We start from the raw sequence: 72,089 nt of genomic DNA on the forward strand, positions 1-72,089 counted from the left end.
AACTAAACAGCTGTATGAGCTGTTTGTCTATTTTGGAGATTGATCTCTTGTCGGTCACTTCATTAGCAAATATTTTCTCCCATTCTGAGGGTTGTCTTTTCATCTTGTTTATTGTTTCCTTTGCTGTGCAAAGGCTTTTAAGTCCTATTTGTTTGTTTTTATTTTCATTACTCTAAGAGGTGGGTCAAAAAAGATCCTGTTGTGATTTATGACACAGAATGCTCTGCCTATGTTTTCCCCTAAGAGTTTTATAGTACTCAGCCTTACATTTAACTTTTTTTTTTTTTAAATTTAACTTTTTAATCTATTATGTGTTTATTTTTGTGTATGGTGTTACGGAGTGTTCCAATTTCATTCTTTTACATGTAGCTGTCCAATTTTTCCAGCACCACTTACTGAAGAGACCGCCTTTTCTTCATTGTATGTTTTGCCTCCTATATCATAGATTAGGTGACCACAGGTGTGTGGGTTTATCTCTGGAGTTTCTATCATATTCCATTGATAGAAATTTCTATTTTTATGCTAGTACCATACTGCCTTGACTACTGTAGCTTTGTAGTATAAAGTCTGAATTCAGGAAGCCTGATTGCTCCAGCTCTGTTTTTCTTTCTCAAGATTGCTGTGGCTATTCAGGGTCTTCTGTGTTTCCATTCAAATTAAAAAAAAAAATTGTTCTAATTCTGTAAAAACACCATTGGTAATTTGATAGAGATTGCACTGAATCTGTAGATTGCTTTGGATAATATACTTATTTTCACTCTATTGATTCTTCCAATCCAAGAATATGTTATATCTCTCCATCTGTTTGTGTTATTTCTTTCATCAGTGTCTTATAGTTTTCTAAGAACAAGTCATTTGCCTCCTTAGGTAGGTTTATTCCTAAGTATATTATTCTTTTTTGCAATGGAAAATGTGATTGTTTCCTTAATTTGATTTTCTTATCTTTCATTTTTAGTATATAGGAATGCAAGAGATTTTCTGTGTGATTTTTGTATCCTTCAACTTTACCAGATTTATTGAATAGCACCAGTAGTTTTCTGGCAGCATCTTCAGGATTTTCTTTTAGTATCATGTCATCTGGAAACAGTGACAGTTTTACTTCTTTTTAAGTTTGATTCTTTTTATAATACTTCATTTTCTTCTCTGATTGCCATGTCTAGGACTGATTATAAAGACCAGGGCTTCCCCACTAGCTCAGCAGTGAAGAATTCACCTGCCAGTGCTGGAGATGGAGGAGATACAGGTTTGATCACTGGGTCAGGAAGATCCTCTGGAAAAGGAAATGATAACCCACTCTAGTATCCTTGCCTGGAAAACACCATGGACAGAGGAGCCTGGTGGGCTGCAGTCTTGTTGTTTTATAGTCACAGTGTCCTGTCCGACTCTCTGTGACCCCATGGACTGCAGCACTCTAGGCTTCCCTGTCCTCCACTGTCTCTCAGAGTTTGCTCAAACTCTGTCCATTGAGTCAGTGATGCTGTCTAACCTGCTGCTGATCTCTTCCCTTTTTGCCTTCAGTTTTTCCCGGATTCAGGGTCTTTTCCAATGAGTCAGCTCTTTGCACCATGTGGCCAAAGTATTGGAATTTCAGCTTTAGCATCAGTCCTTCCAATCAATATTAAGGACTGATTTCCTTTAGGATTGACTGGTTTGATTTCCTTGCAGTACAAAGGACTCTCGGGAGTTTTTTCCAGCACTACAATTTGAAAGCATCAATTCTTTGGCACTCGGCATTCTTCATGATCCAACTCTTAAATCCATCCATGACTACTGGAAAAACCATAGCTTTGACCATATGGAATTTTGTCAGCAAAGTGATGTCTTTGTTTTTTAATATTCTGTCTAGGTTGGTCATAGCTTTCCTTCTAAGAAGCAAGCGTCTTTTAATTTCATGGCTGCAATCACCATCTACAGTGATTTTGGAGCCAAGAAGAGAAAATCTGTCAGTGCTTCCACTTTACTCCCCCTTCCATTTGCCATGAAGTGATAGGGCTGGATGCCATGATCTAGTTTTTTGAATGTTTAGTTTTAGGCCAGCTTTTTCACACTCCTCTTTCACCCTCATGAAAAGACTCTTTAGTTCCTCTTCACTTTCTGCTATTAGAGTGGTGTCATCTACATATCTGAGGTTGTTGATATTTCTCCAGGCAAGCTTGATTCCAGCTTTTGCTTCATCCAGCCCAGCATTTCTCATGATGTACTCTGCCTATAAGTTAATATAAGCAAGGTGACAATATACAGCCTTGATATACTCCTTTCTCAATTTTAATCCAGTCAGTTGTTCCATGTAAGGTTCTAACTGTTGCTTCTTGATCCAAACACAGGTTTCTCAGGAGACAGGTCAGGTGGTCTGGTATTCCCATCTCTTTCAGAATTTTCCACAGTTTGTTGTGATCCCCACAGTCAAAGCTTTCTCATAGTCAATGAAGCAGATGTTTTTCTGGAATTCCATTGCTTTCTCTATGATCCAGTCAATGATGCAATATGATCTGTGGTTCTTTTGCCTTTTCTAAACTCAGCTTATACATCTGGAATTTCTTAGAACACATACCGTTGAAGCCTGGCTTGAAGGATTTTGAGCATAATCTTACTATCATGAGAAATGAGTGCAATTGTCCAGTAGTTTGAACATTCTTTGGCATTGCCCTTCTTTGGGAATTGGAATGAAAACTGACCATTTACAGTCCTGGGGCTACTGCTGAGTTTTCCAAATTTGCTGGCATATCGAGTGCAGCACTTTAACAGCATCATCTTTTAGGATTTGAAATAACTCAGCTGGAATAGGGAATGGCAAACAACTCCAGTATTCTTGTGGCGAGAACCCAATGAACAGTACAAAAACGATTACAGTCTGTGGGGTTGCAAAGAGTTGAACACGACTGAGTGAGTAAACAATGACAACAACATGAGAGATATTTAATTGTGTACATGTATAATATTACATTTTATACAATTAAAGTAAATCATCCCTTCCAAATAGTTTTGGATCCTAATTTTTGGGGGTGTTCAAAGTGGAAGAGAAAAATACTTTGAAACTTATTCTCTGACTCTTTGATGTTGGTCCAGATAGAATTCTTTGGAGGAATAAAATAAAGTGGTAAGGCCTATTTGGATGAATCTCTAGGAATCAGGAAAGCTATGTGACTAGATGTTTAGTCTGATGCTTGAACTGTTCAAGATATGCACCCACAGTAAGTCAGCTGAGTCTTCTCAAGTTCGTTAGGAATACACTGCCTTCCAGTAGGGACTTCAGACTTCAGTGCTAAACTACAAGGTGGAACCTTCAGGTTGGTTGGGACTCTGGCTCTTTACCTGGTGTCTGTTGAAGTTCTTCAAACAGACCTCATGCAGTGCCTCCCAAGCTGAGAACGCAGCCGCCGAGAATACCTGAGTAGGTTACTGCACCCACAACTCTGAGAATGCTGTTGCCCCTCAGTGTAATTTAGCCCTTGAGTGTATGCAGTTTGCCTTTGAAATGTTATCACTTTATTCATTTTTCATTTGTCTATTTAGCTATTGTACTTTACTATTTGCTCTCATTTATAAATATTGAAAAATAGGTACTTAATTCTCAGAATGACTGGATATCAGCAGAATATCTTGGCCCCTTAATAAGCACGTATCTCCGCTTCTGTCATCTGAGGTAAATTCTGCAAAAACAAAATCAGCTTCATGAAATATGAGGCATCTGTTAAGCAGCACAGCACCCTGTGACTGAAAAATCTCCCCCGAGAAGTCAGCAAGGAGAAGATAGGAGGGGAGTGGAAATTCTAAGCATTTAATATGCATGATCGCACCTAGTTTTATAGCAATGTTATGTGTACATATTATGATTATTCTCATTTAACAGATAGTAAAAATGAGGCTTAGAAATTGCTCAGAGTTAGAGCAATAATGCCATATTAGCAAACCATAATGCCAGCATCAAAATCCAGCTCTTCTCAGATGTCAGTTATCCAGCTTTTAGCCATGGGAAAACTTATCTCCTTACTCATGGACAGTCCAGTCTCATTATGAAAACATTCAGCATCTACTCTCATTATGATCAGGACATAACAACACAAAGGAATGGGAAGGAAGACCCATCCTGGGAGGAAAAACTATTGTAAATGATGACATCCAACTTTTGTAACTAAAGTAGTTCTCCATCTGCCAATTCCGACTTGGAAGGTAAGCAACAGCGTGTCGAAAATCAGGATTCTGGATTCCTTTTTTTGCCAGAATGCTACAATTGACTTGTTTTCAACTGAGTGGTCTGGTGGATTAGTAAAAAAAAAAAAAAAACAAACAAACAATTAGGCTTTAAAATCAATGCCAAATGGGTTTTAACCTTCAGAGGCTCTTATTGGCCTGTGGGAAATTAATTTCTTTGATGGACTTAGACATTTATAAGATAAAATAATACTTAGCTTTCAATTTATGAAGAAAAACAGAATAGGTATTCAATAATTGATAGTTATTACTGACAGATTATTATAGTTATTATTTACTTAAGTCAGACATTGGGAGGTTTGGATTTCTTTACTCCAATTTTTATAGAATTAAGTGGAAACTGACAAGAGCGTGAATTATTTTTAAGATATTTTAGAACCACCATATGTACATACTAAGAATACATTTAGTAACATATATATATATATAAAAATATATGGCATTCTTTATAGTTGAACAGAATCCTATAGACTACTAGACTAGATATTCGGCTTCTCCCTATTACATTTTGCTCTGGCTGTCCTCAAAAATTCTTTTAAATCATTAAGTGTTAAATCAGAAATTTCCTCTGTACTACTCTCTTTAAACATGAACAGAAAACTATGATGTGGCCACTCCATGGAAACTGGCAAGCATAGGAAATGAGGGCCTCAGTATTTTCCTGTTTGGTTTAATGCTGTTTTTAATGAAGGTTTCTCAGGGTCTGAAGCTTACATAATTTTATGAGCTGTTTCTAAGTAAAAAGGCACAAATTTTCAAATAGAAGATTAGGGCTTTGGGTAGAGCCTTGGCCTTAGAGCTGATTCATCATCAGCTTTGTATAGAATCTTCCTTGAGATCCAGAGTCTTCATGTTGAAAATTCTTCCCCATTTGTAGAATCTGTCTAGTTCCTTTTACATTACTGATAAATATTATTTATAATGGCTTTGTTTCCCGTATCTTATCTCTCTTGCCACACTGAAGTCCAACCCCACTTTCCCCATCCTGTTTCCCTTCTTCAGTCTTTCTCTCTTTTGTTACTAGTCTTTATTGGGGTATAGAAGCTTTACAGTGTCATATGAGTCTCATCTCTACAGCAACGTGAATCAGCCACTTATGTACATACATCCCCTCTTTTCTGGATTTCCTTCCCATGTAGGTCCCCACAGAGGACTGAATAGAGTTCCCTGTGCTGTGCATAAGTTAGTTATCTGTTTTATACGTAGTGTCAATAATGTATGTATCTCCTACCTCACCTAGTCACCTATTGAAGATTCCTAATCTTTCTCACCAAAGCAGTCATCACACTGGCCCTGCTTCATTTATCTGGACTTGCACCATCCATTATTTTACAGGAACTCTAACCACACACTGATGACTGTGCATTGGATTTTCAGAATCTCTCTCTCTCTCTCTCACACACACACATTTGAGCATTTTCCTTAAAAATATATAGATGTTTTCTGCAAAAATGCAGAAAAATATACATATGAGTACATATGAATCAAGGGAGTGTGTACAATCTGACACAACCATTCTGTATTGTAGGTGTTCTCATATCTCTATGAGCAGATAGAGATACGGTTTGAGAGTGGAAATATCAGATGTCGTTAGTGCCCCTTATGCCAAAGCTTCCCAGGTGGCGCTCGTGGTAGAGAATCCTCCTGCCGATGCAGGAGACACAGGTTGATTCCCTGGGCTGGGAAGATTCCTGGAGTAGGAAGTGGCAACCCACTCTAGTATTCTTACCTGTAAAATTCCATGGACAGAGGAGCCTGGCAGCTACAGTCCATGGGGTCACAGAGTCAGACACAACTGAGTGAGCATGCGCGCACACACACACACATACCAGGCTAAAGGCCTTAGACATTTCACTTAAGGCTGGGAAGGTCAATCAGGGTTTTTCCATGAGAGCTGATCAACAGATATGTGATAAAAAGATCTCCAGTGGCAAGTTGGAAGCATAGCTTGAGAAGAAGGGAGGTGAAAAGACAGGCTGGTTACTCTATAGTATCTATAACTAAAGGTCCAAGGGGAACTGTGTGCATGAGGGAAAAAGGAAAACAAAAATATTCTTAAGAGATAAACTTGGCTGAGCTTATATATTGATTAGAATTAGAGAATGAAGGAAGAGGAAATTAAGATATATATATAATGTTTCTATCTTGAGGATGTAATTGGATGATGGGTGAGTGGCATAGGGAACTTGGTGAAAAATGTGAAGTTTTATAGGTAAAAAGAAACTTTGTGGGAGCCTCGTTAGAGTTTGTGCATGATTGAGATACTTGTCTACAGTATGTGATCTCAGTTGGACATGCTTTCAAATGACTTTAAATTGATTTAGAAAATTTTGGCCCTCTTCTTTGTAGCTTTCATTGTGGCTCAGATAGTAAATAATCTGCCTGCAATGCAGGACACCCAAGTTCAATCCTTGGGTCAGGAGGATCCCCTGGAGAAGGGAATGGCAACCCACTCCAATATTCTTGCCTGGAGAATCCTGTGGACAGAGGAACCTGGCGGGCTACAGTCCATGGGGTCACAGAGAGTCAGTTATGGCTGAGCAACCTAATGCTTTCACTTTTCTCTGTAGCACTTCCATTGTGTAGAATATAGATTAGTTCTCAATCTCTGTGGTAAAATGTTTGCACTACTTTTTCAGGAACCCAGAAGCCTCATGCTCTTGGCTCATAACAAGGAGTTTGAATTTGAAGTTGTTTTTCTTCCTGCTGAGGATAAAACTGATGTTCAAAACAGACAAGCTAAGAGCAAGGCCTCTCCTATTCATCATATCTCAAATTAGAATAAACTCTATCTTTTTCTCAAGTTAGTTGTCAGGATGCTTACCTGAGTGGCTCAAACTTCTGCAGAAATGCCTTCATTGCACTTATTTTTAGTGTTAAGCTCTGGCTGTATTAAAGGTAGATTCAGTAAGTGGACATGGGAAGAATGCTCACAGCTTTGCTGAGAAGCTACTGTTGAAGACATTGCCCATTCTCCTGTTCTCTGTCATTTGTAAGAAGTGCCCAGGGAACACATTATTCCTTGACTTCAGCACTGGAAAACTCTGATTCTCTTACAAAGCAGGTTTGATATTTTTGATCAGAGAATGGAAAGTGTGTAACTCAGTTTGTTTTTGCCTGAATTCTCAGAGTTAGAATTTGTGAACAAAGGTAATAACCACATTCGGTTGATGTTAAACTTTGCATGGCAACCCACTCCAGTATGCTTGCCTGGAGAATCCCATGCACAGAGGAGCCTGACGGGCTGCATTCCACTGGGTTTCAAAGAGTCAGACACAGCTGAAGTGTCTGAGCCCAAAACACAGCACAAAACCCCAAACTTAGACACACCTATTTTATACAATTATTATTCCAGCTTTCAGAAGTATGCTAAGATACATGTTTCCTTTATAATAAAAGGTTTGAAAATTTTTAGAAGTGTATAGGTTCTAAATAATAGATGAGTAAATCATCAAAAATTCATTAATTGTATATTTGCTTACAAGTGATCATATTTTTATTTCACTATTTTCTACCTGAACTCTCAAGAAAGAAATAACTTGATTTGTAAATATAGTGAAATCATCCCCTCAGAATTTTGATATTTGGAAAAGTTTTATTTTAGTCATTTCTTAATTATAACAAATATCTTTCCATTAGGAAATGACTTTGCTTTCATTGGTTTTTCTATAATAAAAGGAGATAATATACCTACATACAAGGATATATATATATATATATGTGTGTGTGTGTGTGTGTATCATTTCCTCCATCACATTTCTTTTTAGACTACACCTATATTTGTGCTTTTACCTCTGCCTTTCAGTTCTAATTCTTTCATTTGCCTGTGAAGCTTGGAGAAATTAGGTGTTTGTAGTTCAAATTTGTGATAACATCTCAATGTGCTTACCTTTCCTGGAGGCATTGGAAGGCTTACTTTTGGGCCATAGGTTATAGCAAAATGCTACACAAGAATATGTGGGAGTTGGAGTTTGTTCTATGAAGTATGGCAACAACATCAGAGGAAGCAATTACATACAAGACTGTCCCATTTGTGAAGAGAATGAAGACTTCTATAAGGAATTGTTACTTAGTCGCTAAGTCTTGTCTGACTCTTCCGCAGCCAGATGGCCCCATGGACTGTACCTGCCAGGCTCCTCTGTCTGTGGGATTTCACAGGCAAGACTACTATGTAGTGGGTTGCCGTTTCCTTCTCCAGAGGGTCTTCCCAACCCAGGGACTGAACACATTAACTCCTGCATTGGCAGGTGGAGTCTTTACCAGTGAGCCAACTGGGAAGCCCCTGTAAGGCATAGCAAGACAGAAAAGAGATCTTAGAATGGTGTAGTAGTCTGCTAGGGATGCCATACAAAATATCACAGAGAGAGTGCCTTAAACCCAGAGATGTATTTCCTCACTGTTCTGGAGTTGGAAGTGCAAGATCAGGCCACTGTCAGGGCTGGCTTCTGGTGAGGCTTGCCTCCTGGCATTGTAGCAGGCAGAGTTCTTGCTGTATCCTCACGTGGCTTCTCTCTGTGCGTGCATGAAGAATGAGGCAGGGAACAAGAGAGAGATCAGAAAAGACCAATTTCTGGTGTCTGCTCCTCTTGTAATAACACCACACCTATTGGATTAGGACTCTTTCTTTTGATCTCATTTATCCTTCTTTACCTCCCTAAAAACCCTGGACTCCAAATACAGTCGTAAAAGTCTCAACATATGAATTTTGGTGGGACACAATCCAGTCCATACCAGATGGTAAGATGATGGGAAACAGAATAAACAAGTCAATTTTGGCGTCTTGAATTTTGTGCCCACTTGAGGTTGTCTAACTCTAGGCTCTCACTTCCTGTCACAGGAGGCTGCAGGGAGCAGAGAATAATGCGGAGTAAGGGACCTCAGTAGCATCATTTCCTTTTCCCAAGTTTTGAATAAGAAATTTTGAACACTTTATATCTATTTTCCTTTCCATTTTGATTCCAAACAGCTGGGGGGTGTTGATTATGTATATAATCCATTCAATAAGATTTATACCAACATTTATGTACTGCATTTTCATTGGAAAACACATATTCCACCCTCCAATGAAATTAAGCCAATTTAACCCTTGTTTTATACTTTTTTAATAGCACCATTTATATGTTTTTAGTTTATGATTGATATCATTAAAAAAATTTTCATCAGGATTAATTGCTTTTTTGAAAATTTCAAATATTTGATTTGTTGATTGTTTATTTAGAGCATATCAGGGTTTTTTTTTTTTTAATAAACCATTACTCTTGCTATTGAAAGCTTCCTTGATGCCATTATTTCAACCATGTAGAGTTTCTGTGGGTTAAAATTTCACAATCCAAAACACATCTGTATTAAATCCTTTCATTAATTTTTAATCAATAAAAATTTTAATGCATGTATTTTCAGTCACTTCTTTTTGGCATTAATTTTATTAATTTTGCCAGACCTAGTTTTTTCCAGGCCTCAAATTTGCAGATTTCAATTTTACCAATAAGATATATTTCCTTTAGTTGTTTTGTTTGTGGAATTTATTATTTACCAGGAGTTTTCTGGCAGAGCAAAAAAAGGTAAGCTTTTTTTTTTTTTTTACCATAACACAACTAAGATCATTGTTTCAAATTTTCAAAATACAAAAGTAATTGACAATCACATAGTTTAACAAATAGAAATATGAGGCTATTTTATAGTTTATGGGTAAGCAAATTTGATAAGCCTTTGGAAAGTAATTTTCTGTGTCTGTTTAAAGTAACAATAAACAGCTATGATTCAGCAATTTGATTTCTAGGAATCTCTCTATAGAAATGATAAGTAGGTAAAAATGTACATGCAGTATTATCTTTAATGGCACAAATGCTGAAAAACTGTAAATATCCATCATGCTAAGGAAAATAAATTTGGTTAGTTCATATGCTGAAATTAAATCCATCCATGAAATGAGAGATATAAACCAGCAACTCCTTCTGAGGAATTGCTGTCTAGTGGGTATAAAGTTTCAGTTACGTAAGATGAAAGATTTCTAGAGATGTGGGTACAACACCATCTGTAGAGAATTGTACACTTAAATTTTGCTAAGAGGGTGGATCTCACGTTAAGTGCCCTACCACACCTAGAAAAATGTAATAGAATTACAGATGGAACCTCTTAGAAAGTTAATCTTGATATATCAACTTTGCTTTGGTAGAGGTATGATGGGTATTATTTTTCTAATGAAAATTAAGCTAAAGATAGATTTTCAGTGTTTGGGAATGAGAGTCATGAGGAGTCATTAGTGGTGTTGATCAAATATTTTGGTGCAAATGGACTGAGCTTCCCTACAGTCATTGAATTAGTGTAAATTTGCCCCTTAATTCGGTGACTGACATGAGTGGAAGTGACATAATACATTTGGGTGGAACCTTAAATTTCAGTGCATGGTTAGCCATAATGCCTTCTTTCTGCCTATGCAATTGTAACACAAATATAGAGTCAAATTCTGCATGAATAAGATACATCTGTGATTTTAAGCCCCTGAGAGTAGGGGCTTATTTTTTACTTACAGCATAATCTAGTTTAATCTGTGCTGATCTTAAATGTTAAACATACTCTTACCCCTGGGCTTGTGATAGATTTGGAGCTATTTTGAAAAGTCTTCTGTCTGTTCTTCTGTCTCAATCTAGTGTATATCTTACCAGCATACAACAACATAATCTTGTCAGTTGGCTTCATTAGACCAATGAAATGAACATTTTAGTATGATTTAATGTAAGCTCTTTTATCATTCCTTATTTATTAAATTGGCATGAGTAAGATAAATATCCATTGTATCTCTGATCATTTTACCCATCAATTTCCAACGCATCAGTTGCACCCTTCTATGAAGGGTCTTTGATACTTTCCGAAGTGCTACCATAATTGGCTTAAACATATGAACACAACAGAAAACACTGTAACTGTCTCTTCTGTGATGCAGGATACACTTGATAAGTTGACTGTCTTGTTCCCATCTTAGCATATGTCAGTTTTATCAACAGGCAAAATGATATAAGTTGGACACTAGAGTAAAATGTGTCACTATGGTAGTGTCTCCCAAGTGAATTCTATGTTGAAGTTTGGGGGCCTTTTTTTCTAAGAAGGGAAATGTAACCACATACCTAATACTCTCCTGGGAGGTCCCTTAGAGCCTCTAGGGAAAAACTCTGTAGAATCTGTCTTTACAGATTCCAAACTTTTCTGTGATGACTGGCAAGTGACCACGTACTGGCTCTCAGTCAGGGGGTTCCATCAATAGCTGATTGCTTTGATTGCTTTGCCTTACCTATCTTTTGCCTACTTATACAAAACCTAAGTGCTGGCTTTGATTCTAAATACTTTGCATGTGTCGATTTAATTCTCAACAACTCTGAGATAGAAGCCATTATTTTCTCAATAAGTAAACTGAGGCACTGGAAAATAATTTGTCTCTGGTCATATAAGTGGTAAATGGATTCAAACCCAGGCAGTCTGAATATGAAGGAATGTTCTCAACCAGTATGTTGCATTGCCATTCAAAAAAGTCATCGAAGGCAAGTATTACTACACAGTCTAGTGTTCAAAGGAAATGAAAGAGGCAAACCCTGAAAGACTGGTCGTGTTCACCAAGAATAAGGGAATACTGGCATGTCATCCTAGTGATGTATTTGACGCACGACAGGGGACATACAGGAACCCAAGTCTGTGTGAGTGGTAGATTCTGATCTCTGCTGACTAGTGCAGCCTGATGACAAAAGTTATGTATCAAGAGATATGCCATTAGTTCCACTTTGTGGTGTATAAATGTACAGTGGTACTCATTACATTGCAGATTTAGACTGTAATCACTTTGTAATATATAATAATAAGTTATACCTGTTTCTTGTGTTCTGAAAGTTTAAATATTCTTCAACAATGGAAGTAAGACAGTTGCACATAGACAGGAATCTTAATGCTAAACTATAGCACTATAGCATCTCAGTACAGATGATTCGGTGAAAGTGGAAAAGGTGACACGTGATTTATGTTTATTCATTGCTGTATCCCGAGCCCAGCACAGTGCCAGATGAGTTAAGGCTGTAGTTATAACATTATTCATTTTCCAGTGAACTGTCTGGTTTATAAGAATCACACATTGAAAAAGAACAGCTTTCTCAGCATATAGAAGATTTTTGTCATGCGTGCATGCTAAGTTCTGTCCAATTCTCTGTGATCCCATGGACTATAGACAGCCAGACTCCTCAATCTATAGGATTTCCCAGGCAATAATATTGGAGTGGGTTGCCATTTCTTTCTCCCGGAGATTGTCCTAACCAGGGATCAAGGCTGCATCTCCTGCACTGGCAGGTGGATTTTTTTTTTTTTTTTTTAACCACTGAGCCACCTGGGAAGCCCTACAAATTCCAAAAGAAAGTAGTCAGATGTTTCAGTGTCACCCATGACATACAGACCCTGGAGCATCACTGTTACCCCAAGAACCATGATTAGGCTAATTGATCGATTAGGTTAATTTGGTGAAAAAACGTTCACCAAAGAGGAATTGAACAATACTGTTAAATTAGAACACTGAGTATTCATTTATTTTCCCATAAGTTCCCACCTTCACTTTTTGAGTTATTTATTAACAACTTATTTGGTAATATTTGTGAAAACATTTATTAATATCTATCATGTCACATCACTTAGATACTGACTCTTCTGTCTGCCCCTTCCATGTTTAAGAACCACTGCGTTTACACCGCTTCACCTGGATAAGCCCAGCCACTGTCTTATTTAAGGTCAGACCCAGGAGCAGATGGACTTGCATCAACTGCCTTAATTCCCACTTGCCATATAATTAAACAGTCACAAATGTGGGGGATTAGCATTTAGATATCTTTAGGAAGCCATTATTCTGCCCACCAAAATATATACTAAAAAAATGTTTTGTTTAAATATTTATAATTGAAGTCACTTTTCATTCCTTCCTGTAGATCAGGGCTTCCATCTACTGCTGCTATTCTTTAGGATGGAGAGATCTTTGGACACTTCTCATGTTGCTAGTTTACTGGGATATGACTCTCTCAGATTTTTAATGGTATGAAGCTATATTCTACATTAAAAAACCACTTCATATTTTGCATTGGGGATAGCTGATTAACAATGCTGTGGTAGTTTCAGGTGAAGAGTGAGGTGACTCAGCCACACATATGCAGGTATCCATTCTCCCCCAAATCCCCCTGCCATCCAGACTGGCACATAAAACATTGAGTAGAGTCCCATGTGCTATACAGTAGGTCCTTGTTGGTTATTCATTTAGAATACAGCCATGTGAAGGATATTTTCACTGGATATAAAGTTCTAAATTTACAAACACTTGCTAGTTTATTTTTTCCTACTTGCATCACTTAAAATGACCTTCTTCCATCTTCTGGCCTCCATTGTTTCTGAAGATCATCATCTATCATTTATAGCACTTACCCACTTTGTGCAGTGTCTTTATTTCTAGTTTTTAACATTTTAAAATTACTTATTTTTCAGAAGTTTTCAGAAGAGGTGCCCAAGTTTGATTTTCTTTGCCGTCTTAAAATTTTTGGGTTTCAGTGACCTTCTTAGATTTATGGCTTCATGCTTTTTCATCAGTGTTAGACAATTCTCATATGGTCCCTTCAAAACTTCTCTCTTCATCTGGTTCTCCAGTCATACACAAGTTGATCCCACAAATCTCTCAAGCTCTGCTTACTCAGCCTGCATACTCTGTGTGTGTGCTTGCAGTTTACACATTTCTGCTGCTATTCTACAAGTGAGACTATGATGAAATCAAATCAAATCTTTATTTGTAGTATTTGCATTTTTTAATGTATAATTTCCTATAGAACTTTTCTGTTGATATCTCCTGGCTTTTTCTCTAGCTCCTCTAACATTTATTCTAATTACGCTGGAGTCCTTATCTGCTAGTTCCTACTTCTGGGTCACCTGTGGGTCTGCTGCTATTGTTTATCTGCCCCCTCAATTATGAATCATATTTCTTGCTTCTTCAGGCCTCATAGTTATCTACTGCATTCCTGCCACTGTATATATGTAAAATAACAGTAAGTACAATAGTAAATAATATTTGCCAAGAAAGGGGGGGCCTGCCTTATCTACACTCCAGATTTTCTTCACCACACAGATTGCTAGTATAGCAGATCCGTCAGTCCAATTGATAGTTGAGGTATTTCTGGACCTTGTTGCAGCTTTAGTTGGGGGCTCGTTCCCCACTGGCCTGCACTATTTTCAGGGAAGGATTAGGACTTTTCCTTCAGCACGGTTTGCAGTCTGAGTAGGAATCTATGTTGTAGGGTCCAGTCACTAGTTTTCCAAACCATGGTTGATTTCTTTTTTTTTTTTTTTTTTTAAACAGAACAGTTGCTAGCTTTTTGGATCACTAGGTATGTCTCTGGGCTCTTGAACCTGACTCTCTCCTCCACCCCCGGTGTTAGGAGTTGCATGCCCTTGGCAGGAGTTCCTGTTCTACTCCATGCAAGGTGGAGGCCGTGTCCATCTGTAGCTGACTTGGCTCAGCTTTGATGCTCTCCCAGTGTGGCAGCTTGCTGATGTGCATTCAGGAAGACCCTTTGTACCTTTGGGAAGAGGGGTACAGTAATCACTTTCAGGTCTTCCCTACCATCACCTGACCCATGCCTACAGAGAAGGCTCTGTAGGAAGAAACTGGTGGGTAGGGACAGACTTTCTGTTTCTATTGTGAGTCTGAATTCATCATACAAGCCACAGACAGCTGGGAAAAGTTCATTAAAAGTGTCTGGATTCTCTTTACCCCAATCTGGTTGGTTCTTTTTCCTACCAGTCTTAAAGGATCGAAGGCAGCCTTCGTATCTTGTTTGTTTCTGGATTTCAGTTTATCTAGGTTTCTTTACATCAAAATCTCTGATCTCACAGCTTTTCCCCAATATTCTTGTTGTTAGTTTGGCAGTGACTACATTTTAACTGAAAGGAAAAAAACCCTTTGCTAGAATTTTCCTTTCTCTTTGATGAATTATCAGAGCAATTTTGAAAAAATTGTTATTGCTATTAAAGTTGAAAATAGGTTTATTCTCTTTCACACAAAATGATATTCTATTCTGTGTAGCTGAAAATACAGCAATGGTTCACTGCTTTTACTTTCAAAATGATACTGAATGCTGTTAAATTTGATAAATTTGATGTCACCCTTTTCAGTGTTCAGCCTATTTGCTTTGTATATTCAAGTATATATCAAAACAGCTACAGTGTGCTACATAGTGAGTGTAAATTTTGCACACTTGATTAATATTGAATATAGGTCACCTTATGGATATGAACTAACATTTGTGGAAGTTGCTATCAGGTGGCAATGCTAACCCTGTAAATACGCATAGTACCTAATTATGACCACTCAGTGTCATGGTGCAGAAAATCATTAGGGCTCTAAGACAATACATGCCTTGATAAAAATAACCAAGCATTATTAGTAAATTGCCTTCTGTTAGAGGAACGTGAACTGGAAAATCCAAAAAAAGCAAGAATTAAAGTATATTTATACATTATCCTGTTATAAAAATTATTAAAGGAGACAGAAAAATATCTGCTTAAGATGACAGAAATAGAGGGGAATTCAGAGGAAAGTCAATCACAAAGAAATATAAAATGAAATGCTATATGCTTTGTAATATGGCAAACAAGCTGAACTCTGGGCTGTCTGGTTTTTCACTATGTCAGCAAGGTTTCCACTTGCAATTAGAGTGGTGGAAAGTATACATTTAGATTAGATCATAATGGGCAAATTATGTTAACTCCTGGAACTTTAGATGTTTCCTGTGAAGACAGGTGATTTTAAACATTTCCCTCCCAGCCACATACTTTTTGCTTAATCTCCCATTAAGTTCCCAACAACTGGTGTTTGATCGGTTACTCTTATTAATCATAGTCTTTTTGTGAGAGCCTTCAATGATTCCTCAAATTCTGGGCACCTCCCTAGAGAAAGAAGCCTCTTAAGTGTCCACTTTCTTACTCAACTTCACCAGCCAAGCTTGGGCTGTACACAGGAGATGCTTCCCTGAGCTCTTGAAGCAATGTGTCACATGCTGTTTTCTCCTTCATCTCTGTCACCCTCACTCACGCTCCAGGATATCTCATCACTCTAACTGAGGCAGTGATTTAAGATGAGACTGAATTATTTTATAAAGATGGATTTTCAATGTTCTTAGAGTATTTCAGGTGATAAACCCATCCTCCAAGTGAAAGTGAAATTCCCTTGGTTGTGTCTGACACTTTGTGACCCCATGGACTACACAGTCCATGGAATTCTCCAGGCCAGAACACTGGAGTGGGTAACCATTCCCTTCTCCAGAGAATCTTCCCAACCCAGGGATCGATCCCAGGTCTCCCACATTGCAGGCAGATTCTTTTACCAACTGAGTCACCAGGGAAGCCCAAGAATTCTGGAGTGGGTAGCCTATTGATTCTTCAGTGGATCTTCCCGACCCAGGAACCGAACCAGGGTCTCTTGCATTGCAGGCGGGTTCTTTACCAACTGAGCTATCAGGGAACCCTCCCCCCCACCAAAAAAAAAAAAAAAATCCATCCTCCAACTTGTCCACAAGTACAAAGAATATATTTTGTCACCCTCTATTGGGTCAGAAATTCAGTCCCCTCCTTTATGTTCCGCTCCCAGAGAACTTCATGGTAAGCATCTCTTTACCTTCTCTCTGTAGCCTCTCAGACTCTAGGGCGTTGTGTTGTGTATGTGGAAGATCACGTGTTGTTCACTAGTCCTTCCTCTCCCTGCCTCTCACCATCCCCCTCCAGAATCTTCTAAAAGATTCTCTCATTTCTTCCAGTCAAAACTCAACAAGTCTCTCACAAACAAAATAATACAATTGGATTCTTCAAACCCTCCATCTCCTTCTGTTACTTAGAAATACTTTGATCACCTAAAAGCCTGTCTAGAATAACCTGAAATGATAGAACTTCTTCAATCTCAAAAGTCCCAAACCCAGTTTTCCCTGTGGATTCTGAGAATTCCTCTAAAAATATTTCTCCGAACACAGCAACAGAACTTCTCATATTCTCTTTTATTCCAAATGTATACATTCAGACCCACTCAATTATGCTTTTATGGAAATATCCCCCAATTTTTACAAGGGAGTTCTGTTCCTAATCTTGACTCTCAAGCCATTTTGATGGAAAATTCCTCTTGCTGATTCAGCCAAGCAATCCATAAAACTACACGATTACTTTGTTATCAGAAAGAGCTCTTACAATCACTTCCATTTTTAAGCACTTTCCTCTCTGACCAGTTTAAAATAGTATAGGCTAGCTTATGATAAAAAACACAATGCTTCTCAACCAATTTTTAAAGACAGATTTCCATATAAGCATATTAGCTGAAATGCTTTCCTCTTCCTTCTTAAAGGCTTAACCTTAGAACTGACATAAATACCTAGGAAAGCGTGGCCTGTTCCTGTGTGTCATCATCCATGCCTTCAAGTTCAGTGTACTTGTCTGTAGCATGCCTGGGAGTTACTGGAAGTGAGTTCATTGGGGGTGTTTCCTCTACTGCTCATTTTTATATTTAAAAAAGAACTTAGGCTATAAGCTGCTTTTTTATTGTGAGAACTTTGTATAAGAAATCACTATTCTGTTTCCTCTCTTGCCAACCTCAAGTCCTTATAGCAAACCATACTCTGTCAAGTTCTATCATGGTAAAATAAGCTGTGTTTCTTTCTCTTTTCCTCCAAAATTTCAAGACAATAAAATGAGTGCAGTGCTATTTAGGCAGCAAAGAAAGAAACATAATGTTGAGCTGCACCCTGAAGACACTTCTTTTGTATTATAATGCTTTTTATCCACAGATGTTAGTTGAAAATTGATATAATGATGTTTCTTGTAAGTCTACCAGAAACAAAACAAAACAAAAAACATTTTAAAAGTAGAATAGATGTAATTGTATGTGATAAATGAGCCTAGTGGAATTGTACTAGAAACCCACAGGGAATAATTATCTATCAGTGGCACCTGCAGAGGAATTATAAGCAGCTGCAGAATTTGATTTTTGAACAAAAAAAAAATAGAAGAGAAAATAACTTAAAGACTGGTATTAAGAATTGAGAAGTTAGAGAACAGAACAGAATATAGAATGAGAAGAGGAGGATTTAACTGGGATTTCAGTCCAAAGATAATAAGGTGAAACACAGCTAGAAATGCATATATATTTAATTGTTATGGAGAAGTGTGCAGGGCCAATTAGGGGAGAGGTAGGGAAAACATTGAGTTTGAAGTTTAGACTCACAATGTCTCTCACGTTTAGAAATGTAAAACACCTGAATTTAGAAACTCTTTTGTTAGGCAGTGGGCTGTGATAAAAAGTATATAAAATCAAAAGACAAAGATATGTCCAGCCCCTGCTGTGTCACCTACAAGCTGTATGTTCTTTGAAAGTTATCTGATGTTTCTGATCATTTGTTTACATCATCATGTTGTGAAGACAAGTCAATTTGCATTTGCTTTATACTTTGCAGAGTTTAGTGAATATTAGGTACTTAGAAAATGTGGATTCTCATTATACCTTTTTATTATTTCGATAAATTCACAAAGTTAAAAAAAAAAAACTTTTCTTGAATATGGACAAAGTCAACTCTTGTTATTTGAAGTAATTCTATAAAATCTGTGCACACACTGAACCATTGGGATAGTTCCTCCACCTATAAAGACACAGCCTTGCCTTCTGTGTGTTTCTAGTCAGACATCTTATATAAAATGTATTGGTGATTTGTTAATTCACACCTGGAGGAAGTCTGTTTAACCCATGAATTTTCTTCATAAGGCACATCTCAGTCTTCTTACTGTTACGGACACTAGACAGCACTTCAGCACGACAGATGGGCCCTTTTCCTTACAAGATCACCAGTAAAAAGCACACACATATGAAACATATGGCTAAATAAATGTACTACAAAAAGGACACATTTGTAGAGTGGGCTCTGAAATGAGAAGGCCAAGTGTCACCTTGCCTGACCTCACTTGGGATCACACTCACTGGGTGACTCAAGTGTTTCACCACTGAGTGCGCGACCACAAATAACCACAACAGTCCACTTCAGTCACTTAGTCGTGTCCGACTCTTTGCGACTCCATGGACTGCAGCATGCCAGGCCTCCCTGTCCGTCACCAACTCCCAGAGTTTACTCAAACTCATGTCCATTGAGTCAGTGATGCCATCCAACCATCTCATCCTCTGTTGTCCCCTTCTCCTCCTGCCTTCAATCTTTCCCAGCATCAGGGTCTTTTCAAATGAGTCAGCTCTTTGCATGAGGTGGCCAAAGTATTGGAGTTTCAGCTTCAGCATCAGTCCTTCCAATGAGTATTCAGGACTGATCTCCTTTAGGATGGACTAGTTGGATCTCCTTGCAGTCCAAGGGACTCTCAAAAGTCTTTGCCAATACCACTGTTCAAAAACATCCCTTCTTTGGCACTCAGCCTTCTTTGTGGTCCAACTCTCACATCCATACATGACTACTGGAAAAGCCATAGCTTTGACTAGATGGACCTTTGTTGGCAAAGGGATGTCTCTGCTTTTTAACATGCTGTCTAGGTTGGTCATAACTTTTCTTCCAAGAAGCAAGTGTCTTTTAATTTCAAAGAATCTGCCTGCAATGCAGGTGACCCCAGTTTGATTCCTGGGTTGGGAAGACCCACTGGAGAAGGGAAAAAGCTACCATCTGCCCTCCAGAACTAGTCCATAGGGTAGGAAAGAGTTGGACAGGACTGAGTGACTAACCACAAAAGAGCTGTGAGTATTTGAGAAGAAAATGTCTATGCAACATCAATGAAAAAATTACAGAGGGAAAAAAAGGAAAGCATTTGGTAACCCAGTTTTCATATACATATTTACATGTTTGTTTTTATTATGGTCGAAGTCTTCTTTAGAACTCAGAGCTTGAAGAACTTGGTCTCATCACATATGTGATGACTATCAGAGAAGAATGCCTGGGGTTTTCAGAAATGTCAAATTAATCTTACTGATAAATCACTTTCCTAAGTCCATTATGTGAAAATTAAGACTCACAGATTCTTATTTTTGTTGTTTAGTCACTAAGTCTTGTCTGATTCTTTTGTGATCCCATGGACTATAGCCTGCCAGGCTCCTCTGTCCATAGGATTCCCAGGCAAGAGTACTGCAGTGGATTGTCATTTCCTTCTCCAGGGGATCTTCCCGACCCAGGGACCCAACCCACATCTCCTGGATTGGCAGGTAGATTCTTTACCACTGAGTCATCAGGGAAGCCCATAGGTTCTTATGCTGACTGTAAAAATAAGATATTAATTACAGCAAAAATAACTGAAAAATTATATCAATGGCAAAATACTGAATCCCTACTTAGAAACCTTTAAGCATTACGATGCATGTTGAGGTAGTGACCAAAGAATACAGTAGGAACTGGGAACCCCTGATGTGGATTATACTGGGATATGCTTAATTTGGACTCTTGTTGTGGTATAACCTCATCCCATGAGACTATTGTGGGATGTACCTTTCTCCTAAATCTTACAGCACTCTTCTTGAAACTGTGTTGGCCAAGTTGCTCTCTGACATTTTTCCACAATTGAATCATCTAGAACAATCTGATTCTTAAGAGGAGCACACCTACTCAATGGTGGCTTTCCTAAGAACCCCTTAAGAGTGCGTGGGCTTCCCTGGGAGCTCAGACAGTAAAGAACCAGGTCTGTAATGCAGGAGACCTGGATTCGATCCTTGGGTTGGGAAGATTCCTGGAGAAGAAAAGGGCAACCCCCTCCAGTATTCTTGCCTGGAAAATTCCATGGACAAATGAGCCTGGTGGGCTACAGTCCATGGGGTCACAAAGAGTCGGACATGACTGAGCGACTAAGCACATCAGTGAGGCAGGAAAATTAGTCCACTACTCAGGGTCACTGTTCTTAGAAAGAGAAGAGAAACAACTCAAGCAGAACTCTTGCCCACTCCCCCAGATCACTTCAATCCCATCTGTGCTGTCTGACTCTCTACAGCCCTTGCTCACTCTTTTTTTCTCATTCTATCATGGACTCTGCTGTCTGTTGTCTACTTCTCCTTGAAAACAGAGACTAGATCCTATCCATGAAGATGGTTATGGTTTTTAGCACCGTGCTTACCACAGTGGAGGGCTTCCCTGAATGCTCAGCTGGTAAAGAATCCCCCTGCAATGCAGGAAACCCCGGTTCGATCCCTGGCTTGGGAAGGTCCCCTGGAGAAGGGAAAGGCTACTCACTCCAGTGTTCTGGCCTGGAGAATTCCATGGACTGTATAGTCCATGTGGTCACAAAGAGTCAGACATGACTGAGCGACTTTCACTTTACCACAGTGGAAGTCCTCAAAGAAGCTTGTTACACAGTGTGGGAGGAGACTGAAAAAGAGCAAGTCTTGCAGGTGAGTGTCTGTAGTGACAGGTGTGGGAGGCACTGGCTGTCGTCCAGAGAGCAGAGCACCTGTGTCCATCAGGGCTGGGCCTCAGCCTGGCTGTCCTGCCCTCCTTGGCGACACTGTTCATACATGTTTTCCCACTCAGAAACAGCGTTAGTGCTACATCACTCCGTCCACCTGAGATTAGGTTTCTGACAATTGTTTTCATTCCCTTTCCTGTATAGAGGGGTAGAACACAAAGGACCATGAGATTTTTAATATCACTTGCTGATTGTTACCACTAAGTTCAGTCAAATCCTGTGGGCCAAATGGATACTTTTCCTAATTGGCAGACTACACAAGGACATAGGCTTCTGTGTGCATGCGTGTACATAGGCGTGTATTTGTGTGTATACTGACTCAATGTGATCAAGGAAGATACATGAATGAAGAAAGCGAAAGTACAGACAGCACTTGTGAAAGAAAGATCTCTGAAACAACGGACTATAAGAGTATTTGCTTTCTTAGGAATCTCCAAAATATTCACAAGGATAGCACCAGATATTCTGAAGGATATGGAACAGGGACCTAAATCAGGGTGATGCTTGTCTTAGAGGCTGGGAGACTGCAGGAGACTCCCATTGTTAACTTATAATAGAAATCCCTATAAAGCTCTTAACATACTAATAATGTCATCCCACAGACAGTAAAATATTCCCAATCGAAAACAAAGGCAGAAACTTGAAAACTTGACACATGCAATCTGATAATTATGGGAGAATGTGTATCTTCAGACCTAGCCAATTTCCAATGTCTGACTTAGCACTAAAACAAGACAAATCTGGAAGTTTCCAAACTGATAAGATGTTTAAGTACCTGAAATGTTAACTTGGCTGATCAGTCCCAAAGTCAGTTGTCAAAAAAAATTATTTAACTCATAGGGAACACCAAATTATAGACAACTCAAATTTGCAAAAGCAGATGACATTATCAATACTCCATAATTTCCAGGTGCTCCAAACAATGCACTGTCTGTTGTCTTTCATTAATATTTTTGTCTGAAAACTTTTCCACATGCATTCATGTCATTTTAATGGTTTCTGTTGGCTGTGTCCATTACTACTTTAGAAAAAATGTGTAGTTTCTCTTATATCACTTTAAAAAAAAAAAAAAGGATCACTTTGTTTGGATTCAACCAAACTAAAGTAACTTTTAGAATGAATGAATCTAAGAAAAGTTGTATAATAAATTCACTATTTCCTAACTGTCATTACTGGCCAGAAATATTACAACACTTCAGTGTAAGAATTCAAAACTGTCCTACAGATCTATAAAATAATCAACAGTCAATTCCATTACTTTGCATTGATTGGGAATGGTACAACAAAGTAGCTCTAAATGCTGTACATTAATAATGAGAATTCCACAAATGGTCCATTGTCCTTTTTTGATATTTCATACATTTTTAGGTGTTGTAATGCCTCACAGTCATATTCTAAACCTCAGTTTTAATCACATCTTCCTAATAAATGAAGAAGGTTATAATAGCAAGACAGGTCAGTATTAGCTAACTGTATTATTACTATCTTACTTTTACCTTTTTATATTAAAACTTAATATATTTTTAAAAATATTATTCTGGTTAAAATTGTATTCACACCAAGAAGTTATTGGCATTGTATTTATTTATAATTGATAATGTTTATAAAACTTCATTTTGTACTTTCAGACTTCAACAACTTCTTAAGGTAGAAGTTTAGGTCATTGATTTGAGTTCTTTATTTATTGTGTATGTATATACATGTATATATAAACACACATATATATTTAAAAACTTCTAAACTGTACTTTAAACTCTAATCCTAGAGTCCATGTTTCTGGCTATTACTTACATGCTGTCCATCTAAACATTTAAACATAATTTGTCTACTCAAAAAAACAGTGTTCACTTGAAAGGTTTTCTAATTTCTCTTGTGGTTTATTCTTTGACACACATTTCATATTAGGTGTGGTGTTTAATTTTCCCCCACAAGTGAGCCTTTCCCAGGTTACTTTCTATAATTGATTTCTAGGTCACTTCCCTTGTGGTCAGAGAACACACTGCGCACGATTTCATTTGTTTTACACTTCTCTATTAATGGCACAGGCTATGGCCTATGTGACTGTTAATGAGCGTCTGAAAAGAGTGTGTGTATTCTGAATCTGGTGCTGTACAGACATGGATTAAGTTAGCCCGGTTGAGATAGGCCCACTGTGGAGCTTGGGGTGGGATGGGGTTGACAGAAGAGGAGCTCGAGAAACCTTTAGGAGGTGAAAGAGTTCTGTTTCGATTAGATGGATTTTATCCTAATAAACTTTGATAGAGATGATTTAAAACAAATCTCCTTCCAGCTACTGCCCTGTTTCTTGGTCAACCATGACCCTAAATACTGCAGAAGTGTCGCCCACACTTGCTGCTTCTAATTTCTCTCCCGCCTTTCTGACACCGTCAGGAGGGAGGGTTCTCTCCCGACTCCTGCACTAGTCCTCCGGCCGCGGTCAGCAGTCTACTGTCTCTCACTTTCGTTCCTCCTCCTGCCCTCTCTGTGATGCTGGGCCTGAGATTCTAATCCCCTGCCAGCAGGCCTTCCCTAACTATGTCTAACTTGCTGAAGATGCTGAAGGAAGAAGGGCAGGATGTCTCTCCTGTTGATTTCTGACAGAATCAGTGCGTAGCAACAAATGGTTTCCTTATTCCAGCTCCCAGCTTCTTCCAGCGTTGCCAGCACCTACACAAAGCAACCTGTGCTTTAAGAAAGAAGCACCAGCTGCCCGACTCTACGGCCCATCCCCACGTCCCCTCCTCTCTACGCCCACATCTACTTAACCTCACCGCTTCCCTCCGCCCCACAGACCCAGGTTAGCTGCTGCTTGTAGAAAGTAATCTGACTGCATCTCCATTTTTTCTTCTTCTGGTTTTACAGCACTATGCAACCAAAATTAAGCTTTCTCTGTTTGAAATACTTAATGTAGCTTTTGATTTTCTGACTCAGCCAGAATAACATAAAACTTGGTACTAAGAACGACACCAGAAAACATCAATGGTTTCGTAAGTGCTGGGATTCAAAAGGAGGGCGGGGATGTTGAAATTTGAAGAACATATACCTAGTTTCAAAGGAGCCTTTCTTGGTAATTTTAAGAACCTCTGAAAAGTTACTAGAAGAAAGTGGTATTTGGACATAGATTTATTGATAAGATGTCCCTTAAATTTGTTATTCATTACCTTATTTTTTTTATTAGATAATGTTAGGCACATGCATAAATGTTTAGTAATCCATTCTTTGGAGTAGACAAATTTAAGCTTAAGTGCTTAGATGGAGAGAACATATAACTAATGGGCAGTCGCGTGGAATACAGGATCTAACTAAGGCAAACACATGCAGTTTGATCTTGGATAAATATTTAACACTATTGGTTCACATTCCTCGTTTGTAAAACAAATAGCACTATTTGAGTTCTAGGGTCCCTTTTTGGTTTTGTGGTCTCCTTGAGTATACCTACAGAGATGTTGAGAGCAAATGAGAGTCACATGCAGATCACAAAAGCAGCCCAAACCAGAAGGAACCATATGTGTAATGAGAAAAAATGGTAGGTATCTGGAACAAAAAAGTATAAGTCCCCCTGGTAACAAACTATTCATATTTTTGGGTAGAGATGAAACAAAAAGCCATGTTTTAGATAAGAAATCTGAACATATAAAACTGACAACCAAGCTCAAAAAATTGAAGACAGGTAAAAAATGAAACTTATATTCAGATATGAAACAATCAGAATAAAGTATTTCTTACTGAAATTCTGATATTATAGGTAATTATATAACTATTTCACTTGCCAGGATCCTTTTTTTTTTTTTATAATACAGAGTGTCCTTGTTATGCTATGTGGTATGGAATAGAATTAGTAAGCACAGAAGCAACTCAGAAGACTGTACATCTATATTCAAATCTCAGTTTGATATTTAAATACTACAGAAGTTCAGAGAACATGAAAGATCTGTATTCTCAAACTGTTCCAGACTGAATACAGTATAAGTTAGTCAATACTGCATTCTATTATATGAGGCAAAGAGCCAGCTCTTTGGAAAAGATGGTGATGCTGGGAAAGATTGAGGGCAGGAGGAGAAGGGGGTGACAGAGATTGATGGCATCATTGACTCGGTGGACATGAGTGAGTGAGTGCAAGTCGCCCAGTCGTTTCCAACTCTGCAACCCCATGGACTATACAGTCCATGGAATTCTCCAGGTCAGAATACTGGAGTAGGTAGCCTTTCTCTTCTCCAGGGGATCCTCTCAACCTAGGGATCGAACCCAGGTCTCCCGCATTGCAGGCGGATTCTTTACCAGCTGAGCCACAAGGGAAGCCCCAATGGACATGAGTTTGAGCAAACTCCGGGAGATAGGGAAGCACAGGGAAGCCTGGTGAGCTGCAGTCCATGGGGTCTTAAAAATACTATATTCTTTGATTTTTTGCATCTTAATGAAATGGTCTGTGGATCTTTTATCAACTATTCCTAAAATTTCATTTGAGTCATTTCATTTTGCCCCCACTGTGCATCACCCTATTCAGTTTTCTCTTTCGTGATCAAGAAGGTGATCGAATCATACCAGACCATCATTCAGGATTTATGTCATTTTCCACATAACATTAATAGACTTTCTGTAATTTTCTTTTTCTAATATCCATGGTTTCATATAGATACTCCACATTACATCTACTATAACTTAGTGTTCAGAGGTCAAGTACAATGTGGAATAATTTTCCAAAATAACCACCACCAAAGGAAACTATTAAATTATGAAACCCATTATCAATACTCATTTATTGGTCCCTTGAAATTTAGGTCTGCTTGGTACAAGCCTGTTACACACTTGTGGAAACACGAAGTCTGAGATAAATACCTAATAGTTTGGAACCTATAATATATTGGTATCTCCTGGACTCTGGTTCTACCTTCTATAACTACTGAATTTATTTCACTTTGCTAAGCCCCAAGCAATACAGTTTCATTCCAAATTTATTTCCTTTCCCAAAGTGGAAATAAATTTTAAAAATAACACACCTTGCACAAAGCCTGAGAGTAGTGGTAATGATCGTATAGTCCACCCACTTCGCTCCCTATCATGTTCCCACTCTTCCTTCGTGAGCTTCTCAACCATTTCCCACTTCACCAATTCCATTCTGTCCCTTTCATACTCATCTCACCTTAGTCCATCCTTGATTGTCCTTAAAACTCTATTTTCTTTATTGTTAGGTAGATCAAGTCACCACTGTTTTTCCAGTACCCATTTAATATTTGAACATCCAAATGCATCAAGGTGTTTAACAGTTTAAGAGTATCCATACTCCTTACAAGTCAACTGTGTTTAAAATATATATGTGTGTGTGTGTGTGTGTGTATAACTTTGTCTTTCATTTCAAATCCAAGTAATTGCTATATAGATGGTGCTACTATAGGGTCAAAATAACACCATACTTTTGTTGTAGTTCCTCCTCTCCTGATATCCTTTCCCCACCCTGGGGCTAGAATAAGTAGTCATCACTCTGTTACCATTCTTTAGTCTGATTTTCCACTGATATGTAGAGAAAAATTCTGTTTATTTCAAATTATTGTGACAGATATTTCTAGTTTTAAAATGTGACTTTCAAAAGCTTTTATTTATTTTTTTGGTTGGTCCTATTCACCAAGTACCAAAGTGGGGATGTTTCCTATTTTACAGTGAGATCAAAATTCTAATAGGCTCCAATAGTTTAAAGAAGTAATAAAGTGAACATATCAAAAAAGAAATTGCTCCTGAGCTGAGTTAGACACATGTCAAAAAATCTGGTGATATGTTCTCTAGGAATGTTCCTGATCAGGATGGCAGCACCTGTGTGATGTGGAGAATAAGTACCCAGTATATGAGTGCCTGCTATCTCTTGCTTTGTGCTATCATAAAACGGATAGGAAGTGCTCGTAGTCTTAGGAAAAAGGTTATTTAGTGGCTCTTTGTCTGCTAAGATACATATAACTTAGTACTGATTATAAATAAGACAACTAGCTCTCAACTTGTTTGAGTGTGCTGTTGAATATTTGTAGTCAATTCCAGTTAATTAGATGGTATGAAGAATCATTGTTTGAGGCTTCCACTGATTTATATGACAAGCCTCCTTATGGGACAATATATTCAAAAGTAAAATTTGTTTCACTGCCTATGAACACTGAAACCTATATCGGAGGACCTTGTTACATCTCAAAACCTTTATTCAGTAAGCATAAGGGATTTTATTGCTTCTGCATTTTGGAGGACACTGGAAAGCCAAAACGATTTTTCAGAAATGAGTAACTGAAACACTGCTAAAATGAAAGCTATGCAAAAGTGATTTTAAATCTAGGCTTTTGGGTCACTGCATGTATGAAACATATTATTTATATGACAGACTTTTTTTTTTATCTTTTCTCAGGTAATCACAAAACTAGGCAATGAGGATTTTAAGTTGAAATACTTTATATAATGTTATTATACACTGAATTTCTCTTTATGTCTCTCACTCTTTGCGACCCCATGGACTGTACCCCTGCCAGGCTCCTGTATCCATGGGATTTCCAGGCAGGAATATTGAAGTGCATTGCCATTTTCTTCTTCAGGGGATCTTGCCGACCCAGGAATCAAACCTGTTTCCTGCATTGCAGGCAGATTCTTTACTGACTGAATTTCTCTGATATACTTAATTCAGCAACACTCCTTTCAATCTTGACATTAGGTTAGTCTTCCTGTTAACACAATACTATTCGTTTGCATACTTCCCACCACATGCATGATCCATTCTAGTGTACTTCAGCTTTAATTCTGAAGATAACATTTGCATATGGTAATAGCTCAATTTTAAGCTCAGAGTAACAGTCTAGAGCAGCACACCAGCAGGGAATGGAGACCCATATTTAAATCATTTGAAAATGCTTTTTGTCCATTGCTCATACTGAGATTTACTAGCAGAGTTTGTTAAACTATCTCCTTAACCAACACATCTGAGGCATCAATTGGTCACATCTGAGGCATCAATTGGTTTATTATTTGGTGGTTTTCACTTTCATTTAGAAGGAAGAGGGATGCTGCCCTGCCAGCAGGGTGGGTATCAGAGTCTTGATGGTGGGGTGGGGAGTTGGATTAAAGATTGCAGATGACTCTAATAGCATTACAAAATCATCCCAAACTGCTGCACCCCATCATTGTGCAGCTCTTGAATCAATTTACTTTCTATTAATAATTATTTAACAATGTTTTATGGCATCTATTGAATATCTCTAAGGTATCAAATACTGTGACAAAAATGGCTTTATTTAATTCTCGTAATAACTGAGGCAGGTATTCCTCTTATCCCCATTCACAAATAAGTAAAATGAAATATGAACTATATGACTCAAGTTGGATATCTTTAGAGCTGGAGCTTGAAGAGAAGACTGTTGACATCAAAGTTCATAATCTGAGTTACTACTGACTGTTGTGTCTGGTTTGTTCAGTTTAGCATTAACTGTGTCTTAACAAAATTATTTTGAGAATAGTCAATGTATGTTTATATCTAGTAATGTGATGGTGATGGGAAAACACTTTCAAAAATGACTGCTACTGTGCAACTAATCAAAGATCCATTGATTTCATCACTGCAGGGAGAATGCTACACAATACAGGTGGTAATCCATTAAAATATTTCAGATTAAATATGTGTGGTCCAAAAAAATACTTATTATTTCACTGTGTGCTATTGTATTTAGTGTTTCCAATTTAGTCTATTATTATCCAAGAGTATTTTAAAATATGAAATGATTTTTTTTTTAGTTAGAAATTTTAATAGTTAAAACATTGACATATTGACTTAGAACTAAATTATCTCTGCAAAGATAAAAGGATGAAATGGGCAGGCGGGTTTTAATATCTAGGCAACCTCACTCATAGTTTAAAGTGGTCTTTGTAATACTGCTTAAAGTTTGTTTTAATATCATTTATTCATTTGTTATTATTTGGTTTTATAGAATATAGAGTATACTAGGGCCATATCAATTTTCTAATGTGGTACTTCTGGAGTTTCTGTTGCTTTTCTCTTGGGGGTTCATTTCTATTACTTAAAAGAAATGCAATGTTTAAATCTATTTTATTAAGGGCTACCTGAGTATATTAGACCTAAAAGGCTGTGGCCTTAATTTTCTCAATGTTTTAACTCATGAAAAATGTACACTCAAAATTCTTTAGTCATAGGACAAAGGTTTTAAAGAGTGAAGAACTTAAAATTACGTAATTCGCTTAATTATATAAAGAGGCAAACAAAATTTAGCTTAACAGTTAATATTCTTTAGAGGTCTGTGTGCTCTCATTTTAGATTATTAATAAAATTTAAGACAATTATTTTTTATACTTAAGTATAGTGGATTTTGGAGAAGGAAATGGCAACCCACTCCAGTATTCTTGCCTGGAAAATCCCATGGACAGAGGAGTGTGGTAGGCTACAGTCCATGGGGTCGCAAAGAGTCAGACACAACTGAGCGACTTCACTCGCTCACTTACAGTGGATTTACAATGTTAATTTTAGGTGTACAACACAGTGATTCAATATTTTTATAGATTATACTCCAGTTAAAATGGCTATAAAATATTGCCTGTATTCCCTATGCAGCACAGTATTACATTGTTGTATGTTATTTGTGTTATACCTTGAGGTTTGGACACCTTAATCCTCTTCTCCTATCTTGTACCTACACTTCCCTTCTCCCCTCTGATAACCACTAGAGTGTTCTCTGTATCTACATTTAACAAGTAAATGGCAATAAATCAGTCATAGCATCGTATCTTTTCTAAATTGCTTTAGTAATCATCACAATGCTTTGTAAATGCAAATATTCACTTAGTAATAAATTTGAAGCATTTCCATGTCACTGAAACACTAAAAGTACCATAAGGCTAATTCTAAGTAAAAGCAAAAATGATTAAAAAAAACATGCTAAATTGCCAACAAAGTTAAATTTTGAATATCTGGCACATTATGTTAAATTTTCCACCAGTAAAAGACACAGAAAATAAATAGTATTAAAGCTCAGAATAAGCTGAATAAAGGAAATTAAAAAGCAGAAATGATGGAATGATGGAAAAGAAAACTATAAGCATTAGAAATAGTGGCCCAAACAAACATTTCTTCTTTGAAAAGGAAATGCACTTGTAAAATTGCTACCAGCCTGGGACCCCAGATGGCACAGTAAGTGCCCTAGGATCCGCTGTCAGTGGGTCACCAACCACAGCACAAGGCAGAGCCTAGCACCCAGCTGGGCCGGGGAAAAGCCTCATCTCCTAAACCCGCAGTGGTCAGACTTGCCCCAGGAGAAGGAAGCAGAGGGCGTCCCCAAGTGGGCTGCAGAGAACGCAGCTCTGGGGCCCAAAGGAGAGAGTGCTGCTGGGCCCTGGGGCTGCCTACATAAGGCTACTTCTTGAAGACTGGGAAATGCACCCGGGCCTGCTAAAATGTAGTAATAAATTCAAAGAATTCTAGGAACATTTTTCAAATGAAGGCATAAGACCAAAGTTTATAAGCACTAAGTGAAATGAAGATAACTAACGTACCCCCAAAAAGTTTAAGGTAACAACCATAAATATGTTCAACAAACTCTGGTGTGGAAAGAATGAAGACAAACTTAACAAGAGTGGGAACTCTGAGCCCTATGTCAGACTCCCCAGCCTGGGGGTTTGACATTAAAAGCCCAAGAACATTGGTATTTGAAGGCAGGGGCTCCCAGGACTTGGGGAAACAGACTGCAGTCTTAGAGGACACAAACAGTTTCTCATGGAATGGGACCCAGGGCAAAGCAGTGACTCAGGAGAAGCCTGGACGGATCTACCTGCAGGGTTTGGAGTGTCTCCTGAAGAGCCTGAGGTCACTGGTCACTGTCGCCCACTATTGGGGCAAGGACACCCCAGAGAATACTCAGAGATCAATGAAACTAGCATAAAAACAGAGGTGTATTTCAATGGTATAGGACAGAAAGCTCATGTACCTGTGATCTACATACCTATGGTCATCTAATCTATGACAAGCAAGAAAATACAATGAAGAAAAGACAGTCTCGTTAATAAATGGTACTGGGAATACTGGATAGCTGTGTGTAAAAGGATGAACTCAGAACATCCCCTAATGCAAAAATAAACTCAAAGTTGATTAAAGACCTAAATGTAAGACTAAATACTATAAAACTGTTCAAGGAAAACATAGGGAAAATACTGTGACATAAATCAGAGTAAGATCTTTTTTGACCCACCTCCTAGAGTAATAAAAATAAAAACAAAAATAAACAAATGGGACCTGAATAAACTTAAAAACTTCTGCACAGCAAAGGAAACCATAAACAAGATGAAGAGACAACTTTCAGAATGGGAGAAACGATTTGCAAATGAGCCAACTGACAAGGGATTAATCTCCAGAATAAACAAACAGTTCATGCAGCTCAGTAAGAAACAGCCCAATCAAAAAATGAGCAGAAGACCTAAATAGAGATTTCTCCAAAGACATACAACTGGTTAAAAAGGACAAGACAGGGTCTGGCACCCAACTGGGCCAGGGAACAGCTTCACCTATCAGCCAACATGGGGTGCCGTAGAGAATACAGCTCTGGTGCCCAGAGGAGAGTGTGCTGCTGGGTCCAGGGGCCTTCAAGAAGTAGCCTTATGTGGAAGATTGAGAAATGCAACTGGGCCACCTAAAATGTAATCAATTCAAAGAATTAGAGGAATATTTTCCAAGTGAAGGCATAAGACAAAACCCCAGAAGAACTAAGTGAAATAAAGGTAACTAATTTGCCCAATAAAAGTTTAAGATAATGACCATAATTATGTTCAACAAACTCTGGAGCAGAAAGGATGAAGTCAAATTTAACAGAGCTAAAGGATATAAAAACTGATCCAATAAAATGTGCACTAGAAGGAATCTATGGTAGATTAGGTGATCGAGGAACGGATCAGAGAACTAGAAGACTAAGTGGTGGAAATCAACCAAGATGTTCACCATCACTAATCATTAGAGAATGTAAGTTGAAACTACAATGAGCTATATCACCTCACACTGGTCAGAATGGCCACCATCAAAAATTTCTACAAATACTTTAGAGTGTGTAGAGAAAAGGAAACCTCCTGCACTGTTTGTGGGAATGTAAATTGATAAAGTCACTATGGAGAAACATGTGGAAGTTCCTTAAAAAACTAAGAACTACCACATGACCCAGAAATCCCACTACTGCACATATAGCCTGAGTAACTCATAATACAACAAGATACATGCATCCCAATGTTCACTGCAGCATTATTTACAATAGCCAGGACATGGAACCAACCTAAATATCCACCAACAGATGAATGGATAAAGTGGATGTGGTACATATGTACAACAGAATATTACTCAGCCATAAAAGGAGCAAAATTGGGTCATTTGTAGACACGTGGATGGAACAAGAGTGAAGTAAGTTAGAGAAAACCAAGTATCACATATTAACACATATATGTGGAATCTAGAGACATGGTACAGATGAACTTTTCACAGGGCTGGAACAGAAATGCAGAAATAGAGAACGGGCATGTGGATACAGTGGTACAAAGGGAGGGTGGGATGAATTGGGAGATTAGTATTGACATATATCCACTGCCAGGTGTGAAAGAGATAGCTAGTGAGCAGCAGAAGGAGCTCAGCTCGGCGCTCTGTGATGGCCTAGAGGGGTGTGAGGGAGGTCCAAGACGGAGGGGATGTGTGTATACATGTAGGGATTCACTTGTACCCCAGAAACTAATGTGGAGTATAACTGATTTACAACATTACAATTTTTAAAAAATCAATGAAACTTTTAAAAGCTGGGTTCTTTAAAAAGATAAAATTGATAAAACCTTTAGCCAGACTCATCAAGAAAAAAAGAGAATTCAAGTCAATAAAACTAGAAATGAAAAAGAAGTTACAACTGACCTTACAGAAATACAAAGGATTGTAAGAGACTAACACAAACAACTATATGCCAGTAAAATGGACAACTTTAAGAAATGGATAGATGCCTAGAAAGTCAATCTTCTAAGGCTGATCCAGGAAGAAACAGAAAACATGAACAGACCAATCACAAGTACTGAAGTTGGAACTGTGACTAAAGAACCTACAACAAAGGAGTCTAGGACAAATAGCTTCACATGTGAATTCAATCAAACGTTTAGATAAGAGGAGTTAACACATATCCTTCTAAAACAATTCTAAAAAAGCTGCAGGTAAAGAAACACTCCCAAGCTCATTCTAGGAGGCCACCATTACTCTGACACCAAAATCAGCAAAGAAAACATAAAAAAGAAAATCATAGATCAATATCACTGATGAACATAGATGCAGATATCCTCAACAAAATACTATCAAACTGAATCCAACAACACATTAAAAGAATCCTACAGCACTATCACATGGGGTTTATCTCAGAGATGCAAGGTTTCTTCAATATCTGCAAATCAATCAGGGTGATACACATTAACAAACTGAAGAATGACTACACATGCATCTCAATAGATGCAGAAAAAAAAACTTTTGACAAAATTCCACACCCATAAAAACACTCTAGAAATGGGCATAGAGGGAACTTACCTCTATATAATAAAGGTCATATAGGACAAACCCACAGCATACATCATTCTCAATGGTGAAAAACAGAAAATATTCCCTCTAATATTAGGAATAGGACAAGGATGACCACTCTTGCCACTGTTATTCAACATAGTTTTGAAGGTTTTAGCCATGACAATTAAAGAAAATAAAGGAATCCAAATTGGAAAGAAGAAATAAAACTGTCACTGTTTACATATGACATGATATTGTACATAGGATATCCTAAAAATGCTTCCAGAAAACTACTGGAGCTCATCAATTAATTCAGTAAGACTGCAGGATACAAAATTAGCACAAGTAAATCTCTTGCATTCCTATACATTAACAATGAAAGATCAGAAAGAGAAATTAAGGAAACAATTCCATTTATGATCATATAAAAAATACCTGGTAATAAACCTAAGAAAGCAAAAGACTTATACTCAGAAATACAGAAAATACTGATGAAAGAAATAAAGGATGACAAAAAACAGATGGAGATATATACCATGTTCTTGTATTGGAAGAATCAATGTTGTGAAAATGACTGTACTACCAAAAGCAATCTACAGATTCAGTGCAGTCCCTATCAAGTTCCCAATGGCATTTCACCCTCAAAATTAGAACAGAATATTTTACAATTTGTATGAAAACACAAAAACCCTAAATAACCAAAATGACCTTAAGGAAGAAAATAAGCTTCATACAGACTTCCTGACCTCAGACAATACTACAAAGCTACGGTAGTCAAGACAGATAGTGGTGGCACACAAACAGAAATATAGATCAATGGAACAAGATAGAAAACCCTGAGATAAACCCATGCACCTATGATCATCTAATCTATGACCAAGGAGGCAAGAATATACAATGGAGGAGAAAAGAGTCTCTTCATAAATGGTGCTGAGAAAACTGGACAGCTGCATGTAAAAGAATGAAATCAGAATACTCCCTAACTACGTAAACAAAAATAAACTCAAAATGGATTAAAGACCTAAATGTAAGGTCAAATACTATAAAACTCTTAGAGGAAAACATAGGGAAAGTATTCTGACATAAATCAGAGTAAGATCTTTTTTGACCCACCTCCTAGAGTAATGAAAATAAAAATAAACAAGTGGGACCTAATTAAATTTATAATCTTCTGTACAGCAAAGGAAACCATAAACAGAATCAAAAGACAACCCTCAGAATGGGAGAAGATATTTGCAAATGAAGCAAATATTAATCACCAAAATACTCAATTAATTTTATTTTATATCATTAATCACCAAATAATAAAGGTCATATATGCATTAACCACCAAAATACTCAAACAGCTCATACAGCTCAATGACAACCAACCCACTTAAAAGTGGCTGTAGGACCTAAATAGACATCTCTCCAGGGAAGACATACAGATGGCCACAAGGCACATGAAGAGATGTTCAACATCACAACTGTTAAAGATTTGAGTCAAAACTACAGTAAGGTATCATCTAAGACAGGTCAGAATGGCCAACATCAAAAAGTCTACAAACAAATGCTAGAGAGGGTGTAGATAGAAAGGAACCCTCCTACACTGTTGGTAGGGATATAAATTGATACAGTTACTATGGATAACAGAATGGAGATCCTTAAAATGATAAAAGTAGAGCTATCATATGACCCAGCTATCCAACTTCTGGGCATATAGATGGAGAAAACCATAATTCTAAAAGATACATGCACCTCAATATTCACTGTAGCACTATTTACAGTAGGACATGGAAGCAACCTAAATGTCCATTGACAGAGGAATTGATAAAGATGTAGTAGATACATACAATGGAATTTAAGTCAGCAATGAGAAATAACAAAATAATATCATTAGCAGCACCATAGATGGGCCTGAGATTGTCCTATTGAGTGAAGTCAGAGAAAGATAAATATCACATGATATCACTTACATGTAGAATCTAAAAAAAATATACAAATGAATTTATTTTCAAAACAGATATAGACTCATATATAGAAACCAAACTTATGTAACCAAAGAGGAAAGGTCAGGTGAGGGGGGAGATAAATTAGGAGATTGGGATTAACATATGAGCACTGCTATATATAAAATTGATAATCAACAGGACCTACTGTATAGCATAGGGAACTCTACTCAATAATCTATAATAACTTATATGGGAAAAGAATCTTTGAAAATAAAGGATACATGAATATGTATAACTAAAACTAACACATTGATGTATACTGGGAACTACCATGTAACATTGTACATCAACTATAATATAAAATAAAATAGCAAAAATTAAAGGGTAAAAAAAAGTATATTAAAAACATCAAGAAAGAAGTAACTAGTTATGTACAAGAGAATCCCCATATAGTGGTGAATTGGGTTTTCAGCAAAAATTTTGTAGGACATAAGGGAGTTGGAAGATATATTCAAAGTGATGAAAGCAAAAACAAAAAAATAAAACCAAACCAAGAATACTCTTCTGTCAAGGCTATCATTCATATTTGAAGAAGAGATAAAGACTTTTATAGAGAAACAAGAACTAAGAGAGTTCTGAAACATCATACTGGTTTTAGACAAAAAAGTTCAAGACATTTCTCTAAGGAGAAAATACTACAGTTACAAATATAAAATCTCATTTTATATTTGGGGAAACACAGTAAAGTTAGTAGATTCACAGCATAAGCTGTGAAAACTATTTGGAAGGCTAAAAGAGAAAAATAGTAAAAGCATCTGTAGCCACAATAAGCAATTAAACACACAAAACAAAATAGGGAGTTTGGGATCAATATTACACACTGTAATATTTAAAATGGATAACCTCCTGTATATAGTATAGGGAACTCTGCTTAATGTAATGTGACAGCTTGGATGGGAGGGGAGTTTGGGGGAGAGTATACATATGCATATGTGTGACTGAGCCCCTTTGCTGTCCACCAGAAACTATCACAACATTGTTAATCAGTTATACTCGAATATAATATGTTCTTTTTAATAAGAAAAGACATCATAAGGGAGAGAATAAGAATGCAGAGTTGTTAAGTGAATCACTTAAGTTTAAACATGTCTTAAGATCATCACAATCAAACTATATAGATAGAAAAAAAGGGACTAGGATTCAAACAAAACACTGAAATTAATAATCAAATCACAAAGTGAGGGCAAAGAAAGGAACAGAAAACAACTGCTTATCAGTAATTACTTTAACTGTAATGACAATAAATACATATTGCCTATCAATAATTATTTTAAATGTAAATAGACTAAACGCTCCAATCAACAAAATAGGGTGACTGAATAGATTTTAAAAAATCTATTAGAAATAGAATTAATTTTTTAAAACGTCTATTAAAATAGATTTAAAACAATGACCCATATGTATGCTACCTGTAAGACACTTGCTTCAGATCTAAAGCACGCACAGACTGAAAATGGGAAAAATGGAAACAGAAGCAAGCAGTGGCAGAAGGAGAGAGTGGGACTAATTGAGGGAATGCATGGAAACAGGTACGTCACCTGTGTAAAACGACTAGCAAGTGACAATCTGGAGTGACACAGGGAGCTCAAATCAGTGTTCCCTGATGACCTGCAGGGGTGGCATGGGGTGGGAGGTGGGAGAGGACATATGTAGATCTGTGGCTAATTCGTGTTGATGTGTAACAGGGGTCAACACAATACTGTAGAGCAATGTCCTCTAATTAAAAATAAAAAAGAAACACGCTCAGGGAGCAATACTTACATCAAATAAGAGACAAGTCTTTAAAATGAAGACTTGCAACAAGAGATAAAGAAAGAGGGATATTACATAACAACAAAGGATCAATCCAATAAGAGGATATTGTAAATACTTTTGTATATTGCAAATATTTTTGTACTCAACATAGAAACACCTGAATACATAAATATGGCAGACGTAAAGGAAGATACTGATAGTAATACAATAATATCAATAGAAAGGTATATTAATACCTCCACTTACATCAATGGATGAATCATCCTAATAGAAAATAAGGATCTAGCCTCACATACATTACACCAGATAAACTTAATAATATTTCACTACATAACAGCACACTACACATTATTTTTAAGTGCACATGTGATATTTGCCAGGGTATCAGATACAAAACAAGTCTCAGTCCATTTAAGAAGCCTGGAATCGAATTAAGCATCTTTTCTGACCACAGTGTTATGAGACTAGATCAAATACAAGAAAAACTGCAATAATACAGTCATGTGGAGTTTAAACAATATGCTGCTAAAAAAAAAAAAAAAAAAACTGTGGGTAAAGAAATTAAAGATAGAATAAAAAATACCTAGATATAGATAATAATGAAAACACAATGATCCAAAATGCATGGGATTTAGCAAATGGAATTCTAAGAGGAAATTTATTGCACTTCAAACCTACTTCAGGAAATAATAAAAATCTCAAAGTAATCTAACCTTACTGCTAAGGGAACTAGAAGAATAAACAAAACCCAAAGTTATAGAAAGAAATAATTCGTAAGATCAGAGCAGAAATAAATGAAATAGACACTAAAAAAATAGAAAAGATCAATGGAACTAGGAGCTGTTTTCTTAAAAAAATAAAATTGATAAATCTTCATCTAGAACATATAGTTTAGTCATCAAGAGCAAAAAAGGACCCAAATACATAAAGTCAGAAATGAAAGAGAAGTTATACCAACACCACAGAAATACAAAGGGTTATTAGAAATTACTATGAACAATTATATGCCAATAAAATGGACAATCTAGAGAAAATGGATAAATTCCTAGAAATGTACAATCTCCTAAGACCAAATCAGGAAGAAATAAAATATATGAACATACCAGTTATAAGTAATGAAATTGAATCAGTCATCGAAAGCCTCCAACAAAAGTCCAGGACCAGATTCATCACAAAAGATTTTAACCAAACATATAAAGAAGAGTTAACTATCCTTCTCAAACTATTCCAAAAAACTGCAGAGGAAGGAATGCTTTTGAGCTCATCCTACAAGGTCAGCATCACCATGATAACAAAACAATACAAAGATGCCATCAAAAAAATTACAGGCCAGTATCACTGGCAAACATAGATGCAAAAGTCCTCAACAAAATATTAGCAAGCCAAATTCAGTAATGCATTAAAATTATCATACACCATGAGTAACTGGGATTTATCCTATGGATGCAAGAACTGTTCAATATCCACAAAACAATTCAGTGCATGACATACTATATTAACACATTGAAAAATGAAAATTATATGATCACCTCAATAGATTTAGAAAGAGTTTTTGACAAAATTCAACACTCATTCATGAAAACAACTAAAATTTAGGAATAGAGGGAACATATCTCAACAAACGCTATTTATGACACACCTATACTTATTATCTTACTGATGAAAAGCAGGAAGTATTTCCTCCAAAATCAGACTCAAGACAAGAATACCAACTCTCATTCCTTCTATTCAACATGGCATAGGAAGTCCTAGCCACAGCAACAGACAAGAAAAGGCATTCAGCTTAGCAGGGAAGAAGTAAAACTATCATTATTTGTGGATGACATAATAACTATATGTAGAAAATCCTAAAGGTGCCACAAAAAGCTGTCAGAATAAATGAATTCAGGAAAATTTCAGAAAGCATAATTAATATATAGAAGTCTATGCATTTCTGTATACCACTGATGAACTATCAGAGAAAATTTTAGAAAGTATAATTGCATCTAAAAGAACAAAATACCTCAGAATAAATCTAACCAAGTGTATGAATGAACCATACTGAGAAAAGTATAAGCCCCTGATGAAAAAATTGGAAGATGCTACAAATGGGGAAGATACGTATTGCAGTAAGTAGTATTGTTAAAATGGCCCAGGATCTCTACAGAGTCAATGCAATTCATGGCATTTTTCACAAAACTAAAGGCAATAATCCTACATCTTGTATGGAAGCACAGAACATCTCAAATAGCCTAAACAATCTGAGAAAGAAAAGCAGAGCTGGGGTATCAGGCCCCAAATTTCAAACTATCCTGCACAGCTACAGTCATTAAACCATACAGTGATGGCAGGACACATGAATCAATGGAATGGAGCAGAGAGTCTGGAAAGATTCCATGCTTACACAGACGATTCAGCAAGGGAGGAAAGAATATTCAGTGGGGAAAAGATAGTCTCCTCAATAAATAGTGTTGGAATAACTGGACAGCTACAAGGAAAACAATCCCACTGGACTTCTTTTTCACAAAATATACAAAAATGAACTCAAAATGGATTAAAGAATAAAACACTTTAAAGCTTAAAACTCTGAGAAGAAAATATGGGCAGTAAGCTCTTCGACATCACCAATACATACATACATACATACATATATATAGGTTATGACTCAGAGGGCAGACAGAATGAAAACCACAATCACAGAAAACTAATCACATGGATCACAGCCTTGCCTAACTCAATGAAACTATGAGCCATGCCATGTAGGGCCACCCAACATGGACAGCTTATGGTGGAGAGTTCTGACAGAATGTGGTCCACTGGAGAAGGGAATGGCTCTTCAGCATCTTTCCTTGAGAACTCTACGAACAGTATGAAAAGGCAAAAAGATATGACACTGAATGATGAACTCCCCAGGTTGGTACGTGCCCAATATGCTACTGGAGAACAGCGGAGAAATAGCTCCAGAAGGAATGAAGAGGCTGAGCCAAAGTGGAAACAACGCCCCATTGTGGATGTGCCTGGTATGAAAGCAGAGTCCGATGCTGTAAGAACAACAGTGCAGAGGAACCTGGAACGTCGGGTCCATGACAAGGTAAACTGGAAGTGGTCAAACAGCAGATGGCAAGAGTGAATATCGACATTTCAATGAACCAATGAACCAAAATAGACCAGAATGGGCAAATATAATTTAGATAACCATTATATCTACTACTGTGGCAAGAATCCCTAAGAAGAAATGGAGTAGTTCTCATAGTTATCAAAAGAGTCTGAAAGGCAGTACTTGGGTGCAGTCTCAAAAATGACAGAATGATCTCTGTTCGTTTTCAAGACATATCATTCAATATCACAGTGATCCAAGTCTATGCCCTAACTACTAATGCAGAAGAGGCTGAAGATGAACAGTTCTATGAAGACGTACAAGACCTTCTAGAACTAACACCAAAAGAAAGATGTCTTTTTCATCATATGGGAACGGAATGCAAAAGTAGGAAGTCAAGAAACACCTGGAGTAACCAGCAAGTTTGGCACTGGAATGCAAAATGCAGCAGTGCAAAGACTAACAGAGTTTTTCTAGAAGAGTCAGGTCACAGCAAACATCCTCTTCCAACAACACGAGATGAATCTACACATGGACATCACCAGATGGTCAACACTGAAATCAGACTGATTATATTCTTTGCAGCCAAAGATGGAGAAGCTCTATACAGTCAGCAAAAATAAGACCAGGAGCTGATTGTGGTTCAGATCATGAACTCCTTGTTGCCAAATTTAGATATAAATTGAAAAAACTAGGAAAAGTCACTAGACCCTTCAGGAATGACCTAAATCAATCCTTTATGATTAAACAGTGAAAGTGACAAATAGATCCAAGGATTAGATCTGATAGAGTGCTTGAAGAACTATGGATGGAATTTCAACATTGTACAGGAGGTAGTGATCAAAACCATCCTCAAGAAAAAGAAATGCAAAAAGGCAAAATAGTTGTCTGAGGAGACCTTACGAATAGCTGAGAAAAGAAGAAAAGCAAAAGGCAAAGGAGAAAAGGAAAGATATACCCATTTAAATCCATAGTTTCAAAGGATAGCAAGGCGAGATAAGAATGCCTTCCTTGGTGATCTGTGCAAAGAAAGAGAAGAAAAAAATAGAATAGGAAAGACTAGAGATCTCTTCAAGAAAATTAGAGATACCAAAGGAACATTTCATGTAAAGATGGGCACAATAAAGGACAGAAATAGCATGGACCCAACAGAAGCAGAAGATATTAAGAAGAGGTGGCAAGAATACACAGAAGAACTATACCAAAAAGATCTTAAAGACCTAGGTAACAATGATGGTGTGATCACTCACCTAGAGCCAGATATCCTGGAGTGCCAAGTCAGGTGAGCCTTAGGAAGCACCATTATGAACAAAGCTAGTGGAAGTGATGGAATTCCAGCTGAGCTATTTCAAATCCTAAAAGATGGTGCTGTGAAAGTGCTGCACTTACTATGCCAGCAAATTTGGGAAACTCAGCAGTGTTATACAGGACTGGAAAAGATCAGCTTTCATTCCAATCCTGAAGAATGTTCAAACTACCAGACAATTACTCTCATTTCACATGCTAGTAAAGTAATGCTAAAAATTCTTCAAGTTAGTCTTCAGTACATAAACTGAGAACTTCCAGATGTTCAAGCTGAATGTAGAAAGGGCAGAAAAACCAGAGATCAAATTGCCAACATCTGCTGGGTCATAGAAAAAGCAAGAGAGTTCCAGAGAAACATCTCTTCTGCTTCACTGACTGCTCTAAAGCCTTTGACTGTGTGTATCACAACAAACTGTGGGAAATTTTTGAGAGATGCAAATGCCAGACCACCCTACCTGCCACCCGAGAAACCTGTATGTAGGTCAGGAAGCAAGAGTTAGAACTGGACATGGAACAACAGACTGGATCCAAATAGGAAAAGCAGTATGTCAAGGCTGTATATTGTTACCCTGCTTATTTAACTTAAATGCAGAGTACATCATGCAAAATGCCGGGATGGATGACACACAAGTTGGAATCAAGATTTCCAGAGGAAATACCAATGATCTCAGGTATGCAAATGACAGGACCCTAATGGGAGAAAGCAAAGAGTAACTCAAGAGCCTCTTTGTGAAGGTGAAAAAGATTAGTGAAAAAGCTGGCTTAATAGTCAACATTCCAAAAACAAAGATCATGGCATCCAGTCCCATCACTTCATGGCAAACAGATGGGGAAACAATGGAAACAGTGACAGACTTTATTTTCTTGGGCTCCAAAATCACTGCAGACATTGACTGCAGCCATGAAATTAAAAGACAGTTGCTCCTTGGAAGAAAAGCGATGACAAATCTAGACAGCATATTAAAAAGCAGAGATACTATTTTGGTGACAGGTCCGTCTAGTCAAAGCTACGGTTTTTCCAGTGTCATGTATGGATGTGAGATCTGGACCATAAAGAAGGCTGAATACCAAAGAATTGATGTTTGGAACTGTGGTGTTGCAGAAGACTCTTGAGAGTCCCTTAGACTGCAAGGAGATAAATCTCTCAATCCTAAAAGGAAACCAATCCTGAATATTCATTGGAGAGACCGATGCTGAAGCTCCAATACTTTGGCCACCTGATGCAAAGAACTAACTCACTGGAAAAGATGCTGATCCTGAGAAAGACTGAAGGCAGGAGAAGAAGGCAAGGACAGAGGATGAGATGGTTGGATGGCAAACTCACTCAATGCACATGAGTTTGAGCAAACTCCAGGAGATGGTGATGGACACGGAAGCCTGGCGTGCTGCAATCGGTGGGGTGGCAAAGAGTTGGACATGACTGAGCAACTCAACAATAACAACAACAGGTCTCCTCAGGCAGGAAACAAAAACAAAAATAAATGGGAAAATAACAAACTGAAAGGCTTTCACACAACAACAACAACAAATATCATCAAAAAAACAACAAAACCTCTGTGACAACCTAGAGTGGCAGGATGGGGTGGTCCATGGAGGGAGGTTCAAGAGAAAGAGGACATACATATACCTATGGCTGATTCATGTTGATATGTGGCAGAATCAACACAGTATTGTAAAGCAATTATTCTCTAATTAAAAATTAATTAATTAAAAAAGGAAAAAAGGAAGCCTACTGAATGGGATATGTTGTAAACAACATATACAATAAGAGGTTAATATTCAAAATATAAGCAGAATAGATACCTCAACATTAAAAAAAAAATGATTAAAAATACCCAGAGGACGTGAACAGACATTTCTCCAAAGAAGATGCACAGATGGCTACCAGATACATGAAAAGATGCTCAAAATAAGAAATCATAAGGGAAATGCAAATCATAATCACAAATAGGTACCACTTTATACCTGTCAGGATGGTTTCATTAAGAGGACCACAAATAACAAGTATGGGCAAGAGCATGGAGAAAAGGACACACTCATGCACTGTTGTTCTGATTTGTCATTGACGTGGTCACTACAGAAAACAGTATAAAGGCTCCTCAAGATATTAAAAATAGAACGGCAAGATATTAAATATAATCCAACAATTTCACTTAAGCATTTACCCAAACAAGCACTAATTTGAAAAGATATATACATACCAGTGTTCATTTCCACATTGTTTGTAATAGCCAAGATACTGAGGCAACTTTGATAGTTGAATGACTAAAGATGCAGCATACATATACAATGGAATATTAGCCATTAAAAATGAAATCTTGCCATTTGGAACATCACCAGATCTATACAGCATATTTCTAAGTGAAAAAAAATTCAGAAATGGAAAGACAAACAAATACCACATGATCTCATTTATTTGTGGAATTTGAAAAATAAGACAAATGCAGAGAACAAATGAGTAAGTTGCCAGAAGGGAGAGAGTTGGGAGATAGGTGAAAAAGGTGAAGGGGATTAAGTGATCTTAACCTCTAATACATAATAAATAGTAACAGTGATGCAATAGCATAAGGAATATGGTAAACATTAAATATTAACATGTATTGTGCTTATCATTTCACAGTCTATGCAAATGTAAAATCTTTATATAGAACACCTGAAACTTACGGATATTTTACATAGTTAATTTTAATTTCAATGAAAAATGTTTAAAACTGCAAACCTTGCTCAAATGAAGAGAAAAATATGATAAGTCATATGTAAAGTAAGAATGAGAAAGTCTAAATAGACTTCATGCTGCACATCTTTTTCTCCAACAATAAGAGTTTCTCTTGTTCCCTAGAAGGGAGAGGCATTTGTGGTACCATATAACAGTGACAGAGTATAGAGGATGCTTAGGGAAGAATGTTTAAGTACTAGTTACACACACACACACACACACCCACACACACACAGATTATTAAATTGCTAAAACAAGAAATCAAGAGAAAAACAGAAAATTCACAGAATACAAAAGGATATCAATAATCATCTTAGAGGTAATAAAAGACTTTATGCCAATAAATTAAATATCTTATGAGAGCTGTTTTAAAGTTACTTAACAGTCTCACAGTACACAGATGAAGACTATCTATAGAAATGTAAACACATCCAGGAATATTGAAATTCATAAGGTCTGACATGAAATATATTATCAAACATGTAAAGAAGCGGGGAAATGCTGCCTATAATGAAAAGAAAACTCAATCAAGAGAAACAGACTAAATTGACATAGGTAGAATTAATATTTAAAAAACATTATAGTGTTATAACAACTTTTCATATGCTCAAGATGGTAGAGGAATGACATTTTTTTTTTACAAATATTGAAATATATACAAACACATAAGTTCAACTTTTAAAGGTATAAAAGTATAAACTATATACTTTTTAAAGGTATAAACTATAATGCCTGAGATGACATATCCACCAGATAGGATTAACAACAGACTACATAATAAAGTTGAATGGTTTGCCTTGGAAACGAACAGAGATCATTCTGTCATTTTTGAGATTGCACCCAAGTACTGCATTTCAGACTCTTGTTGACTATGATGGCTACTCCATTTCTTCTAAGGGATTCTTGCCCACAGTAGTAGATATAATGGTCATGTGAATTAAATTCACCCATTCCAGTCCATTTTAGTTCACTACTGATTCCTAAAATGTTGACTTTCACTCTTGCCATCTCCTGTTTGACCACTTCCAATTTGCCTTGATTCATGGACCTAACATTCCCGGTTCCTATGCAGTATTGCTCTTTATAGCATTGGATAGTGGCAGTGAAAGTCACTCAGTCATGTCTGACTCTTTGCGACCCCATGGACTGTATAGTTCATGCAATTCTCCAGGCCAGAATACTGGAGTGGGTAGCCTTTCCCTTCTTCAGGGGATCTTCCCAACCCAGGGATTGAACCCAGGTCTCCCAATTTGCAGGTGGATTCTTTACCAGCTGAGCCACAAGGGAAGCCCAAGAATACTGGAGTGGGTAGCCTATGCCTTCTCCAGTGGATCTTCCCGACCCAGGAATCATACCTGGTCTCCTGCATGGCAGGCAGATTCTTTACCAACTGAGCTGTGAGGGAAGCCCTTATAGCATCAGACTTTACTTCCATCACCAGTCATATCCACAATCGGGTGTTGTTTTTGCTTTGGCTCCATCCCTTCATTCTTTCTGGAGTTCTCTCTCCACTGCTCTCCAGTGGGCACCTACCAACCTGGGGAGTTCATCTTTCAGTGTCCCATCTTTTTGCCTTTTCATACTGTTCATGGGGTTCTCAAGTCAAGAATACTGAAGTAGTTTGCCATTCCCTTCTCCAGTGGAACATGTTTTGTCAGAACCCCCCACCATGACCTGCCCATCTAGGGTGGCCCTACACTGCATGGCTCATAGTTTCATTGAGTAGAATAAGGCTGTGGTCCATGTGATCAGTTTGATTAGTTTTCTGTGATTGTGGTGTTCATTCTGTCCACCCTCTGATGGATAAGGACAAGAGGCTTATGGAAGCTTCCTGATGGGAGAGACTGACTGTGGGGAAACTGGATCTTGTTCAGATGGGCAGAGCCATGCTCAGTAAATCTTTAATCCAATTTTCTGTTGATGGGTGGGGCTGTGTTCCCTCCCTGTTGTTTTACCTGAGACCAAACTATGCTGGAGGTGATGAGGGTGATGACAACCTCCTTCAAAAGGTCCCTTGCAGACACTGCCACACTCAGTGCCCCTGACCCTGCAGCAGGCCACCGCCGACCCACACCTCCACTGGAGACTCCTGAACACTCCCACGGCAAGTCTTGTGGGGTCACTACTCCTATCTACTGCTGTGGGCAAGAATCCCTTAGAAGAAATGGAGTAGCCCACGTGGTCAACAAAAGAGTCTAAATGCAGTGCTTGGGTGCAGCCTCAAAAATAACAGAATGATCTCTGTTTGTTTCCAAGGCAAACCATTCAGTATTACAGTAATGCAAGTCTATGCCCCAAAAAGGAATGCTGAAGAAGCTTAAATTGACCGGTTCTATGAAGACCGGCCACGACTGAGCGACTTCACTTTTTCACATGAAGATCTACAAGAGCTTCTAGAACTAACACCAAAAAAATAAAAAAGATGTACTTTTCATCATATGGGACTGGAATGCAAAAGTAGGAAGTCAAAAGATACCTAGAGTAACAGGCAAATTTGGCCTTGGAGTACAAAATGAAGCAGGGAAAAGGCTAACAGAGTTTTGCCAAGAGAACACACTGGTCATAGCAAACACCCTCTTCCAACAACACAAGAGAAGATACTATACATGGACATCACCAGATGGTCAATACCAAAATCAGATTGGTTATATTCTTTGCAGCCAAAGATGGAGAAGCTCTATGCAGTCAGCAAAAACAAGACCAGGAGCTAACTGTGGCTCATCATGAACTCCTTATTGGCAAATTCAGACTTAAATCAAAGAAAATAGGGAAAACCACCAGACCATTCAGGTATGACCTAAATAAAATCCATTACAATTATAGAGTGGAAGTGACAAATAGATTCAAGGGATTAGATCTGATAGAGTGTCTGGAGAAATATGGATGGAGGTTCATGGCATTGTGCAGGAGGCAGTGATCAAGACCATCCCCAAGAAAAAGAAATGCAAAAAGGCAAAATGGTCATCTCAGGAGGCCTTACAAATTGCTGAGTAAAGAAGAGAAGCTAGAGGCAAAGGAGAAAAGGAAAGATATACCCATTTGAATGCAGAGTTCCAAAGAACAGCAAGGAGAGATAAGAAAGCCTTCCTCAGTTATCAGTGCAAAGAAATAGAGGAAAACAACAGAATGGGAAAGACTAAAGATCTCTTCAAGAAAATCAGAGATACCAAGGGAACATTTCATGCAAAGATGGGCACAATAAAGGACAGAAATGCTATGGACCTAACAGAAGCAGAAAATATTAAGAAGAGGTGGCAAGAATACATAGAAGAACTATACAAAAAAGATCTTCATGAACCACATACCATGACGGTATGATCACTTACCTAGAGCCTGACATCCTGGAATGTGAAGTCAAGTGGGCCTTAGGAAGAATCACTACAAACAAAGCTAGTGGAGGTGATGGAATTCCAGTTGAGCTATTTCAAATCCTAAAAGATGATGCTGTGAAAGTGCTGCGCTCAATATGCCAGCAAATTTGGAAAACTCGGCAGTGGCCACAGGACTGGAAAAGCTCAGCTTTCATTCCAATCCCAAAGAAAAACAATGCCAAAGAATGTTCAGACTACCACACAATTGCACTCATCTCACATGCTAGTAAAGTAATGCTCAAAATTTTCCCAGCTAGGCTTCAACAGTGCACGAACCAAAAACTTCCAGATGTTCAAGCTGGATTTAGAAAAGGCAGAGGAACCAGAGATCAAATTGCCAATATCCATTGGATCACTGAAAAAGCAAGAGAGCTCCAGAATAACATCTACTCCTTCTTTATTGATTACACCAAAGCATTTGATTCTGTAGATCAAAAGAAACTTGGAAAATTCTTCAAGAGATGGGAATACCAGACCGCCTTACCTGCCTCCTGAGAAATCTGTATGCAGGTCAAGAAGCAACAGTTAGAACCAGACATGGAACAACAGACTGGTTCCAAATTTGAAAAGCAGTACGTCAAAGCTGTATATTGTCACTCTGTTTACTTAACTTGTATGCACAGTACATCATGAAAAACGCTGGGCTGGATGAAGCACAAGCTGGAATCAAGACTGCCGGGAGAGATATCAATAATCTCAGATACGCAGATGACACCACCCTTATGGTAGAAAGTGAAGAGGAACTAATGAGCCCCTTAATGAAAGTGAAAGAGGAGAGTGAAAAAGCTGGCTTAAAACTCAACACTCAAAAAACTAAGATAATGCCATCCAGTCCCATCACTTCATGACAAATAGATGAGGAAACAATGGAAACAATGAGAGACTTTATTTTCTTAGGCACCAAAATCACTGCAGATGTTGACGGCAGCCAGGAAATGAAGAGTCTTGCTCCTTGGAAGAAAAGCTATGACCAACTTAGCATATTAAAATGCAGACATTACTTTGCCAACAGAGGTCTGTCTAGTCAAGGCTATGGTTTTTCCAGTGGTCATGTATGGATATGAGAGTTGGACTATAAAGAAAGCTGAGCGCCACAGAAATGATGCTTTTGAACTGTGGTGTTGGAGAAGACTCTTGAGAGTCCCTTGGACTGCAAGGAGATCCAACCAGTCTATCATAAAGGAAATCAGTCCTGAATATTCATTGGAAGGACTGATGCTGAAGCTGAAACTCCAATACTTTGGCCACCTGATGTGAAGAACTAACTCATTGGAAAAGACCCTGTTGTTGGGAAAGATTGAAGGCAGGAGGGGAAGGGAACAACAGAGTATGAGATGGTTGGATGGCATCACAGACTTGATGGACATGAATTTGAGTAAGGTCTGGGAGTTGGTGATGGTCAGGGAAGGCTGACGTGCTGCAGTCCATGGGGTCGCAAAGAGTCGGGCATGACTAAGCAAATTAACTGAACTGAACATAACAAAATGCTTGTGAACCTGATAATGTCTTAACAGAATCTGTCAAAGGAGATAGTAAAGGAGAACCAAGAATCAATGAACTCTTAGACAGCCTTAGATAGGCTAATGTTCTTACATAGAAGGGGGGTATTAAGAAATAATTGTCAACATTTTCCCCTAATTTGATTAAAAGTATAAATCCCTAGATCCTAGAAGAAAGTCCAACAAATTTTGAAAACAAAAAACTAAGTGGAAATACTTAAGACTGCCTGGTAAAGATATTTTCAAGCTACAGTACTGCAAAGATTACTTAATGGTTAAAGTTTGTATATATTCAATATTATATACATATTCTCAACACATGACAAAAAATGAATTTCAGGTGTTACCTTACATCATAAACAATAGTTACCTTAAAGTGTATCTGATCCCTAAATAAATGTAAGTACAATAACTATAAAGTTTCTAGAAAATAGAATTTAGTGAACTTATGTCAGGCAAAGATTTCTTAAAAATGACACATAAGTTATTAATAAAACAATCAGAAGTCAATACTTGATTTTCCAGAGACACTTAAAAACTTAAAAGGCTCGAATAAATTATTTGTAAAACATACAACTCAGTAAGAACATGCATCGGGAACTATTTACAGATTGCCCTTGAAAATTTTTCTGTAACTTACTGTTGGTCCTTCAGATACACAATTCCTTTCTGTTCACAATTTTACTCAACTGAGGATTGTGGTACCACTGTATTTACTATTGGAAAAAAAACATGTTTAAGTTGACCCCTGCATTTCAAACCTGTGCTTTTTAAGGATTAACAGTATATGTTTATATATATATATATATACACACACACACACACATATATATACACACATATATATCAATAATAAAGACAAATACCTCAATTAAAAATAGGCAAAACATTTGGATAATTCTAAAAAGACATCTATAGGCCAAGAAGCATATTAAATAGTACTCGATAGCATTTGACTCTGAGAATGCAAATCACAATTCCATATACATTATAATATACATAATGTACCACACACATTACAATAACACAGACTAAAAAGACAAATCATACCAAGTTTTGGATAGGATGGGAAACAACTGAAACTCATATACTGTTTTGGGAGGGTAAAATGATACAACCATTTGCAAAAAAATTTTAGCAGTTTCTTAAAACATTAAACATATACCTACCTTATGAGTCAGTCATTCCAAGAGAAACAAAAGCATGTATAAACATAAAACTTCTACAGAAATGTTCAAAGCAACTTTATTATAACAGTACAAATGTCTATCAATAGGTAAATGATTAAACAGATTGTGATGTACCCATACCAAAGTACCCATGCCAAAGTAATATTGAATGAAATATACCATACCAAGAAAAGCATATATGCTGTATGATTCCACTTATTAAAAATTCAAGGAAATGTACAATAAATTGACAGAATTTTTTTTCCTGGGAAGAGACAAGATGAGTAGAGAGGTATAGGACAAACAAATTACACAAGAAATTATGGAAGTGATGGGTTATGCATTGTATCTTATTGTAGTGATAGTTTCATGGGTCTGAACATGTCAAAATGTATAAAATTTACACTGATAAAAACACATAATGAGATTCAGCTGCATCCCTGTCATAATAGATTAAGTTATCAATATAGACTTACTACTAATCATTGGTAGGGATTTGGAACAATTAGAATTCTAACACATTTCTACCATGGAACAGTTACTTATGAAGTGAAATATGTATATGTCATACAATGCAGTTCTTCCACTCCCACAATATTTATTCAAGAGGAATTAGAACAGATGAGTTGTTCATATGTATTTGTAGCTATTTAATTCATTAATTAAATCTCAAACCTGAACTTAAAATGTTTTCATTGGTGAATGGATAAACTAAGTCACACATGGGTCACACATGATCAATAGCTGACCCTTCAACAACATGGTTTGAATTGCGTGGATCCATGTTTGTTTCACTGGATATGTACTACAGTATTACACAGTCTGCAGCTGGTTGAATCCATGGATGTGGAACCAGGGTTGCTGAAGGCCAGCTCTAAGTTATATGGGGATTTCTGACTATGTGGAAGGCCAGTATCCCAGTTCCTGTGTTGGTCGAGTCAGCCATGTGAACTATTTAGGAATGAACACTGCATGCAGCAATGCTAATATGTTGTAAGTTATAGGGTCTGAGATTATATAATCAAATATTTACAGGAATGATTCCAGTTCTAATAAATTCTAGAATAAGCAGGACTAAGTTTCAGTGATGGAAAGCTTATCAAGATTGATTGTAAAGGAGATTTTAAAGAACTTTTTAAGGAATGGAAATTTTATCGGTGGTTACACACATCTGTCAAAATTCATCAAGTTGGACACCTCACATTGGCACTTTTTACTGAGTGTGAATATATTTAATTTAAACAACATTGAAACATCAGGTTTCTATTATAAGAAGCTGAATCATAATAGATGTAACATTTTATAAGATTTCACAATATGAATTCCAACAAATATTTAATAATTTTTGTGAAGCTGAAATTCAAAGTAAGATCTACAATTAAGGTCATGATTTACTCTTTCAGAATTTGAAAAATGGTGTACTTAAAAAGGAAAGCACTGGATCTATGTAGGAATTGCTAAAAATCCAGCTGTATTCAATTCACATAAATACAATTTAATTGGATTTAATATTCTTCTAAAGAGGTGAAATTCAGTGAAGCCATTATAAAATTTTTAAGTATATAACTATTTTGGTAGAATTTATCATTTTACCATTTGAGCCCAGTTTGTTCTGCATAAGCGTACAACCCCTGATTACTGTTAGAACATGACATATTTCTGTGAAGAGCCTTTTCAGTTGAAACGCAGTATATATATATAGTGTGTGTGTGTGTGTGTATAGTAGTTGTATGTAGTGTATACTTGGTAGTTCTAGTAAAATTAGAACTCAGGGCATTTTTCTTATGTCTTAGTATCTTGTACTCACATTTCATGGTCCTCTCCAGGTGATGTCCCGAGGAGTTAGCCAGGCTCATCCTGTCTGGGGTTCTGTCTTCAAGGCTGTAGTTCTTTTTGCTGCAGATGTTATTCCAATAGCCTTCAGGTACTCCTCTCCCTCCTTCCATTTAGTTTCTAGATCGGAACTAGAAGATTCAGGCTGCCCATTACAAAATTCTAAAACAGATTTTTATTTTCTTACTCTATATTTTAAAATCATGCTTCTTCTTCTCATAAGACATAACTATATGCATTAAAATTTAAGTGCATTTTTATTATTCAAAAGACTGTATGTTCCATGAAAGCATACTTTGCCTGATTTTTGTCACTGGTTTATATTTAGTGCCTATATACAACAGATACTTGTGAAATATTATTTAGATCAATACAAGCTTGAGCAGATAAATAAATGGGTGTCTCTGAGTTCTGATCAACCACAATGATCAGGTTTATGTTTTGCGACCTTGGTTGTACCCCACCCTGCAAAAGTGAGAAGTTGGGATTTCTCAGCTTGGAACCACAAAAAAAATAAAATAAAATTTGAGCCATTTTGAAGATAAGCTATACATGTGTGCTAAACCATAGCTTCCTATGTACTTTCAAGAAGACTAAAGGACTCAGAAATTAAAACAGAAACCCTTTTTTTTTTTTCAGTTTTACTGTCTGAACACATTGATTGTCTCTATTAATCTATCCTGGTCCATCACCTGGTCAATAAAACTTCTTCTCATCCTCCCTCTTCCACTGATCACCTTCCTCCTCCACCTCCTTGCCAACTGATTTGTAATTATGTTCAATATTACCAAATGTAGGTACTGAAAAACAACATATATATTTTTTTTTTCTTTTTTTTTTTTCTGTTCCAACTAAAATCTAACTTAAAGCTAAATTCAAGTCAGGAAGATGTGGGCTATTTAGTTTTTATAGCCAACCTCCTCACAAGCCAAAATCATTTGTTCACATTTGGCCCCAGCGGAAAGGGACTGAGGGCAGAAAGGACTCTGCTTGCTTCTTTTGTTCTGTGACACGGGCTTGACTTACCTCCTAAGTATACAGCGGGAGAAATTACAGCTCTGCCTGTTTTCTGCAGCAGACCAATTTCACCTGTTGGAAAATGGTTTACCCTCATTTGCTTCCTCTGGTACTGTTAGACAACCTGGTAATGCTTTTTTTTTTTTTTATGAGGAAAAAGAAGCTGAAATAAGAGTGAACTAGATTTGGGTTCATTTAAGTCATAGATTTTTTTGTTATATTTGACCTTGGGGAAGTATTCCATTCAAGGCTCATTCACTCAGAGTGTTACAAGGATTAAAGTTGAGAAATCTTTGAAAACGTACTTGGTGGATGGAGAGGACACTGGAGTCCGACCAAAAAAAGAGCAGCTCTTCCAGAGAGGAATGGCGTTCCAGAGTGAAGGTCAGCATCAAGATCGCTGTGGACTGGACTCCTGCCAGCAAGACTAGGTTGTTCTCACCTCTCAGCCAACATGATCATTCTGTAAATAATCATTTGTATTAATAACATCAGTGGATGTTCTGTCATATGGATATGTTCTGGATATGATCTGTCATACTTGTCTATTCAATCATTTTTTTCTCCAACTGTTTCACCTATTCTTATATTTTACAAATGTATCTTTAAGAAGGTCTATATTCCCTTTCAGGAGTATGTGAATCCTGTAACAAATCCTCAGTGAGTTTTGGTGAGTAAAATATAAGCACAAATATTTAATGCCATCCACAGTATATTTTTTCTAAGAAGAAATCTCTGGTTTGCTCTCAAGTGAGGAATAAGAAATTTAATTTATGTTAATATTCATAAAAAGTAATGTCATTCTTGCTTGAGGTTTTCCCCATGTTTAGTGGACCATAGCACACAAAATCTCTTGAAAATTTTATTCATAAAGAACATGTCAGTTCAGCTTGAAAATAAAAATTTAATAACTGCTATACAGATTTCAATGTATATTTTGCTCATTGGCTCAAGATTCAAAGACTATTTTGGAAATAATACTTCCATTGAAATTTTAATATAGTTGTAACTTTTATAGAGGTTATTTTTCTCTAATCCTCATTTTAGGAGTTGTCACCATAAAACAACTATTAATTTTATTAATATTAATACAACTTTATATTTAGAGTAAAAGAAGTTGATAATACCACTGTATATATTTGTAAAAGATAATACAAGACAGTTCCCCCAGAAAACAACAGCTGTCTGCTTATTCTTTTCCATAAATAATGGAAAAAAATTTGTTCAGAAATGATTTCAACAGATGTCAACCTTTGAATAATTGCTATAACAAAGGAAACTTCCCTCATAGTTTTCCAGATTTTGTGTGTGATTTATAGTCATCTGTAGTAAATAGTGTTTATCATTTTGTTTGTACAATGACCAAATCATATAATAAAACTTAAATGAATGGAATCAATCAAAAACAAAATTTCTGTGATAATAAGGCAAACACTTTTTGCATTCCTTTTTTGCTATTTTTTCTTTTTTGCTTTATTCCCTTCATTTCTTTACCTGCTTTTACCACTGAAATGCAGAAGTCTAAACTTACCACGAGAGAGGCTGCAGTTGTATTTTAGAGTGATACAGAATGGCAGGTCTTTCGTTCAACATGGTATTAAGCTAGTTTTATTACAAACTGAATTCAATTGAAAGCTAAAGGGCTTAACATAGGGGCTTAAAGTTGAAAGCAAGCATGTGAATAATGTTGAAAATGGATGTGTTGCTTCTACTATAGATTCAATATTTAATCATTAGTCATATGTGTAACAGTGTTGTGATATAAAATAGAACAATGAGTTGTATGGTCTCTCTTAAAGGTCATTATGATAGATGACAAAGTTTCATAATATAATTAGTAACTGGAAATGTAATTCTTGGTATTTTACCTTTTTTTTTAACCTGTGAAGTGTCTAAAACCTCAACTATATTGCTTCTTTAGCAACATGAGTCTATTTTTCAACTAGATTTTGCTTTTTAAAAATAATCAGAACAACAACAAAAATGCCTTACATATGTTCTGTAAAATGAGGAAAATAAATTCTAATTAACAGATAGGTACAGTCATGTGTAAATAAATCAGACTACAATTATTATTATATAAATATACTATTCTGCCATTCTTTTGAAATGCATCTTTAATGAAGTCTACTCATATGTTTTCTACATCTTGTTTCATTGATTTATTAGCATAAGCCTGCAAAAAGAGCATACCATTTAATTCCTGAGGTAATTTTGTTTGTGTTTTGATGTTGATCCATCATTATTTTTACTATGAATATTACCTAAGCCTTTCAAAATGTACTGAGACTTGTATACTCTGTAAAGGTTTACATAATAAGAAAATTATACTTTGAAGTATTGTTTTTAAAACATTTTTGTACAATTATGAGCCTGTTTCCATTTACAGGGTAATACATAAACCCCTTTTAATAATTCCTTATAGATGCTAGTACTTGAAGAGTCTCAAATCCTTTTGCCAACATTAGAAGCTGATGACGTTCAAGGACACACAAGGAGGGAGCTGAGCTGAAAAGGGCTCTGCACTCAGTGCCTGAAATTCCCACACTATGCTTCCCCTCCTGCTGCTCAGGGTGCGAGCTGATGCATTCATGCTAATGCTGGACTCATGTTTAAAGCTAACACTCAACATACTCTGACATCAGAAAAAAAAATCAAGGTTACATACTATCATCATTAACTAATGTTGTTCTCTTTGAGTAGATGATGTAAAAATAAGAGAAAGAAAATTATAAAATTGAAAAGAAAAATTGCAGTTGCAAAATGATTGCTCATTTTACACTTTTATAGATAGAACTACAGTAAGCTAATCAACACTCCAGAAGAGCTAAATACATGATAGTACCATAATAAGAAATATTAGGCAATAAATATATGTGGAAACAACCTATGTCTCAGTAACAGCAAGCTTATTGTTGAAGCTTAAAGAGCTAGACATCATCATAAGCTCCTCATATCCTTCCCTCTCAATCTTCTCTATTTCTATATCGTTTCTAATCAAAATAATACACACTGCATTGGTAAACACTAAGGCTGGATAAAGAAACCATGTATTATGAATATGTCACTTCTTTCTAAACAAATATAATTCCCCATGAAAATGCTAATAGCTTCAGCAACTATATAAACTTTCAACTGAATAGAAAAAATGAAATGAAAATTAAGCAGAGACATTATAAAATTTAGTAATATTGAGAAGGGTCTCCTAATGGCTATTAAAACATAATATTGAGCTACAATATTTAACATATCATATTAATGGTAAACACATAGCTCCATACAATAAAGACCAGAAATAGAAAAATGTTTTAACATGTGATAAAAGAAAAATGTCTTATCATATGATACAAGTAGCATTCAAAGTAAGTAGATAATCAATAGATTATTAGTTGACACTAGGATTGATGGATAGCCATCTAAACAAAATCCAGTTCCTTCCCTCCCTCACTCTTTTTAACAATTTAACTTCAATTAATCATCAATAATGGATTTAAATCATAAAGATCAACACAAATTGTTGAAAGAAATCAAGGGATATTAATTATAATTTTGAAATCAGAATATTAAAATATAATCTTGAAGTGATATTTCTGTTACTTTTTAAAGGAAAAATGCTAATATAAAAAACTTAAAGCATAAAAATTCAAACTGAGAAAATATTTGAAACCTATATGCATGAATAGGGCATATTTTCTTAATACCAGTTAATATGGATACAAGACAAATAGGGATTTAACTGGTCATTATGAAAAAATAAACAAATACTGAAATTACAATATAAAACTTACAAAAATATTTTCACTGCAAATAATTTTTAAATTAAACTGAAGTCACCCAGTTGTGTCTGACTCTTTGCAACACCATGGACTGTAGCCCACCAGGCTCCTCTTTCCATGGGATTCTCCAGGCAAGAATACTGGAGTGGGTTGCCATTTCCTTCTCCAGGGGATCTTCCCAACCCAGGGATCGAGCCTGGGTCTCCTGCATTTCAGGCAAATGTTTTATCCTCTGAGCCACGAGGGAAACCCCATTAAAGGCAAGATATATACATTTTATGGAGAAAGAAATGGCAACTTACTCCAGTATTCTTGCCTGGAGAATCCCAGGGACAGAGGAGCCTGGTGGGCTGCCGTCTATGGGGTCACACAGAGTCAGACATGACTCATGCGACTTAGCAGCAGCAGCAGCATATACATTTTAAAAACAAAGTAGGAAAGATAACTGTGATAATAACATGTTGCTCAAAGTGTGGGGCAAGAAAGACCCCCATACAATTTTGGTCCAGGTATTTAGTTAATAAATATCAGAATTATGGGTACATAGGTACATACTTACTGGGGTATGTATATATAATCCCATTCATTGGGGTTAGTTTGTAATAACAAAATATATGGATACAAACCAATTTACTGTCCATAAACAAAAATACTAATGAAGTATAATATGCCCTTGCAGTGATGTACTATGAAACCAAAAAAAAAAAAAAAAAAACACCAAAACTAACAAAAACAATTTATCACAATAGAAGGAACCTATCTCAACATAATAAAGGTCATACATGACATACTCACAGCAAGCATTATTCTCAATGGAGAAAAACTGAAAGCATTTCCTCTAAGATCAGGAAGAAGACAAAGCTGCCCATTCTCACCACTGTTATTCAACATAGTTTTGGAAGTCCTTACCACAGCAATCAGAGAGAAAAAAGAAATAAAAGGGATCTAGATTGGAAAAGAAGAAATAAAACTCTATTTGCAGATGACATGATACTACATAGTAAAACATACATGATATACATGCATAGATGCCATGATATTATACATAGAAAACCCAAAAGATTATGCCAGAAAATTACTAGAATTTATCAATGAGTATATTAAAGTTACAGGATATAAAATTAATACACAGAAATCTCTTGAAATCCTATATACTAACAATGAAAAATCAGAAAGAGAGGTTAAGGCAGCAATCCCATTCACCACTGCAACAAATTAATGAAATACCTAAGAATAAACCTACCCAAAGAATCAAAAGACTTGTATGCAGAAAATTTTAAGACACTGATGAAAGAAATCAGAAATTACACAAAACAGATGGAGAGATACACCATGTTTTTTGGATTGGAAGAATCAATACTGTGAAAATGACTATACTACCCAAAATAATCAAGAGATTCAATGCAATCCCTATCAAACTTATCAATTATATTTTTCACAGAACTCAAACAAAACATTTCACAATCTGTATGCAAACACAAAAAGACCCTGAATAGCCAAAGCAATCTTAAAGAAAAACAGATCTGGAGGAATCAGCCTTCCTGACTTCAGACAAAGCTACAGTCATGAAGACAGTATGGTACTGACACAAAATCAGAAATATAAACAGCAGAAGAAGATAAAAAGCCAAGAGATAAACTTCCACACCTGTGGGCACCTTATTGTTGAAAAAAGAGGCAAGAATACACAATGGAGAAGAGGTAGCCCCTTCAATAAGTAATGAAGGAAAAACTGGACAGCCACATGCAAAAGAATGAAACTAGAACACTTTCTAACACCACACTGAAATAAACTCAAAATGAATTAAAGAAGTAAATGTAAGGTTAGAAACTATCAAGCTCTTAGATGAAAACATAGGCAGTATGCTCCATGACATAAATCACAGCAAGATCCTCTGTGACCCACCTCTATAGTAATGGAAATAAAAACAAACAAATGGGACCCAGTTAAACTTAAAAGCTTTTGTGCAGCAAAGGACACAAACAAGATTAAAAGACAACCCTCAGAATGGGAGAAAATAATTGCAAATGAAACAACTGAATAAAGGATTAATCTCCAGAATATATACACATCTCATATAGCTCAATATTAGGAAAACAAACAACCCAATCAAAAAATGGGCAAAAGACCTAAACAGACATTTCTCCAAAGAAGACATGCTGATGGCCAATGAACACATGAAAAGATGGTCAACATCAGTAATTATTAATGAAATGAAAAATCAAGACTACAATGAGGTATCACCTAACACTAGTAAGGATGGCCATCATCAAAAAAATCTACCAACATTAAATACTGGAGAGGCTGTGGAGAAAAAAGAGCACCCCTACCCTGTTGGTGGGAATGTTAACTGCTTCAGCCATTGTGGAGACGCCTTAAAAAAACTAGGAATACATCTACCATATGACCCAGCAACTCTACCAGTGGGCATATACTCTGAAAAAAACATAATAAAAAAAACCACAGTGTTTCTTTTATGTACCCCAGTGTTCATCACAGCTGTTTACAATAGTCAGGACACGGAAGCAACCTAGATGCCCACTGATTGATGAATGGATAAAGAAGATACAGTACATATATACAATATAATATTACTCAGCCATAAAAAAGAATGAATTTCAGCCAGTTTTAGAGGACCTAGAGCCTGCTGTACATAGTGAAGTAAGTCAGGAAAAGAAATATATTAACACACACACACACATACATATAATCTAGAAAAATGATATCGATGAACCTATCTGAAGGGAAGGAAAGGAGATGGAGATGTAGAGAATGGACTTGTGGACACGGTGTGGGAGGGAGAGTGTGGGCCAAATGGAAAAAATAGCATCAACATGTGTACATTATTGGGTGTAAGACAGATGGGTGTGGAAAGTTGCTGTGTATCACAGGGAGGCCAGTCTGGTGCTCTGATGACCTGGAGGGATAGGATGCAGGGAGAGGAGAGAGGCTGGAGGGAGAGGGGATGTATGTATAATTATGACTGGTTTGCATTCTCATATGGCAGGAACAAACAAAACATTGCAAAATATATTTTTTAATTAAATTAAAAGAAAACAACAACAGAAATGTATCATAGCCATCACTGATGTGAACCCACCCCAGAGTAAAATGCTGCGTGGAAAGAGCTTGCAGAACAATTTCTATGGTGTATAACATCTAGGATGAAAGGAGGGATGAAAAAGATGAATGACAATTACTAGATTAGTACACAAGCCACACTTGATGATTGCTACTTCTATGGTGTCATCTATGGAAATCTGGGTCCCAGAGGACAAAAGGTCACTGGAAAATTAACTTTTATTTTGGTTTTTATACCTGCACACGCACACACACCCCTACATGTAGACACACACATATATATCTACATACACATATACATATATATGTTTTCACTGTTTGAATTTTATTTTACCATCACAAATATTACCTATTCAATAAATTCCCAATAATTTTATAACATGTGAACTTGGTTAATCTATTTGAAACTAAAACTTAGTTTAGATCTAATGAAAGTGTTGTTACATTCTATTTGAATTTTAAAAGAAATCTTTTGAAAACATACCGAATCAAAACATGTATTAGTAACATAAAATATTACATGTAAAATGATCTTGAGTGGTTTCAGTAAGTTTCATGAAATCAAAAGTACTACACAGTAAGAAGGTGCTCTGGGCTCAAAAATAAATGAAAAACAGTTATAACAACTTGAAAATTCTTTGAACAACTGATGTACACTGCCATGCTTGAGATGTTTAGAAAGGAAGACAGGAAGTTTCTGTTTTCCTTAATAAATAATTCCTGGCCATTTTATTATTTCGTAAATGACTTCTGACTTTGAAGAATATCATTTACTTAAACAGCAAGACAGACCATAGAGATAGAACCAAATTTCTTTTTGAAGTATGACTTTCAGAGTTACAGTTTCCTTTTGATCCAGATATATATTAGATTATCCTTTTCTTTTCAAACTCCTGACATTTTGCTAATGAGTTGACGCCAAGGCTCACAGCTATCATTACATGAATATGATCCTTCACTTGGTGAAGCTTTGGAACAAGGACTTCTGGAGCAGAACTTAGTTTTCTTCCTTTCTATCCTCAAAAGACCACTTTCAGTGGCCACTCCGGGATAGATGAGATACGTTATTTCACTACAAGATAACATGTTGTTAATGGTAATGCATTTCAAGTGTTTACGTGCAGTCAGCGTGGAAACTGAATTTCATCTGAAAGCAGAAACAAGTTACCTCTTCTAAATGAAGAGCTTATGAATATGTAAATGTGAGTCTAAATCACAGTATAGTGATCTTTTCTGAGATATTTAATTACCTGAAAGAAGCATGAGACATTGTCATTTTTTTAAAGAAAAATGATAATCTATAATAAAATGAATGAATGCCGAGGATGTATTTTAAAAACTGTATTATTAAGCAAAGTGAAATAGGATATGGAAATAATGAAGGACTCCAGAGAAATAAATTACATCTAGCTCAGACTCTCTTACTAATTACCTGTATGACTAACTTCTGTATTCTCTAGATTAGCTATTAACGGGTTATAATACATGCCTTACCTCCTCCTACTATTTTTTATAAGGAAAAAATGGAAAATATATATGGATGTCATTTTTTAGAGTTTTTAAAAAACACCCCTTGCATATATCATTTTAATAATTCTAGAAGCATATTTTATTATTTGATAGCCATGATGACATTGGTAACAACAACCAAATAATTAAAACAGAATCTCATCATTATTCACTTAATAACCTACACGGGATTAAGCAATGTGTCCTTTTAGCAAAGAAGAAAGCTTGGTTTCAGCATCTCTTCCCATGGGAAAAGGGGAAAATATAATCACTGAATTGTGAAAGGGTGGCAGAAGTACTGATCAATGTTTTAGCATCCAGTTTTTCATTGAACATTAAATGTACTCTCAAGTTTCCAGGTTTGTTAGAGGACAAAAGGTTTTTGATAGACAGAGGAAGCTAAACTGTTTCTGGAAGAGGCAGGTCGGCATCGCCCTTCCCCGCTCTTCTCAGCGGTTTGGGGAAACGCTTCCCATGGATTCTGCGCACTGGGAGAAGCAACAGCTGGTCCTCCTCCCCCTGATGGAGGCTGCCACCATTTCCTTTCCCACCCCAGCTGATGAGGGTGTCTATTATTTATGATCATTAGATTACGCTCATCTCTCAGCCTTTGGGCAGGTATACAAAAACAAATCAGCCCATCAATCTTTTCCTCCCGAGTTTCCAGTCTACAGATTCACACCTGCCCGTTTCCCATATTTATTAGATAGAAGCCTGTATCCACAGATGGGCCTTAACCGGGAAGGAAAGGAAAAACAAAATTTAGAAGCATGAAAACCTACAGATAATCCTGTCATCTTGCTCATATAATTGCAAAAAAAGAAAGATCATTAGCTCTTGATCATCTACAGTTTGCAAGTCATCATCAGCAGTGTTTCATCTATACTGAATGCTGCTTAGATGCAAATACATCGGCACATACAAATCTCAAGGATACAAGGTATATGTTCAAATTCACAAAAATATACTAAGAAAGAAAATACGTTCGATGCAATAAAGAAATAGACAGTCCTTTGTGAAACACTAAGGAGCCCTGACAGATATTTAGTTTCTGGGACAGGGTTTCCTCCAAAGCAAACTCATTAAAGTGTTTTAGGAAAATGAACCTGTGTCACTATTTAAAGAACTCCATGGTTTTCAAAATAGTATTTCTCTTATATGAGTGTTACAAAGCCTAGGGTGTTTCTGCAGTCCTGCAGTCATATATAAAATCACCCTGATGCTGGTGAGTTCTTAGATACTGATCACAATAAAACTGCAGTTTGAATTGAATTCACTGAATATTTTGACTTCCTGTAAGAAATATAACTTGATGGACACTATGATTATCTTTAATATAAGAAATATAAGACTAAGTTTAGTAACTTTTTAAATGTAATAACATGAATCAAATTTGAGGCGAGGGATTTCTTTTAGGGTTCTATTAACAAAACCACTGTAAGTAAATGAAAAGTAAAAATGGTGAAGGTTAAGCCGTGTGAAGAGGCTGTCATTTCTGTAATAAGACAGATGTTTAAACACATGCCTTCTGGCACGGCCTTCACATGAATCTCCAACTGCAACCGCACCTGAAAGTGTACTCAGGAGATAAGGAACTCTGGAAAAAACACTGAAAAAGGAAAAAAAAATTACTTTCCATATGTTTAATTCTAATTATGTAAAAATATAAAATTAATTTTGGTAATATTCTCTACATGTTATCTACTTATAATTTCCCTGCTTTCAGAGAGCCTATACATAACCTCACCAAGGTTCAAATGACATAAAGGCAAAAGCTGAATATTAATCATAAATAAAGTTTAAATAAACTATCTTTCAAGATATTTACTTTTTTTTTTCATTTATTTTTATTAGTTGGAGGCTAATTACTTTACAATATTGAAGTGGGTTTTGTCATACATTGACATGAATCAGCCATGGATTTACATGTATTCCCCATCCCGATCCCCCTTCCCACCTCCCTCTCCACCCGATCCCTCTGGGTCTTCCCAGTGCATGATCTGTTTCACCCTATGTTTCGAGAGAACAAGATATTTACTTTTGAATTAACTTTAGACACTCCTTATCTGCTTCACAAGGATTTTAAAGTCCAAAATTTGCTTCACGTGTCCATTTCTCTATCACTATTTGTGTCTATACCTACATCTACAGCAACACCCATAGCTATATTCTCATCTACATTCCTTACATTATTCCTTTATTTATTCATATCAATGTAACTATTTCAAGGGTCTCAGAGTAACAAATTATTACTAGTTTTATTTTCCTTGAAACAGGTAAGTTTGTTAAAAATAAGCCTGTGTTAGGTGAATTCTATCAACCATTTAGAGAAGAGTTAACACCTACACTTCTGAAACTCTTCCAAAAAATTTCAGAGGAAGACTCTCAAGTGCATTCTATGAGGCTGCCATTAATTACCTTGAAACAAAAACCAGAAAAAGATCATTAAAAAGGAAAATTACTGGCCAATATCACTGACGAACATAAACACAAAGATCCTCAACAAAATACTAGCAAATGAAGTTCAACAACACTTTAAAACAATCATACACCATTATCACATGGGCTTTACCTCAGGGATGCAAGGGTTTTCAACATATGTAAATTGACTGGTGTGATACACCACATCAACAAATTGATGCATAAAAACTGTATGATCATCTCAATAAATACAGAATAAGCCTTTAACAAAATTCAACACCCAGTTAATGATAAAACCTTATGATAAAAGCTAATGATAAAAACTTAATGATAAAAACCCAGAAAGTGGGCATAAAGGGAACCTATATCAACATAAGTAACTGTTAGTCACTCAGTCCTGTCTGACTCTTTGTGACCCTGTGGACTGCAGCCCCCCAGGCTCCTCTGTTCATGAGATTTTCCAGGCAAGGATACTGGAGCAGGTTGCCATTTCCTTCTCCAGGGGATCTTCCCGACCCAGGGATCGAACCCGGGTCTCCTGCGTTGCAGGCAGACGCTTTACCTTCTGAGCCACCAATGAAGTCCCATATAAACATAATAAAGACCAAATTTCACAAACCCACAGCAAAAATCATTCTTAATGGTAAAAAACTCAAAGCATTTCCTCTAAGATCAGGAAAAAGACAACTTCTCTCACTTTTATTCAATGTAGTTTTGGAAGTTCTAGCCACAGCAGTCAGAGAAGAAAAACAAATAAAGGAATCCAAATTGGGAAAGAAGAAGTAAAACTGTCTCCCAATGGCATCTTTCACAGAACTAAAACAAACAAATCTGCAATTTGTACAAAAATATTAAAGACTCTGAACAGCAAAAGCAATCCTGAGAAAGAAAAGTGGAGCTGGAGGAATCTCAGGTTCTTTGACTTTAGACTATTCAAGAAAGCTACAGTCATCAAGTTATTATGGTACTGACCCAAAGACAGAAATATATATCAAAAGGGCAGGATAGAAAGCCTAGATATAAACACACACAGTTATGGTCAATTAATCTACAACAAAAGAGACAAGAATATACAATGGAGAAAATACAGTCTCTATTGTATATTCTTATACAAGTGGTTCTGGGAAAACTGGACAGCTACATATAAAAGAATGAATTAGGATATACCTTTACAGCATACACAAAAATAAACTCCAAATGGATTAAAGACCTAAATATAAGGCCAAGAACCACAAAACTCTTATAGGAAAACATCGGCAGAACGCTCTTTGACATAAATTGCAGCAAGATATTTTTTGACCCACCTCCTAGAATAATGAAAATAAAATAAAAAAATAAACAAGTGAGACCTAATTAAATGCAGAAGTTTCTGTACAGCAAAGGAAGCCATAAGCAAGATGAAAAGACAACCCGCAGAATGGGAGAAAATATTTGCAAATGAAGCAATGACAAGGAATTAATCTCCAAAAATATAAAAACAGCTCACGCAATTCGGTATAAGAAAGCCAATCCAAAAAAATGGGCACAAAATCTAAATAGACATGTTTTTCAAAGAAGACATATAGATGACCAAGAGGCACATGAAAAGATGATCGTATCACTAATTATTGTGTGTTACTGACTCAGTCATGTCCGACTCTTTGCGACCCCATGGACTACAGCCTGCCAGGCTCCTTTGTCCTTGGTATTCTCCGGGCAAGAATACTAGAGTGGGTTGCCATTTCCTTCTCCAGCAGATCTCCCTAACCTAGGATTTGAACCCCAGATCTCCCACATTGCAGGTGGATTCTTTACCATCTGAGCCACCAGGGAAGCCCATCACTAATTATTAGAGAAATGCAAATAGAAAAAAAAATGATGTTCCACCCCACACTAGTCAGGATGGCCATTATCAAAATATATACAAACAATAAATGCTGGAGAGGGCGTGGAGAAAACGTAACATTCTTAGACTATTGGTGGGAATGTAAAGTGATATAGCCACTATGAAGAACAGTGTGGAGGTTCATCAAAAAATGAAAAATAAAACTACCATATGACCCAGAAATCCCACCTCTGAGCATATTCCCAGAGAAAACCATAATTCTAAAAGAATATGTACCCCAATGTTCACTGGAGCACTATTTACAACAGTCAAAATATGAAAGTAACCTAAATGTCCCTCAAGAGAGGAATGGATAAAGAAGCAATCTACTTCATATAAATATAGTGATGTAAATGCCATATGGAATATGGTAAGATATTAGATACATGTGCAGTTTCAAGTTCAAAGAATATGTGATCCTGAACTTTCCGTATGTAAATGCTGGTAGTCTTGAGGATCTGCTTTAAATATTTGAAATCCTCTACCAGTACTTACTGTCATAGCAATCAATCTCATTTAATTCTTTCACTTCCCTTGAACTTTCCTTTTTCCATGATATGTATTTCTACCATATTTCAGCTTATCCATCATTTTATTTTAGGAATACATCCATCTTGTCTAAGAGTAACATCAGATGGTCCTGAAGGTCATAGTGAAATTGTTATCACTTGAAAGCAAAAATGCAATCTTTTCTTTTTATACATGTAAAATAAATCTGTCTTAGGTTTACTACTAGTAAGATAAAGACGTAGAAGTGTTTCCCTTGTGCAAAAAATTTTGCTTTTAACTAAGATTTATCAATATTTCCTTATGACTTTAAAACAGATATATATTGCAGTTTTTATACATACTTGCAATTATATTTTTATCCTTATTCACATGCTAATTTTTAAAGAAAAATCAAATAGCTAGGGATTTTATCATCACCTATTTCATGTAGTAATTATAGCAATTACATTATTTACTCTTTTAAGCACCTTGAAGTGTTCTTGTACCATGCTAAGCATCATATAAGTTACTGATAGTAGGTAGATTAAATAAAACTAATTTGTTCAAATATATTCATGAGTTTTGAATATTTCAATTATATTTAATGGAAATGAAAGCTGCTTTCCTATCTAAAAGATGTTGATTTTCAGTGAAATATCTTATGATTTTTCAGCACCTACCCAGTTCTCACCTTATAGTTTTACCTTTGGGACAAAAATGATTACATATTTTTAGTAAAATATGCTGTTCTGGAATCAATGTAAAGGGCAGATAGATAGCCATTTTAAGTGATCAGACAACTATTTTAAGAATGCATTGATCTACCTCGGAAGTCAGTAATCTCATACCACCAGGTTAATGTCAATCTATTTTTTTTCAAAGATAGATATGCATCGATATTTTTAGCACTCTCAAGTGTCTGAAATTCCAGAGTGTATATTCCCTGGCGTTTGAGAACCACAGGCTGTGCATGAACAATGTGTGATTCTAAGTGGAACTCCTTTCCCTCAGTGCTTAGAGGGTTTTTCTTATTAGGAAAGCCACACAATTAATTATAATTTAATTATGACTTTGGGTCAGTAAGGTTTGGTAGGGACCTTTTTGTTTTTTCACACCAAAATCCTTAAATGAGTAGTCAAAGCCTCTTCTCTGTGTTTTTCTCTTTTGTCACTGCTAATGATGCTCCTCTTTATTATTTTTTTTTCATTTATTTTTATTAGTTGGAGGCTAATTACTTTACAATATTGTAGTGGGTCCTCTTTAAATGAGGCATTGCATTGGGGGGGGTTTCTGCGTGTACTATCAGTACATTCTTCTGAAAGCCTATCAACGTAACTAATGATTACTTTGTCTTAAACCTAGGCTGGTTTGCTTCATCTTACCCCTGGGAATTTCCCAAGGGTTGGCATTTGTCTTCTGGTTTTATATGTACTGTGTCCTAAGAGATCACATCTTGTTTGCTTCCTGTTTTTACTCCTGAAGTAATGTCTTCAAAAATCTTTGTTTCCCCTCTCACTTTCCTTTTGTTTGTTTTATAGTGCTGGGTTTAAGTGCAGGGGTTTGATATCAGTGAAAATTAACTTTGTAAGCAGTAACCACAACCTATATTGTGCTAAGGATAACAACTGTTTGCACTGAATCAGTTTTACTTAAAAATTCCCCAACAATATACCTAGATCACTGAGCAGGACTATGTGTCATGTGCTAACCTGAAATGTGAGAAAGATCATAAAAAGTGGGAGGCAAAGGTTTTGGTTTCCTAGGTGGAAATATCTAACTTCTTGGAAAAGAATGTTATATTGCTGAAAACAACAGAAGTGAAACCATCCTTTGTAAATATCCCAAGATTATATAAAGGCCCTTAACAAGTCTCCTCTGAGACAACATATAGGCTTGTTCTACTCTTTTACCTGAATCTTCCTGATACTCTCAGCAACACTTGTGACATAGTGATTTTATTTTCCTTAAATGGTGGGATAGAAATTTATGTCATAGCTAAAAATATAACCCTTATTGTGATTATAGTTATTAAAAGAAAAATTGTGACAACATAGTAGTTATAATTATTATAAGATAATTATATAATATGTAAATTATATAAATATCATTTATAAATCAGTGTAAGCAAAATTATTTCTAAATATATTAATGTAATGCTTGAACTCTCAAGTTCACATACTTTCAGCAGACATTAATTTGTTCATAAATCAAATGCAAAATTGTGTAATTTTCAAGGATTTCTATAATTTGCATGACATCAGCATTTCAGTGTCATCATCAGGTAGTTCTGACGCCCTGCTGTATAGTTGGATCTCTTTATAATCCCTAACTCCTTTCTATCCACACATTTACACCCATCACTTGCTCGTCTCTAAGACTGACGCCACCTCTCAGGGCTCCCCTCACATCCCACCACCTCACTGATCTCTTCCCCCCGCCAATCTCTGTCTGTATACAGCAGTAGCTTCAAATATTTTGCAAAACTATCCCTTAAAGAACTTTACAAACTGTCCAATCCCTTGAACACATATAATTTATCAAATTTTTTCTTCACAGATTTCAAGTTACTGTAAGCAAATAATTTCCAATATATTATATAAATGGTTATTCTAAGGAAAAATTATCACATCATTCAAAATGTAATCAAGTTTATGTGCCATAGATACTTGGTATCATATTTCATTAACTTAAAAACTATGTCAAAAGTCTCTGTAAGACAAAAATAAAATATCTCTGCTATTCTTAGAATGCATATTTGTAATTCTGAAAATTTTAACTATTTTATGCATTAAAATATTTGATTTTCTGTGGCAAAATATATATACATATTACACTATATATACACACACATTTCATGTACTTATAAGGATAAATATTTAAAGAATATTTCTATGGATTAAATAGTCATAATTATTACTTACATATAATTGATTTAAATAAATACCTATGTCATACATAGTTATTAAATATAAATGAAATGAAAATTTTTCAAAGTGCATGTTTTTTTGGCATCTTAAATAAATTTATAAGCCTCTGACTTTAGTTTGTGTATGTCTATGTCAATTCTAGTTTTGTCTTTCAACTTGATGACCATAACCACTGAGAAAACTTATTTACATAAATAAGTAAAAGAGAAAGAAATGTGGTGTGATCTAGTAGTGTCACAATTATTTAAACCCCTACAGTTTTAAAAAGTCAAAAATCATATAGTACTCTACCATAAGAAACAAACCCTACGGTTCACTGGTTAATAACTACATTTTGGTTTTACTAATTTTTGTCCTAAGCAAAGATTTGGAGACCACCTGACTTGCAAACAAGTGTGTTTCCTGGTGTGCTACACTCAATATGTCAGCAAATTTGGAAAACTCAGCAGTGGCTACAAGAGGAATAAGTCAATTCTCGTTTCAATCCCAAAGAAGGGCGATGCTATTAAATGTTCAAACCATACAATTGTGCCTATTTTGCATGCCAGTGAAGTTATGCTCAAAATCCTTCAAGCGAGGCTTCAGCAGTGCCTGAATCAAGAACTTCCAGATGTACAAGCTGGGTTTAGAAAAGGCAGAGGAACCAGAGAGAGAATTGCCAACATTTGTTTGATTGCAGAGAAAAACATCTACTTCTGCTTCAGTGAAGTAGGCTAAAGCCTCTGACAGTGTGGGTCAATACCAGGCCACCGTACCCCTCCCTCCTGAAAAATCTGCGTACAGGCCAAGAAGCAACAGTTAGAAACAGACGCGGAACAACTGACTGGTTCAAAATTGGGAAAGGATTATGACAAGTCTGTACACTGTCACCCTGCTTATTCAACTTCTGTGCAGAGTACATTTTCTCAATACCAAGACCAACACGCCGAACACATTCTTTGTCCGGTGCTCCAGGGTCTTTTACACTCAGGGCAATGCCTAGAGTAAAAGAGAAGAAATGAAATGCCTTGCATTTCTTCTCTGGCAGATTAATAAGTACATATAGAGGCTGAAGATGTGATGTTCATGCTTTTCAAATTATCTGTATCTGTATACCCAAGAAGTTTTGGCATACCCTCAGAAATATTCAGACTCCATTCTGAAGATTACTGCTCTCCAGCACTGGAAAGGCCATCCAAAAATTAGGTCTTAATTTTAAACCAATTATGTTACTCATTGTTGTTTTATGAACGTTTGTTTAACTTCCTCATGTGAGGTGGAATCACTTGAGTTACACTTAGTTTATATCATGCACTTCTTGATACTAAACCATATCTTTCAGTGCAGATTAGAATCCCATATATGTATGTGCTTAGTTTCCATTTCTAAAAGCATCAGTTAAAAAAAAAAGGCAAACAAATTAAATAACATGATGTGGTTAGTTTTAAATGTTAATGCCAAAAATATTTTGCATTCCGACCGCAGACCATTGTAATTTATTTTGAATACAACTATAAATTAGATTACAGCCTCCTACGGAAAGGAAATTCAGAAAGATTGCAAATTAGTAGAAGTCACTACATTTAAATGCAGTCTGTAACACAGTCAAACCCAGATACACACACTGTCTTCCCACAGGTATCCACATAAATTCAGACAACTACATTTACGGTTACACTTATGTTTTATGTATATGCCTATTATATTTATAGGGCTTTATTTTGTCTTCCCAGTTGGATGTTCCTTAAGGGCTAGTGTCACATTAAAAACAATGATTTTTTTGTTTTGGAAATAAACATTTGGAAAAAAGAAAGAAATTTGGGGAAAAAACCCACTATTGATTATTTCAGAGTTTTGAAATTAACTGCTTTTTTTCATAATTTTCTTCCTTTTTATGTCATCTTACTAAATGGTTTTAACATGTTCAGACATCTACCTATAAATAGATTCTGTAAAATTCTACCTGTAAGTGGATTCTAAAGCATTTGGTTAATTTATTTCAGTTTTAATTTAATTTTAACCTTTCATCTTGATAAACCTTCAGATAATCTTTATGCTGCTAAACTGTTTTACATCATAAAAGTGTTTCTCA

At 36.5% G+C, this 72,089-nt stretch overlaps 1 long non-coding RNA gene across 1 annotated transcript; it reads right to left on the bottom strand.

The window, feature by feature from the left end:
* Positions 1–8,661: 8,661 nt before the first annotated feature.
* On the bottom strand, positions 8,662–54,394 carry LOC122687925. Its single transcript, XR_006339270.1, has 3 exons — positions 54,257–54,394; positions 52,909–53,065; positions 8,662–8,724 (listed from the first exon to the last, which is right to left on the bottom strand). It is a non-coding gene; the product is annotated as an uncharacterized LOC122687925 (long non-coding RNA).
* Positions 54,395–72,089: the final 17,695 nt, after the last annotated feature.

Source organism: Cervus elaphus, chromosome 32 (genome assembly GCF_910594005.1).
Source record: "Cervus elaphus chromosome 32, mCerEla1.1, whole genome shotgun sequence".
In the NCBI taxonomy this organism is placed as follows: domain Eukaryota; kingdom Metazoa; phylum Chordata; class Mammalia; order Artiodactyla; family Cervidae; genus Cervus; species Cervus elaphus.